Source organism: Scyliorhinus torazame, chromosome 5, assembly GCF_047496885.1.
Source record: "Scyliorhinus torazame isolate Kashiwa2021f chromosome 5, sScyTor2.1, whole genome shotgun sequence".
NCBI lineage: Eukaryota > Metazoa > Chordata > Chondrichthyes > Carcharhiniformes > Scyliorhinidae > Scyliorhinus > Scyliorhinus torazame.
In genome coordinates this window covers 247,399,912-247,472,000 of record NC_092711.1, presented here as the reverse complement: position 1 = coordinate 247,472,000, position 72,089 = coordinate 247,399,912, and positions in this window count along the sequence as shown.

Genomic DNA, 72,089 nt, shown 5'->3' with positions numbered 1-72,089 from the left:
CATCGCGCCGCCCCAAAGGTGTGGAATGCTCCGCATCTTTGGGGGCCGAGCCCCAACATTGAGGGGCTAGGACGGCGCCGGACGAATTTCCGCCCCGCCAGCTGGCGGAAAAGGCCTTTGGTGCCCCGCCAGCTGGCGCGGAAATGACAACTCTGGGCGGCGCATGCGTGGAGCGTCAGCGGCTGCTGACGGAATTCCCGCGCATGCGCAGTGGAGGGAGTCTCTTCTGCCTCCGCCATGGTGGAGACCGTGGCGGAGGCGGAAGGGAAAGGGTGCCCCCACGGCACAGGCCCGCCCGCGGATCGGTGGGCCCCGATCGCGAGACAGGCCACCGTGGGGGCACCCCCCGGGGCCAGATCGCCCCGCGCCCCCCCCAGAACCCCGGAGCCCACCCACGCTGCCTTGTCCCGCCGGTAAGGTAGGTGGTTTAATTTACGCCGGTGGGACAGGCATTTTAGCGGCGGGACTTTGGCCCATCCGGGCCGGAGAATCGAGCGGGGGGGCCCACCAACTGGCGCGATTCCCGCCCCGCCGAATATCCAGTGCCGGAGACTTTGGCAACCGGCGGGGGCGGGATTCACGCCAGCCTGCGGCGATTCTCCGACCCGGCGGGGGGGGGGAGTCAGAGAATCTCGCCCATGGTCTTGTTCGAAATTGGTGGGATTTTGCGAGTCCTTTTTGGGGACAATGTCAGAGATTTTATGGGTAAAGGTGGCCCCAAGACCGTGGGTAGCGCTATTTGGGGTATCGGATGCCCTGGAGTGCTCAGGATGCTAGAAACTCGCTCATACAGGAATAATTCACATAACGGATCCATGAAATCCAATAAAGTGTCAGCACTTTGCAGCCCTGGTGCTGCCTCATTTATTAACCTTACCATTTACTTGGTCCCAGATAGATTGAGATGCTGAGTCACTTGGAATGCCTCAAACAGAGTGTTCCCAAACATCAAAACATTTGATGGATCCAGGGGGCTCGTGAAGTCCAAATAATATTTTCAAGGCTTCTGGAATCCAAACAAGTAACTCCGGAATCACAAGTAAGGTTGGTGGTCTTCTTAAATCTCTGAGGATCTTTCTTCTGAGTCAGAGAGTTGCCCCCAGCCTCTTCAGTTGGCTTCTTTTGTCTTTGATCTGTGTGAGTGAGAAGAATAGCTCGGGGATAATGAACACTTGATGGAGAACACCATCATGTCCTTCGGTCCATTCCTGGAGTGAAGCTCCACCTGACCAGTGATGGATGCAGGTGCACTATGCCTCATGCTCCCCAGAGGGCCCCTTGTGCCTATCCATTCAGTCACTCACTCTTGCATTTCTGTACTCGCATCTCACCATCCACGATGGAAAAGAACCATCCTTCAAATACTAGCGTGTCTTCCTCACTGGGGTAAGCGATAGCAGATATGAGATTTCTTCCTGTGTTCATCGTTTCCTGGACATTCCTGCAATCGCACAGATGACCATTGTCAGTTGCTCAACAAAGGCATGTGCATCACTTCTAATATATATGGGTGAAGACACCATAATTCCAGATGACTATGGGCTGGTTTCCCCTTTGAGGGGGAGAGCTGACTGGTGATGATTTAACCTGAGGATCACCACACCTCAGGGGAGGGGCAAGGTTGAGAAGGCAAGGACTACATGAACAACCTCAGCTGGTACGGGAATTGAACCCACGCTGCTGGCCTCGCTCTGCATCATGAACCAGCTGTCTAGCCAACTGAGCTAATCCAGCCCCCACTTATAATACTGGTTGCCTGACTATTCATGACAGTCCTATCAGTATTATTTCTGCATGCGGCCATTCAGAAGTGGCAATTCAGGGGTTATCTGAGAAGGAAGATGTTTAAAAGCCTACCACAACCAATGCCTGGTCCAATTTCCAGAAACTGGTTTACTATTCCTTTTCTAAATATTCATGATCATGCCCTGCCACATATAAGCCCCTAAGATGAGCACATGAAATGAAATGAAATGAAAATCGCTTATTGTCACGAGTAGGCTTCAATTAAGTTACTGTGAAAAGCCCCTAGTCGCCACATTCCGGCACCTGTTCGGGGAGGCTGGTACGGGAATCGAACCGTGCTGCTGGCCTGCCTTGGTCTGCTTTAAAAGCCAGCGATTTAGCCCAGTGTGCTAAACCAGCCCCTGTGGTGTTGCATTGTGGTGTTCCTACCTTGACACATTTCATGAGATCTTTCATTCTCCTGCCACATTGCAGCCATGCCCTCAGGGTGACCCCATGGCTGCTGAACTTCTCTACAATCTTCATTCAGCTTTCTTTTGTTGCTGGGAAGTCTCGTCCTCCCGTCCCGGGGAAAGAAGACCTCTCGCCTTGCCCAAAACAGCCTGGAGAAGAACCAGCAGGGAGGCATCACTAAATTGTGCGGCCATCCTCGATTGTGCTTCTGCTGTTGATGGACCAGTCTGCTTTCTGCTGCTGGAACAATTCAAAAGAGTGCCAGCTGGCAGCCTTTTAAAGATGATGCCAGCACTCCCAGCGGTGTGACCTCACACTACCACTGGTGTCCTAATGGACATCTCCTCTGCCTGCAGGCATTAATTGATCAACTGTCAGATACCTCTCTTCACATCCCAGACTGCTCAAACCACTGAGCAAACAGCAGCACCGATAAGTTCAGCCCAGTTATTTGAATTATGGGACAGTCTGTATCGGAACGGAGCTGCCGATTTAATAAGAACTTGACCAAAATCAATAAACAGTTTCAACTGATATGAGCGGTGCTCAGAGAGAGCTATAAAAGACTAGACACTAAGAACATTAAAGAGGTCAGTATTGACCAAGAGGTAAATATGTATCTATTATATATTCTTTCGCATTTAATAATCCCTGTACTACTACATTGTGGGTATTAGGAAAGGAGGAATAACATTGTGAGAGCTCGACACATTGACAATAAAAGCAAATTTTGACTCAATTCCAGAGGAATCTGTCAGCCTTGTAGAAAGTAGATGCAAAACACAAATTCATGGACACAGATAACAAGGGTTGGCCCAGGGCCCAGGGTTATCCAAGCAGGGTCTGGCACATGGCACAACCTTACGGAGACTGATATATAACACGGTACCTTGTAGGATCTGACATGCAACACAATATAATAGGAACTGGTATGCAGCACACATTGACTGAGACAGGTATACAGACACAGCAAATGTTCACAAAGACTGACACGTGCACAACCTCATCAAAATTAGCACAAAGTAAGATAGATGCACAACTGAATCCTAGATAGCCTAACACATGATGTAACCTTTGTGGGTTCAACACATTAACACAGGCAGAAAGAGAGGGGCACTTGAGACAAAGTTACGTCGAAAATCACATGATACAACCTCATGATACAGATGTAGTACAAATTCACAGGGCCTTTATAATAACAATCTTTATTAGTGTCACAAGTAAGCTTACATTAACACTGCAATTAAGTTACTGTGAAATCGGGTACACTGAGGGAGAATTTACAATGTCCAATTGGCCTAACAGCATGTCTTGCGGGACTTGTGCCCAGAAGAAGTCCATGCAGACACGGGGCGAACTTGCAGACTCTGCACAGACAGTGATCGAAGCCGAGAATCGGACCTGGGACCCTGAAGCTGTGAAGCAACAGTGCTAACCACTGTGCTACCTTACCCCCCATACACATACACAACTTTGCCAGCACTAACTCAAGACACAAGCTCACCAGGCTTGGCATATAATGCAATTACATGGGGACAGACAAACAGCACATACTCATATGCAGAGAGAATAAATTCATATGACCAGGCATCAATACATGCTACAGAACAAGTACAAATGCAGAAATATCAGGTTACAGTTGTCTTTTGGGTAAATATACACATAAAACTGATGCAAAACTGATGTATTGAATACTTCCTATTTTTAAACTGGAGTATAAAGTGGTGACTATATTTACTTCTGATCATCTCATTGTTCTAGTATCTGTGAACAAACCCGCCTTCTGTAAGGGGAACGACATCTTGTTAGCACCAAAACATTGAAGCAAACTCTTCAGGATACAATCCCAGCCAGGTGATTGTTATTAATGAGTACAACCAGGAATTACAATGAATAAAAAAGATCACAGATGTGTTTCAGCATTTAGCCCCAGGCCAATATTATTCATCAAGGTCATATCATAAAGAACATAATCAAGGCTACTACTGCAGTGGAGATGAAATGCATTGTAACTTTATGAAGTTGTCTGTTTGTTTGGCATGACTCATGCTGAATGTGGGACAGGTCGAATTCAACTGGGATATGTGCCTTGTCTGTAATACCTGTCCCGGGGAGGAATGTGTCTTGTCTTTTTGTAACAAACTATGTGATGCAGGATAAATATACACTTTGTCTGTCACTGCTATGGCACTGAGCAGCAAGCTGCTAATAGTACAGCTACTGCTTTAACATGCAAACATGCCTTTTCGAATGTGTTCTGCCGAAGCTACTGCCTTTCTTAGCTAATGTGCAGAGTAAGTTGAACAATTATTTTGACAGATTTACGATTTGGGTCTGGTAGCCAATAGACAACCTGCTTCCTCCCTGTTGATTGAGAAGTGCTCACCAGAAATGGGTCCCTCCCCCCTCCTGTTGATGGGAACCTGGGTCCCATTTAGAAAGCACAGTTTAGCCTGAGGGCAAGAAGCTGCTGCTAAAAGGAAAGTGAGTGCCCCTTTAAGGCTGCAGTCATCTGAATAACTACTTCATCTGGGAGAGTAAGGCTTTTAATGTCAGCCTGATCCCCGGCACCCAGTCCACAGCTGGTGTAGCAGCAGGCTTCCCTACCAGACCATATGCTGTATGTACTGCTACAATTAACCTCCCAGTAAAGACCTGCACTTGCAAGTCTGTTGGCTCTAGTTTCACTGAGGTGAAAGGAATGAGCTGCCACTATTCGTTGGCATTGTTACCATAACAAAAAGTACGAAGACTGAGGAGTTTAACCTCTGTGTAATGTGGCAGCCTGCAACTCTTTCTTTATTGACAGCTGCCTGGGCAGCTATCATTTAATAGATTAGTGCAGGCCATATTAACCCATGAGGTTCCAGTTCTGACAAGTGTGACACTGAGCATCAGGTCTAGCTCCCTCACACTCCAGATGATTGTATTATGACAGCAAACTGAGAGGCGAACCCCTGACACTACTTCAGAAAAAAGCTGGGAAGTTATTCCTGGTGCCCTGACCATTACGTATCCCTCAGCAGCACAGTGGCTAGCACTGCTGCCTGATAGCGCCAGGGACCAAGGTTCAATTCTCCCGGATTCAGGTGACTGCCTGTGTGGAGTTTGCACTTTCAGCGCGGATTTCCTGCGGGTGCTCCGGTTTCCTCCCACAGACCAAAGATGTGCAAGCTAGGTGGATTGGCCATGCTAAATTGCCCCTTAATGTACAAAGATGTGCGGGTTAGGTGGGGTTATGGGTTACGGGGTAGGGAGGGGGAGTGGGCCTAGGTGGGATGTTCTTTCAGAGGATCAGTGCAGACTCGATGGGCCGGATGGTTTCCTTCTGCTCTGTAGGAATTCTATTCTATTCTATCACAAAAAACTGATTATCAGCCCATTATCAGTGCTGCTGCTTGTGGAGGTTTTTGTGCAACTTGGCTGTTGCGTTTCCTACATTTCAAGTATAGTGCCTATACTTCAAAAGTACTCGGTTGGTTGTAAAGTGCTTTGAGACGTCATGTGGTTGTGAAAAGTGCTAAATAAATGCAAGTCTTTTTTCACAGAAACATGGGGTGGGATTCTCCATGAATTGGTGCGATGGCCCGAACCCAGCGGCAAGAACGGCATTCACCCGTCACAGACGCGCACGGCGTAGCAGCACAAAGGACACCGTCCCCCTGCGTCGCAGCACAAAAGACGGCCCCCGTGTCTGCCTAATACTGTTGCCCTTTATCCCTGCCACCCTCCCGCCCCCTACAGGAGAAGCGCGCTCACAACAACCGGGAGCGTGAGAGGACCAGAGGGGGTCCACACGAACTGCGACCACTCACCATCCATGAGGCGAGGGCCCTGGAACTTGCAGGCGGACCCGAGGACAGGGAGATTGCGGATGCAGAGGTCGGGGGCGCACCACCAAGTGAGACCCCCCACTGCCTGCCCCCTTCCCCCATATCCCCCTTTCCTCATATCCCCATATCCCCCTTCCCCCATATCCCCATATCTCCCTTCCCCATGTCCCCCATATCCCCCATATGCCTCTTCCCCTATATTCCCCATATCCCCCTTCCCCATATCCCCTTCCCCCATATCCCCATATCCCCCTTTCCTCATATCCCCATATCCCCCTTTCCTCATATCCCCATATCCCCCTTCCCCCATATCCCCATATCTCCCTTCCCCATGTCCCCCATATTCCCCATATGCCCCTTCCCCTATATTCCCCATATCCCCCTTCCCCATATCCCCTTCCCCCATATCCCCATATCCCCTTCCCCCATATCCTCCTTCCCCCAGATCTTCTATATCCCTCTTCCCCCATATCCCCCATATTCCCCTTCCCCCATATCCCCCTTTCCCCATATCCCCCTGCCCCCTATCCCTGTCTGCGTGTCTAACCATGCACACTGTATTGTGTGTTGCAGGACCAAACGTCGACCCACCCGTCCCCGCGGATGGCGACCGCCCCCAGGACGATCCAGGGCAGCCACAAGCCAGGGACAGACCCGGTCCATCAGGCATACGACGCCCCCAGGACGATCCAGGGCGGCTACGAGCCAGGGACAGACCCGGAGCACCAGGGAGACAACGCCCCCATCTAGTGCGAGTTCGGCGACGCCGGCGGGCCAGACCCAGCGACGAGGGGGGCAGCCATAGGAACAGGCCCCCATCGCAGCCAACCAGGACACACCTACCCAGGACACGCCTATCCAGGACACTGACACCCAGGACACTGACACCCAGGACACTGATGCCCAGGACACTGACGCCCAGGACACTGATGCACAGGACACTGATGCCCAGGACACTGACACACACGACACCCACACACAGGGGACGGATGGACAAGAATCACCACTCCAGGGGACCCTGGACTTCGGGTTGGATGAGGAGCACAACACAACGCCACTGCTGTCACCAACACCCTCCACCATCGCAGAGACGCTCACCTCGGTTGGGCACTTTAGTGATGAGGCGTCTGGTACACTCACTGGTGCGCACGACACAGCCGTCCCGGTACAGCAGGTGGAGGCAGGAGCAGCCGAGGGGCCGGGAGGTCGGAGGGCAGCCCGGCGCAGGCAACCATCTGCCGCCCATACGGGTCCCGGGTTCCTGGAGTTTCCACACCCTCCCATAGACCCGATGGAGTCACGGACCAAGGGACGATCGAAGGGGGTGATGGCCGGCTTACGGCAGCTGCAGACGCAGGTCGAGGAGTCCACCCGCGTCCAGGAGCTGTGAGTGGTGTCGGTCATGCGTGCCACCCAGGCCGAGACCGCACGGGTGGCATCCGCGGTGGAGGCAATGAGTGCGACGGTGTCAGACATGGGTCGCAGTATGCAACCCATCTGTGGCCCAGGACATGGCTGCCCTCTCACAGGAGGCCATGAGCCAGCGCTAGCAGCAGATCACAGAGGCACTCAACGCCGTGGCCCAGTCTCTGCAGGCCATGGCTGAGGGCATCGGCGCCATTGCCCAGGTGCTGGCCGGCGTCACCCAGACACAGACAGGGATGGCCAACTCCCTGAGCTCCATGGCTGCAAACTTGCAAACCCTTGTTGATACCAAGGCGGGCCTCTAGGACTGGCAGCGCCAGGTGTCAGGGGGGTGTCGGATGCTCAGTCTGTTCGCATCCCCCACCCATGTAGAGGCCTGGGGGCCATCGGGCACCCCGAGGGAGGTGGAGGTTCTGGGGCCCGATCCGGGTCCACCTGTAGGGGAGGTCCCGGAACACCGCACGGATTCCCCCCCTTCCGTCCCAGGTGCACCTGGTGGGCGATGGGCTGGACAGGCTGGCAGCTCGCCATCCCAGTCGCCCGAGCCGCAGTCTGGCCCATCTAGGCTGGGCCACACCCGGGACGGCCGCCAAAGGGGTCCCCAGTCACATGGCAGGAATCACAGGAGTCCACCTCCAGTTCTGCTGTACTGTCTGGGGAACCACCTAGACGTAGTCAAAGTGCCCATAAGGCCAAAAAATTAGACACTGAGTAAGTTGGCATGGGTGCAGGGCACAGATTAGTTATAGGGGCTAGGGCACGTGTATGAACTGTTTGTTATTAAAATCACTTTCACACCAACAGAAGCTGCCTTTGTGCACTGTCCGATGCGTGCGGGTGTGTGGTGTGAGGTGAGCGCCCGTGTGTGTGTGAGGGGTGATAGAACGTCGGCCTCAGGTGAGTGTGCCCCCCTCCCCCCGTGTCACCCTTGCCATCCCCCCGGGCAGACAACGGGACCATGCGCTGCAGTGGAGGGTGGTACTGTGACCATGGGTCAGACATTGTCCAATGATATGGAGTCCAGAGCTCATCGCAGAGCAGGTTGTCATCATCCTCCATGGCCTGCAACTGACAGGCTTCCACCGGCGACCGTGTGAGCCCGGCCCGTTGTGCCGCAGGTGGAAGTGCAATGGAGGGGTGGTGTGCATGTGGGTGGGGTGAGGGTGGTTTTGTGGTGGGTGGGGTGAGGGTGGTTGGTGGTGGGTGGGTGGGGTGAGGGTGGTTGGTGGTGGGTGGGTGGGGTGAGGGTGGTTGGTGGTGGGTGGGTGGGGTGAGGGTGGTTGGTGGTGGGTGGGTGGGGTGAGGGTGGTGGGTGGGTGGGGTGAGGGTGGTAGGCTGGTGGGTGGGTGGGGTGAGGGTGGTAGGCTGGTGCCGTGGTGTGCAGTCTGTGCCCATACCTGGTGATTCCCACGCACACCTAGTCCGTGAACCGGGCGGCTATCAGCCTGTCCCGTGCCCGCTGACCCAGCCGGTAAGGGTGGGCAGCCTCCCGTCCATGTCCAGCCCGTCTGTCCTGACCATTGCCCCCATCTGGGGAAGTCTGCGCCTCGTCTTGCTGCTCCTCCCCTTCCCCCTCCTCTGCCTGCAGCACATCGCCCCTTTGCTGGTCTATATTGTGCAGGACGCACCAGACCACAACGATGCGGCCGGCCCTATCTGACAGGTACTGGAGGGCCCCTCCAGAGCGGTCCAGGCAACTGAAGCACATCTTTAGAAGCCCAAAGCCCAAAGCACATCTCTATCACACCCCCCCCCTCTTCTCCCTGGCACGCATCCTTCGCAACCACGCCCCCCCCCCCCCCCTCCCGGCACGCACCCTCCCCAACCCCCCCTCTCCTCCCCGGCACACACTCTGCCCAACACCCCCCTCTTCTCCCTGGCACGCACCCTTCGCAACCACGCCCCCCCCCCCCCTCCCGGCACGCACCCTCCCCAACCCCCCCTCTCCTCCCCGGCACACACTCTGCCCAACACCCCCCTCTTCTCCCTGGCACGCACCCTTCGCAACCACGCCCACCCCCCCCCCTCCCGGCACGCACCCTCCCCAACCCGCCCTCTCCTCCCCGGCACACACTCTGCCCAACACCCCCTTCTTCTCCCTGGCACGCACCCTTCGCAACCACGCCCCCCCCCCTCCCGGCACGCACCCTCCCCAACCCCCCCTCTCCTCCCCGGCACACACTCTGCCCAACACCCCCCTCTTCTCCCTGGCACGCACCCTTCGCAACCACGCCCACCCCCCCCTCCCGGCACGCGCCCTCCCCAACCCGCCCTCTCCTCCCCGGCACACACTCTGCCCAACACCCCCCTCTTCCGCCAGGCACGCACCCTTCGCAACCACGCACCCCCCCCTTCCCGGCACGCACCCTCCCCAATCCCCCCCCCCTCTCCTCCCCGGCACACACCCTGCCCAACACCCCCCTCTTCTCCCTGGCACGCACCCTTCGCAACCACGCACCCCCGCCTCCCCGGCACGCACCCTCCCCAAACCCCCCCCCCCTCCTCCCCGGCACGCACACTGCCAAACCCCCCCTCTCCTCCCCGGCACGCACCCTCCCCAATCATGCCCCCCCTCTCCTCTCCAGCACTCACCCTCCCCAAACCCCCCTCCCTCACCTCCCCGGCACGCACCCTCCGCAAACCCCACCCCCTCGCCTCCCAGCATGCACCCTCTCCATCACTCGCCCTCCCCAACCGCCCCCTCTCCTCCCCGGCACTCACCCTCCCCAAAACCCCCTCCCTCACCTCCCCGGCACGCACCCTCCCCATCACTCGCCCTACCCGGCCCCCCCTCTCCTCCCCGGCACGCACCCTCCCCAAACCCCCCTCCCTCACCTCCCCAGCATGCACCCTCCCCATCACTCGCCCTCCCCGGCCCCCCCTCTCCTCCCCGGCACGCACCCTCCCCAAACCCCCCTCCCTCACCTCCCCGGCACCCACCCTCCGCAAACCCCACTCCCTCGCCTCCCAGCATGCACCCTCTCCATCACTCGCCCTCCCCAACCGCCCCCTCTCCTCCCCGGCACGCACCCTCCCCAAACCCCCCACCCTCTCCTCCCCGGCACGCACCCTCCCCAAACCCCCCCCCCTCTTCTCCCCGGCACGCACCCTCCCCAAACCCCACCCCCTCGCCTCCCCAGCATGCACTTTCTCCACCACTCGCCCTCCCCGGCCCCCACCCACCCCAAACCCCACCCTCCTCTCCTCCCCGGCACACACCCTCCCCAATCCTCCCCCTCCCCTCCCCCAGCTCCTCCCCCCACCCCCTCCCTCCGCTCCCCTTCCAGCCCCTCCCTCCTCTCCAGCCCCTCCGCTCCAACCCTGTCCTCCCCCCAGCCCACCCCCCCAGCCCCTTCCTCTCCTCCAGCCCCTCCCTCCCCATCAACCCCTCCCTCCCCCCCCCAACCCCCCCCCCCCCCCCCTGTCACGCACACTCCTGCGACCCCCCCCCCCCCACCACCACCACCACCTGCGGCCGTGCCGTCACTTCTCCGTCGGCGGTCCCATGCCGACCCCCACCTCTGCGCTGGCCGGCGTCAACCATCACGACTGGTTGATACCGTTAAATAGGTGGTTTGATTTACGCCGGCATGACCCATGGTCACGTCAGCGGGACTCCGGCCCATCCGGCCCAGAGTATTGGGGTGGCCCCGGGGCCCGTTGCTTTGCGCCGGTCGTTGACATTCTCCGGGGCGCGGCGCGATTCATGACGATTTTTGGGGGGCCGGAGAATATCGCGGGGCGGTCAGGCGGGATTTTCGCCACCCCTCGGCGATTCTCCGACCCGCCGGGGGGTCGGAGAATCCCGCCCTTGGATAAAACATTGTATGTAATTTAACTGACTGCCCTACAGAACATCTCTGTGGTACAGCTCCTGCCACTTAACTCCTGTTGTTTGAGTTGCACAGCCTGAATTTCTGCACCTTTCTGTTGGCCTCCTGTCCAGAATGGATTAAAAATAAACAGGGGAGTCATAACACCCTCGGCTTCATTTTTGGCATCGTTGCTGAGTTTCCCCTATGTCTTCTCACAGCATGCCCCGAGTCTGACTCTGTGGTGTAGGCCATTTGTGAGTGCATCACAGGGCACTTGTTCAAATTTGAGCTATGTTATTCTTCCTCTCTAAAAGGATGTTCCTCACGCAAGCTGACCTTTGCTCCTGGAAGCTCCAATCACTGTATGCAGAATCAATTTCTACAACTCTGCAATGCATTGTGATTAAATCCAAAATGTTTCAACAGTCGGACATTTTCCTTTGTAATCCTAACGCACGTAGCCATGTAGCAGGATGGATTTCCCAATCTGTAAAGTCCGAGGGTTTACATCACATGCCCTTCATAATGACAGAAAACAGCAGAATTTTAAAGAATGGAAAACTATTGGGGATGAAATACGTTCGCCCCAGAAACCGTGTAGTGTGCAACCAAGACATGCCAGAATGGAAAGTCCCTCAAACCAACCTAAATTGTTCATCAGGTCTCATAAAGTCATAAACTCATAGAATGAGATAGCATGGAAAGTGGCCATGGCCCATCTTGTGTCCCTGTTCCATGCATCTGAATAATCTGATGCCTGCCTGATGTTTGAAGAGGTGGTTTCCTAAATTCCCCTCCTCATACCCAAGCCATGTTCCATTCAGATTTTAGGACAAAGAAGTTCCTTTTGAGCTTCCACTTGCCTGCCCTGTAATTAATAACCGCCTCTACTTTGGTGAGTCCACATGCCCTTCTAAGGACTTGGATGTCTAATATCAATGGGAATTCTGGCCTCTCGTAGTAGGGTGGATCCCAGGTTAACTGAGAAGTGGGAAATTTCCTGCTGCTGGTTATCCAACTGATCTGCAGATAGTAAGTTCGGACTAATACATGTGTAAAACTGATTTGCCTTGTGGACAGTGAGTGTTGACATGCATGATCACGTTTGGTGTGTATAGTGAGAACCTGCTCATGGAACATCAGACTGGAGAGTGAACGATAGCTCATACTAATGTGAAATAAGGATAGTGAGTGCATGGTTTCGTGATAGAGTACTGAACTCACTAAGTGAATGGTGAGTAGTGAGACCGAGTTCATTGTGTGGGTTGCACCGACTTGTACAAAGGTGACTCTGCACATTTGCATGGACGCTGAGTCCAGGCTTGTATGAGTGTGAATGAATATATAAGTGCAGACAGGTACAGTATAAACGTGCAATTCAATTCACCATGTGGATACTAAATGTAAACTCTTGTAAGCTTGAGTTGGAGTTCCAAAGTGAATCCTTTGTCATTTTCTGAAAAGAAGTGAAACTTACTCTTACTGACTCTTTGTGTGTATGTGCCCCTCGGCCTGTACCAGGCTGCGTGCTCAAACATTTCTTCTTTTGGTTCAGCTCTGCTAAGGTTTCTGGTCTCTGAGGTATGACAGAGGATGAAAGTCATCCCAGCAGCGGAAACAGTTGTTATTTATTAAGAGTAAACCCTGGAGATCTTGAAAACTGTCAGCATTGAAAATAGATGCACAAAAACACAAATATTCTCTCCATGTGATGCAAAATGAATAGGAACATAGGAATTAGGAGCAGAAGTAGGCAATTCAGCCTTTTGAGCCTGCTCCACCATTCAATCAGGTCATGGCTGATCTCTTCCTGGTCTCAAACCCACCTCCCTACCTGTTCCCCATATCCCTTTAACCCTTTTAAAAATCAGAAGTATATCTATCTTCTCCTTGAAATCATTTACTGATTCAGAATCCACCTCACTATAGGACAGCGAGTTCCACAAATTCACCACCCTTTGCGAGAAGTAGTTCCTCCTCATCTCAGTTTTAAACCTACCACCTCTCAACCTGTAACTGTGACCACTCATTCTAGATTGCCCCACAAGGGGAAACATTTGGTCTACGTTTACTTTATCAATCCCTTTTAGTATTCTATATATCTCGATCAGATCCTCTCTCATCATTCTAAACTCCAGCAAGTATAAGCCCAAACTGTTTAATCTCTCCTCATACGTCTATTTATTCAGGCCAAAATGGATAACCTCACACTTACCCACATTAAACTTCATCTGCCAGATTTTGGTCCATTCTCCTACCCAATCTATATCTGTCTGTAAACTCTTTCTTTTCTTTTCACTGCCTGCTTTCATCCCCGGAATCAAACTGGTGGACCTCCTCCTCAGTCCAGTATGTGACTGGAGGTATCAGTCACATACCTCCAATGTCACGACATCCTTCCTCAAATAAAGAGACCAAAACTGGACACAATACTCTCGATGTAGTCTCACCAACACCCTATATAATTGCAAAAACACAGGGCAGCATGGTGGCACAGTGGGTTAGACCTGCTGCCTCGCGGCGCCGAGGTCCCAGGTTCGATCCCAGCTCTGGGTCACTGTCTATGTGGAGTTTGCACATTCTCCCCGTGTTTGCGTGGGTTTTGCCCCCACAACTCAAAGATGCGCAGGGTAGGTGGATTGGCCACACCAAATTGCCCCTTAATTGGAAAAATGAATTGGGTACTCTAAATTTTAGAAAAATAAAGTCATTGCAAAAACACTTCTCTACTTTTATACTCCAGTCCTTTTGCAATAAATGCTAACATTTCATTTGCCTCTTTTATTAGATGCTGTACCTGCATCTAATACATTTATTAGATGCTGTACCTACATACCGACTTTCTGCGATTCATGAACAAAGACAACCAGATCCCTCTGCCCAGACGCATTTTGAATCTGCTTTCCATTTAGATAATAATTTGCCTTTCTATTTATTCAGGCCAAAATGGATAACCTCACACTTACCCACATTAAACTTCATCTGCCAGATTTTGGCCCATTCTCTTACCCAATTTATATCCATCTGTAAACTCTTTATTTTATTTTCACTGCCTGCTTTCCCACCTATTTTAGTATCATCCGCAAATGTTGCTATGTTGCACTCTGTCCCTGCTTGCAGATCATTTATATAGATTGTAAACAGTTGAGGTCTGACTCCGACAGCATCCCGCTAGTTATGGTTTAGTCAGCCAGAGAATGACCCATTTATCCCTACCCTCTGCTTTCAGCCAATCCTCAATCCAATCTAGTACTCTACCCAAAGTTCTCTGCGATTTTACCTTCTGGATCAGTCTTTTATGCAACATCTTGTCAAGTGCCCTCTGGAAGTCTAGATATACCACATCCACATTATCCACCTTGCTGGTAATGTCCTCAAAGAACTCAAACAAGTTTGTCAAGCATGACTTACCCTTCATAAAACCATGCTGACAATGGTGGATTGAGCTTTGTCTTTCCAAATGTTTAGTCATCTCCTCCTTAATGATTGATTCCAGCAACTTCCCCACCACAGAGGTCAAGTTAACCGATCAATATTTTCCTACTTTTTGTTTCTCAACCCTTTCTAAATGGGCATGTCACATTTCTGTGTTTCCAATCCACCAGGACCTTTCCAGAATCCAGGGAATGTTGAAATATCATAACCAATGCATCCACTATCTCTGCTGCCACCTCCTTTAATATCCTAGGGTGCAAGCCATCAAGTCCCGGAGACTTATCTTCCTTTAATCCCATTAGTTTAGTCAATACCTTCTCCCTAGTGATGGTTATTGGACCAAGTTCCTCTGTATTAACTGCAGTTTTTGGAAAATGTTATAATCCTCTACCATGAAGACAGAAGCAAAATATTAGTTCCGTGCCTCCGCCATTTCTGTGCTCCCCACTATTACCTCACCAGTATCTTCCTCTAAAGGGCCAACATTTACTTTAGCTATTCTCTTCCTTTCAATATACTTATAGAAGCTTTCGATATCAGTTTTTATGCAAATTCAATGAGCAGCACCTCATCTTTCGATCAGGTGATTTACAGCCTTCCAATTTCAACATTGATCTCAATTACTTTAGATCATAACCACTATTCCAATTAGCTCAGGCAGCAGGTTGTAATCATAGAAACTGTTTCTTTTCATGATCATAGAATTTACAGTGCAGAAGGAGGCCATTCGGCCCATCAAGTCTGCACCGGCTCTTGGAAAGAGCACCCCACTTAAGCTCACACCTCCAGTCTACCCCCATAAATCAGTAACCCCACCTAACTAAGGGCAACTGATCATGGCCAATCCACCTAACCTGCACATCTCTGGACTGTGGGAGGAAACCGGAGCACCCGGAGGAAACCCATGCAGACATGGGGAGAACGTGCAGACTCCGCACAGGCAGTGAACCAAGCCAGGAATCGAACCTGGCACCCTGGAGCTGTGAAGCAATTGTGCTAACCACTGTGCTACCCCCCCCCATAATGGTTTTACCATAACCTTTTACACTTCCTCTGGACCGATCTTCTGTTTCTTTACCTGTCCTGTTGCCACCCTCTTTTACTTTGCACAATCCTCCCTTTTGCTTTTAATCATGCCTGTCATCCCTCTATCACAGAACGTCCGCTTTAATCTTTCCTCCCACTGACTCACCCACAACCTTTCTTCTGGCTCTCCACTTGCTTGAAAATATCTCCAAGCCCGATCCTTGGCAAGACTACCAGTACATTCAGACATGTGAATTAGGAGCAGGATTAGGCTTCTTGGTACCTTGAGCCTGCTCCACCCTTTCATAAAATCATGGCTGATCTGATTTTGACCTCAGCTCTCCTGTCTACCCCTTATACCGTTTGACCTCCTTGTCAGTCAAGGATCTATCTAACTCAGCCTTAAAAATATAAAATTACCCTGCTCTCTGGGGAAGAGAATTGAAAAGTCAAATGACCCCTGAGATTTAAAAAAATTCTCCTCACCTCCATCTTGAATAGGAGGCCCCTTATTTTAAATTGTGCCCCCTAGTTCAAGTCTCTCCCACAAGGGGAAACATCCTTTCAGCATCCACTCTGTCAAGTCCCCCCAGGGTCTTATATTGATATAATCTCACATTCTCCTAAAATCCAATTCAACCTGTCCAACGCTTCCTCATATGACAATCCCTTCATTCATGAATCAGTTAAATGAATCTTCTCTGGACTGCTTCCAATGCAACAATATGTGTTCTAAACAGGGAGACCAAAACTGTACACAGTACTTTTGATGACCGGTTACTGTATTCCTGTACCCTTATCATCATGTAAGGTGATGTCCCCTTTAAGACCGGGCTTGGAACCCTGGGGGACTGCGCCGCCGGCTCCACCCACCTGGGAGCCGTATATAAGGGGCCACCTTGTGGGCGGCACCCAGTAAGCACTCGTCTCGGCACCAGGCTAGTTCTTAGCTTATTAAAGCCTTCTTTACCGTTTTACTCTCTAAGCGTCGTTATTGAGGGTACAACAGTACTCCAAATGTGGTCTCAACAATACTCTGTACAACTGTAGCAAAACGTCCCTACTTTTATATCCCATTCCCCTTGTAACAAACAACAAAATTCAATTTGCCTTTCTAATCATTTGCTGTAACTTTTTTGAAATTCATTTATGAGATGTGGCGAGAGCTATGTGTATTGCCCATCCCTAATTGCCCTAATGAATGTGGTGGTGAGCTGTCTTCATGAGCCGCTGCAGTCCATGCAGTGTAGGTACACCCACAGTGATGCTAGGGAGTGAGTTCCAAGAAGGAACGGTAAGTGACTTGGAGGGGAAGTTCCGGATTATGGTGTTCCCATGTAGCTGCTCCCCCTGTCCATCTAAATGGTGGAGGGGGTGGGTTTTTGAAGGTGCTGCCTCAGGGGCCTTGGTGAGTTTCTGCAGTGCATCGTGGAAATGGTACACACTGCTGCACTGTTCATTGGTGATGGAGTGAGTGAGCGTTTGTGGAAGGGATGCCAATCAAGTGGGTTGCTTTGTCTTGGATGTTGTCATGCTTCTTGAGTGTTGTTGGAGCTGCACTCATTCAAGAAAGTGGAACCTATTCCATCACACTCCTGACTTGTGCCTTGTAGATGGTGGACAGGCTTTGGGGAGTCAGAATATAGGTTACTCACCTCTGATTTGCTCTTGCAGCCACAGCATTTATATGGCTAGTCCAGTTCAATTTCTGGTCCTACCAATTGTTACTCATGTACTAAGACACCCAGATCTCTCAGGAACATAGAGTTCTGCAATCTCGCTTATTTTAAATAATATGCTGCTTTTCTATTTTTCCTGCTAAAGTGGACAACTTCACATTTTCCCATCTGCCGCATTTTTGCCCACTCACTTAATCTATCTATATCCTTTTTTAAACCCCTTGGGCAGGATTCTCCGCCAGTGGGATTCTCCATTTTGCTGATGCCCGGGGGTTTCCCGACAGCATGGGGCTGCCCCACAATGGGAAACCCCATTGATCGGCCAGCGTAATGGAGCATCCCGCCGGGGGGTCAGGGCAGAAATGTGGCACGGCGGGGCGGAGAATCCAGCCGCTTAGGTCCTCATCGCAACTTACTTTCTTAACTATCTTTGTGTCATCAGCAAATTTAGCAATCATACTTTACTTTCAGTCACTTTATCCAATTCATTGATATGGATTGTAAATAGTTGTGGCCCCAGCACTGATCCCTATGGCACACCACTTTTTATATCTTGCAAACCTGAAAATGGTCCATTTATCCATATTCTCTGCTTCCTGTTAGCTAACCAATCCTCTCTCCATGCATGTTACCCCCCACATCATAATCTTTCTTTGATGTGGTACCTTGTCAAATGTCTTCTGGAAACCCAAAGGTCCCTCTTTATCCATGCTGCCTGTTACATCCTCAAAGAACTCTAATAAATTAGCCAAACAAAATTAATTTCACAAAACCATGTTGATCCTGCCTGATTGCATTAAGTGTCCAACTATCATCTCTTTAAGAATAGATTGTGCATTTTCGCTATGACAGATGTCAGGCTAACTGGCCTACGGTGTTCTACTTTCTGTCTCCCTCCTTTCTTGAATAAACAAGTTATATTAGCAATTTTCAAATCTGATGAGATGAAAATTAAAACCATCTACTATAAGTATACAGAACCAATCTTTTAGTAAGAAGACTGCAAGTAAATAACTTTGTGACCTGCTGAAAATCTATTTCGTCGAGGGAATCCTGCAACAATTCTTATATGCAACTCTGGCTATTGAATCCATGTAGATTACCCTGCAGGGGTAAAAATGCCTTCTTCACCAAGCCTTCAATGCTCAAGACAAACCAAACACACAAATTCTGAACTATTCTTTTGCTTTTGACTTGTAAAAATGCACTATTCTCTTTAACTGTATTTTTCCTCAAGAGTGTTTGTGTGAGCACTGAGTGAGTGACATAGCATTAGACTTTAGGGGTAAATGTATGAATAAATAATCCTCTTTCCTTAAACCCATGAAAGCTTGCTACTAATTATTTACACACACTCAAAGGTTGAGAAACACACACATTTTCATTTCCAAAAAAACACTGATTATGGGTAGTAAGGGAAGGGAACAAAGGGTTTCAGTTTCTTTTTCATCCCTGTTTGCAACAGAGGTAAACACCGACTGAACAAGAGACTTATCCTTCCTGTATGAGAGCCATGGGTCCCTTATGGGCAAGGTGGACGTTTCCAGTGTGGGAGGTTTGAGTCTTCTGTAAGAGAAGTGCATCTTTTGCAGAAGACTGCATCTCCCGGATAAGAACTGCACATCCCTATGAAGTGCAAATCTTGCAAATGAGAAATGTGAGTTTTCCCGTGTAAGTGTATTTATATTCTATTTGAGAAGTGTGAATAATGTACCAAGGATATGTTCTCATGTATGACCGTGTGCCTCTTGAATAAGAAATTTGTGTGCCCCATGTAATACTCCCATAGGAGTGTCGTGACTTATATGTGAAAAACAATGATCTCATGTGGCAGATGGACCAATGGCTCATCTAAATATGCTGATCTGGAACTCGCGCAGTGAGGGTGAGATCTAGATTGCACCGGGCGGAGTGTGTTGCGTGACTGGCAATCTGCCTGGCACCCTGCGCTGAGCCCGATTTTGGGCACTCCCGGGATTCACCCAGCCCGCCCAGATCTGTGCCGGGTACTTACATGACTTACAGATTTAGCGTTGTTTTGAAGTTTATGCCGCAAATATCGTGCAGAATGTGGCAAAAGTTATGGGTTTTTAAAAAAAACTCCCACATATCTTGACAAGCGTAACAACGTTTTGACCATCCATTCAGCTGCCAACCCATAATAACCTCCGATTAACCAGCCATCACCCTGTGTGTGCAGTTCTGATCTCCAATCAGCCCTTGACCTTTTCTAAGTGTGTGCTAATAGATGTTAACTTCCTGTTAATTTCTGATTTGAGGCTTTAATTGACGTTCACTATAGGCTCTTCATGAATTTTTAACAAGTGTTTATTCTTTGTCTGACAATAATTAATGCATAATTAATATTTAAACATTGCCTATTTTGTAAAAATAAACATCTGATTTATTTTAATTTTACAGTTCCATGTGCGTGGATCTGAGTTATTAGAAAGATACCCAAACAGCTCGAAATTCCAAACATTGTTTTAAAATGGAATGAGTATAAGGGGTGATATCTGAATATTGGGTAGCTTGTCCTACAACCGCACCCCCCCCCCTCCCTATCCAGCCCCCTTGCCTTTAGGGGTTGGTGGGGTGGGGTGGGGGGGGGCTGATTACACTAAGCAATGAATGTGGACTTAAGTAGCACTTTCTGTCAATAATTTACTATTAACCTCCTTGGATCTATATATCATTGTATGACTGGTGTGGATGCTTTTCTCTGTCACACACAGATTTGCTGTGATTTAGTGCAGGTCCTGGGTTAATGAGCTGTGGAGGACAGCCAAGACCCTAGGGAAAGCACTCATCCAAAAACAAGTTTGGGCAGGAGCAAGTGATAATCCATAGCACAACATAAAAAGCTGGCACATCCACAGCCGCTGCTTGTCAAGATTGTTCTGCGCCTTGAACAGCTCTCCTTATTCCACCTGACATCTGGAGCACATTTTACACTAAGACAACCGCTCAGAGCAAACACTTCCAGGAACTTTAAAACCACATCAACCATGCTGGCAATGATGAGCAATCAAAGAAGTTTAAATGCCCCCAATCTGATCTCCCCATGCCACTACATAGTATCAACATTTGTAGAAAGAGATTAAAAAGTATGATAACTGTGAGATTATCGCCATCAGGAAAGGATTGAAAGGCTGTGAGTTTTTTCTTTTGAAAAGGCAAAATCGACAGGCGACCCAATACTTCTTTAAAATTATAAAATGTTTGACGGAGTACCCCAGCAGGGGTCAAAACTTCTGAACCTCAGAGCCACATACGATAATCTTCAGACATTTAAAGGCGCAAGACATGGACAATCTTTACAGTCACATTTTTATTAGTATTGCTTTAAATAGGATGATACCTGTTGTTATTAGGGCGAATCACCACCGGAGGTAGAGGCCAGGTGAGTCTCAATCCTGGATACAGATCTTCGAGAATCCAGCTGATATGTTCTCAAGCGGTACACTGGAGCTCAGTCAGGTGCTGATTTGTAAGGGCTGCACAATGTTTTGATTTTATGAATTTCACCACAGAGTACACCGATTCACCACAGTGTGTTGTGCCAAACATTGTTTTAAAGTTGCACACTAGTCATCTTGAGTTGAGGATATTGAGGCTTCTGGCACTTGCTTGCAGAGCTCTATTGGGATTTACGCACCATCATTAAACCCTGGTCCTCCTTAATTCCAAAAGGTTCATTTCCACAGTAGCTGTTTCTGTAACCAAGCCTTTGAGAATCAGAAAACTGTCGCTGATCGCATCAACCAGGACTAGGTTTACAAGAAAAGCAAAGTGGGATCTCAGCATCTGCAAATCATCAAACCTGGACCAACAGCCACCAGGTAGTCCTTGCAATTTATATTTGTATTCTTCCAGTTTGTAACCTTTTACTACAATTTCACAAAATGTGTTTACTCTACTCTTAGGATGGGGAAAGAGGCTGAAGTTTTGTGAGAGCTGGTCTCTTTGCAGAAGCTTTACTTTATTCAGAAAGCTGAATACTATCTGAGTAATGTCAGAAATAATCTTATCCTTCCTCTGGAGTGCCAAGTTGAGAGTTTGGAGGTGTGACATTATATCAGTAAAATAAATCAGATCCTGCACCCATTTGTCATCTTCTCCTTCTGAATCTGGGGCGGGATTCTCTGATCCTGGGGCTAAGTGTTGACGCCGCCGTAAATGCCGGAGCGTTTTACGACGGTGCCACCTGGCCCCTAGGATCAGCGATCCTGCATCGCACAGGGGGCCAAGCACGGCACTGGAGTGCCTCACGCAGCACCAGCTGCCGATACGGGCACCAGCACGGCCAGCGCGAGTTCGCGCATGCGTGCCACGGCCGGCGCGAATTCGCAACATGGCGGAGCCCGACAGGGGCCTGGCATGGAGGAGCATAGGCGCCCCCCCGGGATAAACCCGCCGATCGGTAGGCTCCAATCGTGAGCTAGGCCACCGTGGAGGCCCCCCCCCCAGAGTCAGATCCCCCATCCCCCACACCAGGATGGCCCCCGCAGCATGAACGCCGAGGTCCCGCCGGGTAGGACCACATGCGAACGGCGCCGGCGGGACTCAGCCGAACTCGGCGGGCATTCAGCCCATCAAGCGCACAGAGTCGCCGGGGGGGGGGGGGGGCTGCGTTGAGCAGCCCCCGACCGGCGCCACGCCGACCGCGCTGGCGCCATTGGCGGCGATTCTCCGGTCAACGGACCGGCGTCGGAGCGACATCGCGTGATTCGCGCCCCCCCCCCCACCCCCCAGCGATTCTCCAACCCGGCGCGGGGTCGGAAAACCCCACTGCTGACCTTTCCTTTTGTTTCATGAAAGCAATGTTATGTTCCAATAGTTTAATAAACTAATTTAGGCCATTGCTGCTTGCTAACCATCTCAAAATGCAGTAGAAAAAAGCACTGTTGGGTATGCCATCAAGATCCTGTTCTTCAATTAAATTTCTGAGCTGTCAGTGTGTTTTCCCATTTGAACAGATAAAATTGACAATTTCTAGGACAGTTTTCATCTCATTTATGTTCTTGAAGTACTTGCTTATGTTACGACATCCTGGGCCTAAGGCCCCCCCCCACTGGTGTGATGAGTGGAAGATGTTAGGAAAATTGGATTAGTGGGCAATTTAAAGATTAAAAGCCTGGGGTTAAAATGTGTTTGTTTAAAAATCATTCTATTCTGCAGGGCCTGGGTGGGTTTAGCAGCCAGTAGGTGAATTGACAAAAGAATGTGGGCGGGATTCTGTGATCCTGAAGCTAAGTGTTGACGCTGTCGTAAACGCTGTCGCGTTTCTCGACGGCATTAACATGCCCTCAGGAGCAGAAATTTTGACCCCCTACAGGGGGCCAGCACGGCAGTGGAGCGATCCACACGGCTCCAGCTGCCGGTCCCCGGCGTCAGACCCGAGAGGTCGGCCTGCTGATTGGTAGGCCCAGATCGCGGGCCAGGCCACAGCGGAGGCCCCCCCTTCCCCAGGGTTGGACCTCCCTCCGCCCTCCACCCCCCCCCCCCCTCCCCCACCAGGCCGGATGCATCCACGCCGAGGTCCTGCTGCGTAAGAGCAGGTGTGGACGTCGGCGGCAGGACTCGGCTTTTTTGACGTGGCTGCTCGGCCCATCCTGGGCTGAGAATCGCCGGGGGAGGCTCCATAGAGCGGCCCCCGACCGGCACCATGCCGACTGCACAGCACCAATGGCACCGATTCTCCGCTTTCCGGAGAATCGGCAGACCGGCGTCGGGGTGAGAGAATCCCGACCTGTGTTTTTCAGTCAGGGCTAATGCATAGTGGTTTGCTTGGTAAAGTCCTTGGGGAGTTAATGTGCTTTGCAGTATGGAGAGATAAGAATCTGGAATCTCCCAAAATGTCCCCACCCCGGCGTAAAAACACTGGCGTTTCACTCTGGTGTTTCCTATAAAAAGATCAGCCAATTCATTCACCTGTAGGGGGCTAGCAAAGACCCAGAGTGATTCACGCAGCTTTAGCTGTGAATATGGCCCCTGCACTTCAGGTTTTGAGTCCGCGCATGCGCACGGTGGCGGCCGCCAGCAGCCACGCCCAGCACCATGGCGGACTCGGACCGCGGAGGCAGATGAGAAATGTAGGCCCCCCCCATCGGCCGCGGGGCCGAAGATCCGACCACCCCGATCTGTTCCCCGGCCTCCCATAAGGCCCCCCCCACTGGTGTTCGGTCCCCCCGCTTCCCATCAGGGCGGCCGCAGACGCCACGCGAGCTTCCCGAACGACGATAGGTGGGTAGAACCATGCCGTCGGGAATTCGACCGGTTGGGAGCAGAGGATCGCTGGGCAGGCATTTGGCAATGGCCCCCCAGCCACGCTGAGTACTCCGCGATCATGCCAATTCTCGGGTCCTGGAGAATCGCCGGACCGGCACCGGGCCCGATTTCGGCGTGAAATTGGATTCTCCACCCTCGTGCCAAACGCGATTTCGGCGTGGGGCTGCGGAGAATCCAACCCAAGTTGTTTTTTAGCTTGGGGGATGAGGTCATTGCTGGGTGGAGCCAAGGAAGGTAGAGTGACATTTTGAAAGCATTAGAGAGGGAGTTTTGGAGAAAGTTTGGAGGGAGGAGTTGCCTTCTGATCTGCTTGATGCTGAGTCCACAATTCTCCCACAGTAAGATAGATTGTGATCTATACTTTTATTGTTGTTTAATGGGAAATTGTACAGTTGTGTTAAGATGTAAATTGTAAGCTGTTCTTTTTGGGTGTGAAGTTAAATAATTTAATATTGTAGTTATAATAAAGTTTTGTTTTAAAAATAACAAAGTCCTATTTCTTCATGCAATCATTCCTGGAGGGAATCATTCTTTCTGCACTGTCTTTCAAATAAACTACAATATTGTGGTTTTGCTCCAGTATCCTGAGCACTGTTGGGGTCTGGTCTGGGATCGGAAAAGTGGTCAACTCCAGCCCCAAGTGCCCCGGAGTCACAACACAAGTGTATTAACCAACAATTCTTCCAAACATTCTCGAAGTCTTTGGCCCTTGGCTGCCCAATAATTACAGTCACCAGGTTTGTAAGTAGAAATACAATTACTGTTTATTTCTAACAGGAATAGTGATGACATATATTAACTCTTACCAACCTTTACAGATGCACCATAGAAAGCATCCTGTCTGGCTGCATCACAGCCTGGTATGGCAACTGCTCCACCCAAGACCGCAAGAAACTTCAGAGAGTCGTAAACACAGCCCATCACACGAACCTGCCTCCCATCCATTGACTCCATCTACACCTTCCACTGCCTGGGGAAAGCGGGCAGCATAATCAAAGACCCCTCCCACCCAGCTTACTCACTCTTCCAACTTCTTCCATCGGGCAGGAGATACAAAAGCCTGAGAACAATCACGAACAGACTCAAAAACAGCTTTCCCCCCGCTGTTACCAGACTCCTAAATGACCCTGTTATGGACTGACCTGATTAATACTACATCCCTGTATGCTTCACCCAATGCCGATGTTTATGTAGTTACATTGTGTACCTTGTGTTGCCCTATTATGTATTTTCTTTTCATGCACTTAATGATCTGTTGAGCTACTCGCAGAAAAATACTTTTCACTGTACCTCGGTACACGTGACAATAAACAAAATCCAAATCCAATAACAAGTAAGCTAAACTACTGTCCCTCTAACTGTCCCATTCTCTACCCCCACATACAAGATAGACATACATAGAGGAAGGGGAAGGGGTAAAAATATTAAGGATGAAAGTCAAAAGATAAGAATCTTTGCTTCCAGTGCCAGTTCTGGAGCAGACTTTCCTCACAGCACACTGGCTGATCAATGACCTTGGTTTGCAGCCTGCAACAATCTTTACTGTAGTTTAGAAATTGATCATTTACAGCTTTTCCTGGAGAGGCCCCTTGGCTTCACATCAAGCTCTGTTTTTAGTTTGTGGTTTATTTCCAGGCCTCTGCCTTTTCCAGAGCGAACGTCGGTCGATTTACATCATCATTTTCTGCAGAATTGGTCGGTTCACCCCTGCTTGTAGCCTGTAATGGTTCTCCTGTACATAGATTCATCCAGGCTCACTGCTGGTTCATAAACAAAGCCTTTTTGGAGAAAGCTGAGAGGGGAGTGGAAACAGCTGTCCCTCCTCAGATCTGCAAGCAGTCAAACTGAAACCAAAACTCAACCCTTAAAGCTCTGTAACATCCCAGAGGGAATCAGATCCAATCACCACCTGTTACCAGGCTGAGCATAGCCTTTTGAGCCAATTCACTGGCTCTCACCAGCCAAATCAATCAAACCGAGTCAGCACAGATGTCAGCCAATTTGCAATCACCAGTCTAAAACAGCACAGCCTTCTGGAATCTGCTTGTTGAATTAAAGGTGCAGGCTCCTTTGCCTTAAAGTCACAGGTGCATTAAACATCCATGGAAGGGGCAGCATGTGGCGCAGTGGATAGCACTGGGACTGCGGCGCTGAGGACCCAGGTTTGAATCCTGGCCCTGGGTCACTGTCCGTGTGGAGTTTGCACATTCTCCCCATGTCTGCGTGGGTTTCACCCCCACAACACAAAGATGTGCAGGTTAGGTGGATTGGCCATGCTAAATTGTGCCTTAATTGGAAAATAAAAAAAATAAAATAATAATAATTGTGTACTCTAAAAAATAATTTTAAAAAACATCCATGGATCAAAACTGCAATGTCGAAAGTAAAAGAAAGTGGAAATACGGGATTAAACAGGAACAAACAGGAAGGACACTTACATTTACTATTTGATCATGATGAATGTTGCAATGAAGATGGAGAAACTCTGGAAACTTGGAATCACTTTAAGTTTAAAGCCCTTAATTATTTTCACCATGGCAGGGGCTCCATCCATTGCAACACAGGCAAGTACTTTTGTGGTAACATCAGCATTTGTCAATGCCTTGTCAAGTGTTTTTGTTCTGTCAACACTACAAGTGGTTTCTTTTAATGATACGAAGTTCAACATTTCTTCGTTAACAGTTGCTCCATACAAAGCATCCTATCTGGCTGCATCACAGCCTGGTATGGCAACAGCTTGGCCCAAGTCCGTAAGAAACCACAAAGAATCATGAACACAGCCCAGTCCATCACGTGAGCCCGCCTTCCACCCATTGACTCTGTCTACACCTCTCGCTGCCTTGGGAAAGCGGGCAGCAAAATCAAAGACCCCTTCCACCTGGCTTACTCACTCTTCCAACTTCGGGCAGGAGATACAGAAGTCTGAGAACACGCACTAACAGATTCAAAAACAGCTTCTTCCCCGCTGTTACCAGACTCCTGAATGACTCTCAAATGGACTGATGTGATCTCTTCACACATCTTCTCTACTGAGTGATACTGCACTCTGTATGCTTCACTCGGTGCCTGTGTCTATGCATTTACATTGTCTATTTATGTATGACCTATGTTTTTTTTCATGTATGGAATGATCTGTCTGGACTGTATGCAGAACAATACTTTTCACTGTACCTCGGTACACGTGACAATAAAACAAATCCAATCCAATCCAGTTATATCCACAGCAACATGATGAGCAAACATGCGAGCTGTGGGTTATCTTATATATCTGCGGATTCATCAAAAGCTAAGCTGAATGCTTGAGAATTCTTCAGATATTTTTGCATCTTGCTTGCAACATCTGTATCGATCTTGGAAATACTACCTCTCTTAGTGTTCAGTTATACTGGAAGTCTCCCTAGTATTGCCTTAACCACTACATTGGCGGAGAGGGGAAACTGGATCGATCGCAAGGTCTAAGTAGTTTAGAATTCAAGGGGAACGGAGATGTCCCCAAAATAAATAGAGAAATCGAAAAGCATTGACGGCATCATAAAACAGTGAGTGAAAAATGCCCATGATTGGGAAGCTTGACCCCATTCAACCAGTTGCAGAAGACTGAAGCCAGCATATTTACTGGCTCCATTTCTTTTTTACAGTAAACAAAATAATAGGGGGAGGATAAACAGAGGACTGGATACACCGCCACCTGCTGCTGGTAGTGGAGCTCCCAATGCGGCGGAGAATCCAACGTCAGCCAACAAACAGGATCGGCGCCCACTCCGATACTTCGGTCCCCTGCTGGCAGTGGCATCGAGGTTCAGGACCCACGCAAGAGGAAGAACGCAAATGGGTCAACTTATTAACGGGCTGGGTACCGGATTTTCCAAGCCCGTGTGATTCTCCGGTCCTCTGGCTGGGATTTACGTGGGTGAAAATTGGTGCAGTAGATTCCCAGCATGGCCGTGGTGCGGTGCACTTCACAGTGGGCCAAGGGGGTAACTCTTTTAGGGAGCTGCTCCCAAAGTCCATCAGAGAGCCACCCTCCCCCAACAATGCAAACCCTGCCCACCCCACTCCCACCAGATTCCCCCCACCAGAGACACTCCCCATAAGAGATACACCCCCCATCAGAGAGACCCCTCCCTGGAAGCCCCCCAAAAGAGATATCCTTTCCTGGATGTTCTCCATCACAGTGACCATTGCCTGGAAGCTTCTCATCACAGCTCAAAATGGAAGTCCAATAGCAGAATTTGCAATCCACGCCTTGCATAAATTTGCATGCCAAGGAATAGTGAATTGCCGCTGAAATGTGCTCCCAGAGTGAGTGGAAATCAGAGGCGATTCATCTCTGGCGGGAAAAATAGGGCTGGATTTGCCGTAATCGTGAAACGCAATTGGGAGCAGAATAGGCTCCGATTCCAAAATCACGGTAGGCGCTGGTCTGACGCCAAATCGGGATGCTCCATCACCCAAAAATGGCGTAAATGCGTCACTTGCCGCGCGGGTTAAAAGTACAACACGCATATCGTTTGCAGGCCTGACACCCAATTCTCCGGGCCCTCCGAGATTCACTGCCTCCTTTGGGCTGAGTTCAAATGTCGTGAACCTGGCGTCGTGGCTGCTGAGCGAGAGAGAGAGAGGAGGTAGGAAATGGCATGGAGTGACTGCGGGCTGCTGGCCCGGACACTGGCCATACTGGCTGCGGCAGGGAGGGGCCCTGTCAGGGCTGGCTGAGGGGAGGGAGAGGGGACGGGGCCGAACAGCCGGGTGCCCTACCACAGGGCTGGGGGTGGTGCCCAGGCACCGATCGTCATTATGGTGGCCATCTTGCTGCGCACCCACTGACCACCCACCTCGGCCCCTGGTTCTACACAACGACACCGGCCGTATGGGTGCACCCACCCCCGCACACCATCCCCCGCCACATCGCGCCAACCCCCCACCCCCAAACACCCCACCCAACCGACCGCCACCTACTGGGTGACCGCCCAGGGCAACACCCATGGCAGCCCCCAGTGAGGGTATTGCCAGCCAGTGGTACCCCTGGCAGCAGGTACCGGGGGCGCCGACGGTGCCGGATACCGATGGGGCAGGGGTGTGGGGGTAGGGGAGCGACATGTGTGGGCGGAGCCCGCAGTGCTAACTGGAGCCACCGTGTAGCCCGTGGAACCTGTCTGGGCACGGAAATATGCGCCATGCTAACATGTTGGCCTTCCACTCCCTGCAGACAATGGCGTTTGGCATTCAACCAGTAATGCTGCAGCAGGGGAGCGGGCAGCAGCAGCAGAATGGCCAGCAGAGGACTGGGCTGTAGAGGAACGGGCTGCAGAGGAACGGGCTTGTGAGGGGCAGCCGCACAGGCTGGAGGGCCGACTGCCCAACAGGCCGAGGAGGAGGAGGAGGTGCCAAGGAAGCGCCGCATGAGGTCTTGTATGCTGGCACTGCCTGTCATTCGAGGACCTGCCGGACCGGGCATGCCGTCGGAGACTCCGGATGAACAAAGAGACAGTGCGATATATCTGCCAGATGATGGCACACCTGGCATCGCGGGGGTATGGGGGAGGACACCCGCTCCCAGTGACCATCAAGGTGACAGTTGCCCTGAACCTCTATGCGACGGGGTCCTTCCAGTCGAGTGGGGCTCTGTGCGGGATCCCACAGAACTGGGCGCACAGGTGCATCCGCGCCATCACGGAGTCTCTATATGCCCAGGCGCCTCAATACGTCCAGCTCCATGAGTCCACCAGGATGCCTGGGCAGCGAGGTTTGCTGCCATCGGCGGGATGCCCCGGGCTCAGGGGGCGATAGACGGGATGCAGATCGCCCTACAGGCACCTGTGGATACCAAGTCGCTCTACACTAACTCAATGAACATCCATCTGGTCTGTGACCATCAGCGGTGCATCGTGGATAAAGGTCCCCCTCGGGATAGAGTCCCCCTCGTTCTTACATTTCATCCCACCAGCCTCCGTATGCAAAGCATAATCCTCCGCCATTTTCGCCAACTCCAGCGTGATGCCACCACCAAACACACCTTCCCTTCACTCCCTCTGTCAGCATTCTGCAGAGACCATTCCCTCCGAGATAATCTAGTCCACTCCTCCACCATACCCAGTACCTCTCCCATCACCCATGGCACCTTCCCATGCAATTGCCGAAGGTGTAACACCTGCCCCTTTACCTCTTCCATGCTTAACATCCCAGGCCCAAAACACTCATTCCAGGTTAAGCAACGTTTCACTTGCATCTCTTCCAATTTGGTCTTCCATGGCACCTCCTCCTCCTCGGCCTGTTGGGCAGTCGGCCCTCCAGCCTGTGCGGCATTCGCTGCTCCCAATGTGGTCTCCTCTATATCGGAGAGACCAAACGCAGACTGGGTGATCGCTTTGCTGAGCATCTGCGGTCTGTGCGCATTCAGGACCCTGACCTTCCTGTTGCTTGCCATTTTAACAAATGACCCTGCTCCCATGCCCACATGTCTGTTCTTGGCCTGCTGCAATGTTCCAATGAAGCTCAACGCAAACTTGAGGAACAACATCTCATCTTCCGGTTAGGTACGCTACAGCCTTCCGGTCTCAACATCAAATTCAACAACTTCAGATGATCAGCTCTACCCCATCTCGACCCATTTGTTTTCATCCCATTTCATTTTAACTGTCTTTTACCATTTCTTTCTTCCTTAATATATACTTAACCCACCCCCCACAATCTTATCCACCTTTCCTTAACCTTTCTCCTTATTGCTTCTGTGGTAAACCATGCTATTGTATCATATGCATGGTGCTGTATTGTACATGCCTGGGCTTGTCCAGGCTGGCTCCACCACGTGCGACTCATGGGGGCCGCCAGCCTGGGACCACTTCGCAGCCTCCCGGGAGCCCTGCTCACCCGACCGTACGCTGGCCGCCGCTACCTCCGACCGGCCTACCGATCGCCTTCCGACTCTCGCCTCCGTCACACTCGACCAGTACGGCCGCACTACCTCGCGAAGTCCACGGTGACCGTCCGGATCAACGGGCACGAGTCGGCCTGCCTCTTCGACTCCGGGAGAACAGACAGCTTCATTCACCCAGACACGGTAAGGTGCTGCTCCCTCCCCATCCTACCCGCGACCGAGAAAATCTCCCTGGCTTCCGGATCCCACGTAGTGGAAATCCGGTGGTACTGTGTCGCGACCCTCACTGTGCAAGGCGTAGAGTACACCAACGTTAGGCTCTATGTCCTCCCCCATCTCTGCGCTGCTCTATTACTGGGGCTCGACTTCCAGTGCCACCTCCAGAGCCTTACCTTAAAGTTCAACGGACCCCTGCTCCCCCCCACCGTCTGTAGCCTCGCGACCCTTAATGTCACCCCACCCTCCCTCTTTGCAAACCTCACCCCGGACTGTAAGCCCATCGCTACCAGGAGCAGACGCTACAGTGCCCAGGACAAGGCCTTCATCAGGTCGGAGGTCGCACAGGCTGGAGGGCCGACTGCCCAACAGGCCGAGGAGGAGGAGGTGCCAAGGAAACGCCGCATGAGGTCTCTTGTATACTGGCACTGCCTGTCATTCGAGGACCTGCCGGACCAGGCATGACGTCGGAGACTCCGGATGAACAGAGAGACAGTGCGATATGTCTGCCAGATGATGGCGGGAAGGGATCATTGAGGCCAGTAACAGCCCCTGGAGAGCCCAAGTGGTAGTCGTCTAGACTGGGGAGAAGCACCGGATGGTCATCGACTATAGTCAGACCATTAACCGGTACACGCAGCTCGATGCGTACCTCCTCCCTCGCATATCTGACATGGTCAATCAGATTGCGCAGTATCGAGTCTTCTCTACAGTCGACTTGAAGTCAGCATACCACCAGCTCCCTATCCGCCCAGAGGACGGCCAATACACTGCCTTCGAGGCAGATGGCCGCCTCTATCACTTCCTCAGGGTTCTCTTCGGCGTCACCAATGGGGTCTCGGTCTTCCAAAGGGAAATGGACCGAATGGTTGTCACGTACGGGCTGCGGGCCACGTTCCCGTACCTAGACAACGTTACCATCTGCGGCTGTGACCAGCAGAACCATGACGAGAATCTCCGGCACTTCCTCCACACCGCAAAACTCCTGAACCTAACTTACAATAGAGAGAAATGCGTCTTTCGCACAACCCGCCTGGCCATCCTCGGCTACGTCGTGGAACACGGAGTCCTAGGGCCCGACTCCGACCGCATGCGCCCCCTCCTGGAACTCCCCCTCCTGGAACTCCCCCTCCCCCACTGCCCCAAGGCCCTGAAGAGATGCCTGGGGTTCTTCTCTTATTATGCCCAGTGGGTCCCCAAATATGCGGACAAGGCCCGCCCACTGATCAAATCCACCATTTTTCCCCTGACGACGGAGGCCCGACTGGCCTTCAATCGCATCAAAGCAGACATTGCCAAAGCCGCGATGCACGCTGTGGACGAGTCCATCCCTTTCCAAGTGGAGAGCGATGCGTCGGACTTTGCTCTGGCCGCTACACTCAACCAGGCGGGCAGGCCCGTGGCTTCCTTCTCCCGTACCCTCCAGGCCTCCAAAATTCGACACTCCTCCGTCAAAAAGGAAGCCCAAGCTATTGTAGAAGCTGTGAGACATTGGAGGCATTACCTGGCCGGCAGGTGATTCACTCTCCTCACTGACCAACGGTCGGTTGCCTTCATGTTTAATAACACACAGCGGGGCAAAATCAAGAACGACAAGATCTTGAGCTGGAGGATCGAGCTCTCCACCTACAACTATGACATCTTGTATTGTCCCGGGAAGCTCAATGAGCTCCCAGATGCCCTCTCCCGTGGTACATGTGCCAGCGCACAAGTGGACCGACTCCGGGCCCTCCACAACGACCTCCGGGGGTCACCCGGTTTTTCCATTTCATCAAGGCTCGCAACCTGCCCTTCTCCATCGAGGGGGTCAGGTCTGTGACCAGGGGCTGCCAGGGCTGCGCAGAGTGCAAACTTCTATCGGCCAGACAGAGCACATCTGGTAATGGCCTCCCGCCCCTTTGAGCACCGCAGCATGGATTTCAAAGAGCCCCTCCCCTCCACTGACCGTAACGTGTATTTCCTCAACATCGTTAACGAGTACTCCAGATTCCCCTTCGCCATCCCCTGTGCTGACATGACCTCAACCTCCGTTATCAAGGCCCCGCACAGTCTTTTCACCCTGTTGGGGTTCCCCGCCTAAATCCACAGTGATCGGAGATCCTCCTTTATGAGCGACGAGTTGCGTCAGTTCCTGCTCAGCAAAGGCATCGCCTCCAGCAGGACGACCAGCTACAACCCCCGGGGAAACGGATAGGTGGAGAGGGAGAATGCGACGGTCTGGAAGGCCGTCCTCCTGGCCCTATGGTCGAAAAGTCTCCCAGTCTCCCGCTGGCAGGAGGTCCTCCCCGATGCGCTCCACTCCATCCGGTTGCTTCTATGTACAGCCACTAACGAGACTCCTCATGAACGTATGTTTGCCTTCCCCAGGAAGTCCACCTCCGGGGTCTCGCTTCCGTCCTGGCTGACATTCCCCGGGCCCGCCTTTCTCCGCAAGCATGCGAGGAGCGATAAAACCGACCCCCTCGTCGAGAAGGTCCTGCTGCTCCATGCAAACCCCCAATATGCCTACGTGGCACACCAGGACGGGCGACAGGACACGGTCTCCTTTCGGGATTTGGCTCTTGCAGGCTCTCCAGTGACCATCACCACCACCCTACACCCTACACCGTCTTCCCCCACCTCCGTCCACCTTCCTCACGAACCGACACCGCCCCCCACTTTGTCGACTCAACATCTGGCAGAAGAAGAAGAAAGCAACACGCTCCCGGATGCGCAGGTCTTGACCCCAGTGCCCACACCACAGCCAGGACTGAAGCGGTCACAGCGGAAGGTCAAGGCCCCTGACAGACTTGACATTTAAGACCACTTCACCCCCGCCGGACTTTTTTTAAACAGGGGGTGAATGTGGTAAACCACGTTATTGTATTATATGCATGGTGCTGTATTGTACATGCCTGGGCTTGTCCAGGCTGGCTCCACCTTTGGCTCCTCCCCTCAGGCTTCTGTATAAAAGTGGCAAGTCTCCGCCTCCGGACCCAGTTCGGGTCCAGAGGCAGGAGGCTTGCTGTTTAGTGTATTAAAGCCTCAGTTACGTTTATCACTCGTCGTCTATTATTGATGGTCTATCAGCTTGCCCCTTCCCCTCCCCCCACATCTACAGTTCATCCTCTGATGTTAGTTTCCCTGCTGTTTGACCTTTCACATCTTTGTTCTCTCTGGGGACTGCCATTAGCACTCTTTCCCCTTGGTTTCTGTGGCCATTAGCACCCGGTTTCCCTGGGTTTCTGTGGCTATGACTCATCTTTCATTATCACGCCACAGTATAAATATTTCCCACTTTCTCTGTCTGTTAGCTTTGACAACGGGTCATCTAGACTCGAAACGTTCGCTCTTTTCTCTCCCTACAGATGCTGCCAGACCTGCTGAGATTTTCGAGCATTTTCTCTTTCGTTTCAGATTCCAGCATCCGCAGTAATTTGCTTTTATTTTAGCTGTGCATCGTGCACCTCTGCGCCCGATACCCGGGCAGTGTGCACAACTCCTTCATCCTGGCACACTCAGTGATCCCTGGCGTGTTTGAGGGGCACCCCTTTGGCTGAGAGGTTGGCTCCTGGGCGACAGGGGTTACCCACTGCGGCCGTGGCTGATGACATGTATCTGGAGGCCACAGACTGACGCGGAGACCCGCTACAACGACGCCCACACAACGACCAGGAATGTGATCGAGCGATGCTTCGGCATCTTGAAGATGCACTTCACACGCCTGGACCACTCTGGAGGGGCTCTCCAGTATGAGGCTGTGAGGGTCGCCCGCATCATGGTGGCCTGCTGCATCCTCCACAACATCGCGCAACAGAGGGACGATGTGCTGGAGGAGGAAGTTGATGAGGAAGGGCAGGCCTCGTCCGATGAGAAGGATGTGAAAGAGGGGGACAGTGATCAGGACATGGGGCCCGGGCAGGCATGGGAGGCCGCACGACATCATCGCCAGGGCCAACGGGCATGGGACTCTCTGATTGCCTCCAGGTTCACCGACTAGGAGGGAGGGGTTGGAGGGAAGGGGGGTCTGGCCAGGAGCACGGACACCACATCCCAGATCCACACACCCTTACTCCCCACACGGGCAAACAGCCTGCTTGCACACTCCTCCGTTATACAAATCTGCGGCGCTACGTGCTGGGGGTCACCGGCACAGGCCATATCTCCGCCTCCCTCTGGGTGCCCGATGGCCCCCAGGCTACTCCATTGGACGGGGTTGCAAACGGAGCCATCCCCTGAGGCTCCCCCACCACCTGGCGCTGCCAGTCCTCGAGACGCGCTCTGGTCTCGACCTTGGCTGCATGGTCGCAGCCATGGAGCACAGGGAGTGGACCATCGCCATCTGGGACTGCACCACGTCACATTGCAACTGTGCCACCGCCCTGTGGTTCTGTGCCACATCAGTCAGTGACTGGGCCACCTCCCTCTGGGTCTGGGCCACCTCCCTCTGGGTCTGGGTCACCTCCCCCTGGGTCTGGGCCACCTCCCTCTGGGTCTGGGTCACCTCCCCCTGGGTCTGGGCCACCTCCCTCTGGGTCTGGGCCACCTCCCTCTAGGTCTGGGCCACCTCTCCCTGGGTCTGGGTCACCTCCCCCTGGGTCTGGGCCACCTCCCTCTGGGTCTGGGTCACCTCCCCCTGGGTCTGGGCCACCTCCCTTTCGGTCTGGGCCACCTCCCCCTGGGTCTGGGCCACCTCCCCCTGGGTCTGGGCCACCTCCCTCTAGGTCTGGGCCACCTCCTTCTCGGTCTGGGCCACCTCCCCCTGGTTCTGGGCCACCTCCCCCTGGGTCTGGGCCACCTCCTTCTCGGTCTGGGCCACCTCCTCCTGGTTCTGGGCCACCTCCCTCTCGGTCTGGGCCACCTCCCTCTGGTTCTGGGCCACCTCCCTCTCGGTCTGGGTCACCTCCCCCTGGTTCTGGGCCACCTCCCCCTGGGTCTGGGCCACCTCCCTCTAGGTCTGGGCCACCTCCCTCTCGGTCTGGGCCACCTCCCTCTGGGACTGCGCCACCTCTCTCTGGGACTAGGCCACCCCAACCAGTGTCTGCGCCACGCCGGCCAGTGCCTGGGCAATGCTGCCAATGTTCCCAGCCATGGCCTGCTCTGACTGGGTCATGCTGAGGCGCGCTGCTGCAATGTCCAGGTGGCTCTGGCAATGCCGCCTGTAAGAGGACAGACATGTCCTGGGTCTTGGCCGCCGCCTGCACCGAATGCTCCAGGCCTTGGACACACTGATCCATAGCCGAAACCATCATCCCCAATGCCTCCACCGCGGATGCCAGCCGTGTGCTGTCAGCCTGGTTGGCACGCATGACCGGCACCGCACCCTGCTCCTGCACCTGTGCAGGTGATGGATGCCCGCCGTCGTTCCTCTTGTGGTCTCTGGGTCTCTGGTTGCATGTGCACTGTGGCTCGGACTGGATGTTCCAGCAGCTTGGGGCCCATCTGGACAGCAGCTGGTTCCTGGGGCCACCGTGCCCTTTGATCATCCGGCCCCTCGGCTGCTCCTACATCCACCTGCTGTACCGGATGCGATGTGTGGTGCACACCAGATAATTTCCCAGGAGCCTCTTCACTAATGTGCCCAACCTAGGTGATAGTCTCTGGGATGGTGGAGAATATAGGAGATAGCTGTAATAGAAAGGCAGTGTCATCTTTCGACCCGAGCTCCGGGGTGTCCCAGTTCTTGGGCGGGGGGCTGATGATCGGGTTGCTCTCCCCATCAGTGCTAGGCTGTCTGGGGGGGCACTGGCTCTGGCACTGGCTGGGGCAGAGGGCTCTAGCTGGCCTGGCCCCATCTCCGGCAGATCCCGTAAGACACAAGATGACATGATTAGTCAGCGGGCAGGGTGGGGGTGAGGGGTGGGGGACGAGGTTGGTGGGGGGGTGAGGGGAGGTGTGGGGTGAGGGATGATGGGGGTGTGGGGTGAGGGGGTGGGTGGCGTGGGGTGAGGGGGGTGGGGATGTGCGGGGTGAGGGGGGTGGGGATGTGTGGGGTGAGAGGTGTGGGGGGGGCCACACATATGTCATGGGGATCCGTAACTAAGCTGTGTCTCACTTCCTCGCCCGCCGACGAACTCCGCCTCGGCGACCTCCCTTTCCTCCAGGCCGCCAACCACGTCCAGTGCTCTCTGCTCGGTCATGGTGATGGGCCGCAATTCTGCTGGTCCCCCTCCCGTCTTCTCCCACGGCCGGCCGTTGAGCGCGGCCTTCTCCTGGAGGGAGGGTTTGGGGGTGGAAAACACAAACAGCACAACCGTTAGGCATTCTGATGCACGCAGGGTTGGGTAGCTAGTGGCCTCAGTGGCCAGGGCACCAGGTTATGGTGACTGGCATGGGCGCTGGCATGTGGGGCAGGGTGGAGTTCGGCCACCCCCTGGTGGGAGGGGGCCGGGTTCCAAGTGTGTGGGGGGCACAGGATTAGTGCCAGGGGTACACAGCGGCCAACTCACTCTGGCCACCCTGAGGAGGTCATGGAGTTTCTTCCTGCACTGCATGCCAGTCCGGGCGACGTTGCCCACAGCGCTGACCGCCTCTGCCACCTGCATCCAGGCACGGTGGACGGCGGCGCCTTGCGGCCTTCCTCCTGGGCCGGGGTACAGGGTGATATGCCTCTGCTTCATGCCGTCCATGAGGGTGTCCAATTCAGCGTCCCGAAACCGTGGCGCTGTTCTCCTTCCAGCCATCTTGTTGGCTGGGACGGTCTGTGCGGGCGGATGGATCATATAAGTGCAGCTGTGGAGTGTGAGCCTCATATGCGCCAATCACAGACCCGGCGAATCCAGCACCGTTTTGCATGGAATTGATTGTGTTCCACATGGTGATGGTGCTTGCCCTTTTGTAGTTGCTGAATCGTTGCAACTGTTGCGCCATTTTGTTCTGTTGTAAGATGGCACTGTCCCACTCCGGCGTCGGCACAGTCTCAAAATTGGAGAATCCCACCCATAATCTCCCAAACAGAGAATTCCGGGCAGAACGTTATCCTATTAATGGTTTGTGGGCCAATAATTTACAACCTTATAAGAAATTTGACATCCCCGGAGGCTCCTGACACAAAGTCATTTGACCAGTTGGTGAAGTTGGTCAGGGAGCATTTCAACCTCAGACCCGCAATCATACCACAACGAGACAAGCTAAGTTCAGCCATCAGCGACCGAGGAGAGACGATTATCGCCTTCGTTGCCAGACTCCATCAAATGGCCGAAAATTGTGAGTTCAGCTACATGATGTGCGATCGTTTAGTCTGCGGTATTAACAACATAAATGTGCAAAAGGAGCTTCTGGCTGAAACAATGATTAACCTAGTCAGGGCGATTGAGATTGTTCAGGTAACTGCGTACATTGAGCAGGATGCATAAGCGCTTCAAAGCATGTAAGAGGGCAAGATGAACCAGTTGTGGGATGGTATGGCCCCAGTGCACGCAGCCAGGTTGACAGATAGTGGAAATTCAGCCACGATCCCAGGAACACGATCGTAGTCAGCGACCCGAATGAAAATGGGTCGTCAGCCCAGAAGTCAAGATGATTGCTACCGATGTGGTGGAGACTTCTCCCAAGAATCATGCCACTGCAGAGAAGTTATTTGTTTTAGGTGCAACAGGAAGGGCCATATCTAGGCACATTGCCGCACCCTTCAAAATACATCAATTTAAAAAAAACAAGTCATGATTTCAGTGAACAAAGTGGAGAGAAATTCAGATGAAGATCCCAAAATTTGTAGACTAAACACGGTAAAAGTGAGCAGAACAGCCTCTATTAAGATATTCCTCATGGAAAGTGGAAGACCACTTCCCGTAACAGCCTCCCCGAACAGGCGCCGGAATGTGGCGACTAGGGGCTTTTCACAGTAACTTCATTTGAAGCCTACTTGTGACAATAAGCGATTTTCATTTTTTTCATTTCACTAAAGATGGAGGTTGACACCGGGGTGTTGGTAATGGTCATGGGTGAACAAAATATTTAAATATGTTCGAGGAAGCGCTCAGTCTTTGAACTTGAGTAGCACAATAGCCAAGTTGGCGACATATAGGGGAAGCCTTGGAAGATTTGGTGACAGTCATGGCGCCAATGTCGTATCAATAACATCAACCAAGCCTGATTGGGCTTTAATAAGGACATGGGGAGTGCACACCGAGTAAAGTAAGAACAAAGTTTTATTTACACAAACGATATGTATACTACCCGATAGATCTCTGCTGGACGACCTTATACACAGTGGTTAATTGAGATACCCCACCCCTAGCAGGGGAGCTTGTACTTCGCAAGGAGCATCAGGAAGACAAGCATTCCACCCGTAGGTCCCGTGCAGGATATTACAGGGGTGAAATTGGTTGCACCAAATCAAGTTGAACTGGTTGGAAATCTTCAAAATCTCAGTCAATGTCTTCCAGGAAGTCTTATGTAAATAAGACGTATTCCAGAACGAGTTGGGTTGAATAGAGTGAGTAAAGGCCAAGATTTAAGTCAACTGAGACTCAACCCCAAAGTTTTTCAGAGCAAGACCGGTCCCTTACGCCTTGCACCAAAAGCTGAAAGCCGAACTTAAACACCTGGAAGAACTGGAAATTTTCAGACCTGTGCAGTTTTCTGAATGGGTGGCCCCCATCGTTCCTGTGTCGAAACCATACCACTCAGTTTAAATATGTGGAGATTATAAGCTTATAATAAGCCAGGTAGTCCAAATAGACAAATACCAAATTTCACGAATTGAAGACCTTTATGTGAAGTTGGCGAGCGGCCTAACATACGCCACACCCGACCTCAGTTATGCCTATTTGCAGTTAGAATTGAATGAAGGTTCCCAAAGGTTTGAGATAATTAACACGCATAAAGGCCTGTTTCATACATGAGATTACCCTTTGGCATCTCCTAGGCCTGTGTGATACTCCAGTGCACTATGGAGAATCTGCTCCAGGGCATCCCGGAAGTAGTGGTCTACCTGGATGACATTCTAGTAACAAGAACATCACATGAGGAGTGCCTGACAAGCTTTGAACATGTATGAAGAAGATTCAGGCATGCGGAAACTGGCTGATACATGAGAAGTACACTTTCCAAGCTAGTGAGGTTGCTTACCTCGGGTTCAACATGGACTCAAAAGGCCTGCACCCACGCAAAGAGAAGGTGAGGGCCTTAAGAGAAGACCTGGCACATAAGAACGTTGCAGAATCAAAAGCCTTCTTGGGGATGGTGAAGCACTGTGGTCAACCAGGGGCTGGTTTAACACACTGGGCTAAATCGCTGGCTTTTAAAGTAGACCAAGGCAGGCCAGCAGCACGGTTCGATTCCCGTACCAGCCTCCCCGAACAGGCGCCAGAATATGGCGACTAGGGGCTTTTCACAGTAACTTCATTGAAGCCTACTCGTGACAATAAGCGATTTTCATTTTTCATTTTATCTCCAACCTAGCAACTTGCTCTTAAGATAACACCAGTGTTGGTTTTGGAAGGAACCAACACCGACCAACACGTCAAGCAGGCCTCACAGTCATCGAATCTATTGGTTCACTTTGACCAGGGGAGGCCCATCATCCTGACATGCAATGCATCACCATACGGAATAGGGGTGGTCCTATCCAATAAAATGGAAGATGCCTCAGAAAGACCAACTGCCTGCACATCTAGAATTCTCTCTGATGCCAAGTGGCAATTTGTGCAGATCGAGAAGGGCCTTGCCGCAATCTGTGGTGTCAAGAAATTTCACCAGTATGTCTATGGGCGACATTTCACAATAATAATGGACCACACGCCTCTGGGGAGGCTGCTTCGTGAAGACTAGCTGATGCATCCAATCACCTCCACCAGGGTACAATGGTGGGCCTTGTTCATAGTTCATAGAATTTACAGTGCAGAAGGAGGCCTTTCGGCCCATTGAGTCTGCACTGGCCCTTGGAAAGAGCACCCTACTTAAGCCCACATCACCAACCTATCCCCATAACCCCACCTCACCTGTTGCTGCTGGCCTATGATTACATCTTTAAGCAGAGGCCAAGCAAACAAATTCAAACCCTGATGCGCTGAGTCGGCTCCCACTTCCAAAGAACCTGGCACCTCCACTGGTACCTCAAGACATTGTCCTGGACACTTCGCCAGTGTCATCAGGGCATATAAAGAATTTGATGTAATGTGACCTAGTCCTGCCCAAATCTTAATGCATGATCTTAACTGGACGGCACAAAGATAAATCTGACCAGTTAAGACCTTACCTTACTTTATGGACGAACTCAGTTGCGAGGATAGAGTAATAGACTGGGTTTCCCGAGTGGTAGCACCATCCCTTGCCAGAGAGTCGCTGTTGCAAGAATTGCACAGTGCCCAACCAGGCCAAACAATACGGAAAGTGCTAGCTCGGTGATATATTTGGTGGCCCGGCATAGATAAGGATATTGAACACATGATGCGCCAGTGCAACCCCTGCCAGACACAGCAGGCATTGCCACCCACAGCCAACCTCCACCCTTGGGAGTGGCCTGCGAACCCATGGATGAGGGTACATGTGGACCTTACTGGCCCTTTCTTGGGCAGAATACTCCTTGTTTTGGTCGACACACATTTAAAGTGCTTGGAGGTTCAAGAGATGGGAATGACAACGTAAGTGGCAATAATAAATGCCCTGCTTGCTACCCATGACCTTCCTGAAATAATAGTATCTGACAACGGCACTCCGTTCATTGGAGGAGACTTTCAGCACTTTGTCCGAACAAATGACATTTGCCATATGAGAACAGCCCCCTATCATGGTGCGCAAACGTTCAAGGCAGCCATGAAGCAGCAGTCCAGCAGACCACTACGTCTTAGGTTTGCCAACTTTCTTCTATCCGATAATATGACCTTCCCCCACCCATGCCACGACACCAGACAAATTACTACTGGGCTGCCATCTCCAGACCCAATTGGACTTGGTTTCCCCAGTTTATTGGGGAGGGTGGAAGTAAGGCAAGTCTCCCAGAAAAAACAGCTTGTTTCGTATGAAAAAGACAGGTCCAAGTGGGCAACCTGGCCCTCGTCAGGAACATAAAAATAGTTCAAGCGCAGGAATTTAGTGGATTTAATTTCAGTTTATAAAATGATGACAAGTATGAATTTATCACATAAACACAAGCAGAAGCCCCACACCTTTCTTGTTTCACTAGTCAATCATGAAATCTCGCCTCACTCTGCGGGATAATATGGTTGACAACACACGGGAAGGGATTAATACCAGAGAGGAGCACCCAGCATCATAATCTTATACAGCTATTTAACATAGTTAATGGAATGGAAAAGGTATCTTGGCTTCCCCCAATTGCAAGCTATTTCACTTTGCCAGGTTGTGCAACATACAACAAGCTGAGATGATGTGAATGTATCCATATTGCTCTGGGTCCCTGACCGAATAAGGCATCTGAATCTTTGCTTCAATAGTCCAACAGTGTGTTTTATGATGGACCTGATAGCCAATGGCTGCTATTGTACCTGAGCTGTTCAGGTATGGTGGGGTTACAGCAGCGTGTCATCAGCCAAGTGTGTAAGAATCAACTCTTATCCTCAAGGAGTCATCCCCAGATGTTGTTGAAAGGGAGAAGTGAAGGAGAATGAATAAGCGTTGAAGAATGAAGTCATCATGGCGACTGTTTTAATACTGATAGAAATTTGTATGGTTCTTCTGCAGCGAATACATATTAGTTTGATGTTAACAGAATGAAAACCTTTCCTCTCAGAGTAGCTACTAACTGGCCTTTATGTCTCCATGAATGTAGTCTGTTCTGGCAGGAATATAAAGGAAGCCAGCAACTGCTGCAAATGCCAGAGCTTCCTTGTTCTGAGTATTCTCTTCATGGGCAGGATGATATATTGATTGGCCCAGGCAAATAGGGCATTGGTGACTTCGAGCTAACTTCAGATTGCGAGCAGCCTGGAAGGAGCCCCTGGAGAAAAATAGGAAGGGCAGTGTCATGATATACATCAGCATATCATGGTGCAATCACACACACACTGACACACTGATGGACATACAGTAGGACCAACCAGCATACACAACATCGCAGCCAATCACCAGTGAGAGCACACGCACTATAAAGACAGGGAACACCAGAGTTCCCGCTCAGGCTAGCAGCAGCCAGCTCAGAGCACAGAGCTCACAGCCTGCCTCTCAGACATTCACCATGTGCTGAGTGTCTCACCTAGATAGTGATAGGACAGGGTCCACAGATAAGCTGGTAATGCACGTACCCAAGTTTACAATATGTTATTACAGTTGAGTTGTTAATAAAATAGAGTTACACCACCTCCAGCCGTGTTGACCTGTTTGTAGAGCAGAACACCCAACACGACATGGTTCCAGGAGTGGAAGCATACTAACCCCTGTGAGACCTACCTGCAACTTATCAGCAATCCGCCATCCTGCAGCATGGAGAACAACCTGTTCCAGCAGCGCCTGCAGGGTAAGGACGAGCATTTCCAGTCTTATTTAATGCACCTCCGCATCCTCGCTCAGTCCTGCGGCTATGGGCCCACCTCTGACTCCATGATACGCGACCAGATAGTTTTCGGGGTCATGTCGGACACCCTGCGCCAGCAGCTCCTTAATATCAAGCATCTCACCCAAGCGAAGGCCATTGAGACATGCGTCCTGCATGAGTACGCCACCAGCCGGTATTCACACATCCAGGCGGCTGAAACGGCGCGGCAGGGCCCCATGAGGTGGAGCGGGTCCAGATGATCAAGTACCTCCTGGCCCGCAGCCAGGAGGAGGGCGGCCATTTTGCGCGCTTTCAGAAGCCTCCCGCACTTGTACGCGGCAAAAGAGGGGACGTTGACGCGGAGGAACGTGATGCGCAGGCACGCACTACGCAAGACCGCTCCGCGCATGCGCGATGGCGCAACGAACGCACTGACGTCATGACGTGGGGCAACTGTGGCTCCGCCCATTTAAAGCGGCAATATCCAGCCAAAGCGCGACAATGCCTACGCTGTGGCAGGTTTGGCCACTATGCTGCCTGCTGTCGAGCACCTCAGCCTGCCAACTCGCAACAGTTTAACCAGCCTCACAGAAATGTTCGGGCAATTCTACCCACGTTCACCGAGTCCGATCCTGACATCATACAGAGCAGTGACACTGAGGACAGGGAGCCTGTCCGCATTGCTGTCATCAACAATAACAGGCTGTCCCCGAGTCGAACGCACCAGCCGCTGTCGGTGCCCAGCATTGATCCGGACGACGAGTGGTGTGCCACCCTGACGGTCAACCGATCCCAGATCACATTCCGCCTGGACACTGGTGCTTCCACAAATCTCCTCGCATGGTCAGCATTTCAAACCCTGAGGGTCAAACCAGAAATTCTTCCATCCATCTGTCAACTAGTCGACTATAATGGCAACGTCATCCTCACCACGGGGTCATGCCAACTCGAAGTGATACACAACTCGTGAAAAGCCATCCTACCCTTCGAGATCGCGGGCTCTTCAAAGGACTCTCTGCTAGGCGCACAGGTGTGCAAACTCCTCCACCTCGTTCAGCGAGTACACTCTCTCTCTCCAGAAGACACGTCCGACTTCCAAGATGCGGAATTCAGGGCGCAACTAAACTCAATCCTCTCTCACAACCAGGATGCTTTCGAGGGCATGGGTACACTGCCCTACAGTTCTGCCGTACTGCCCTACACATACATGCGCCTCGCAGAGTCCCAGCACCCCTCAAGGACCGCCTCAAGCAGCAGCTGCAGGACCTTCAGGACCAAGGGGTGCTTTCCCGGGTGACGGAGCCAACTGCATGTGTCAGCTCCATGGTGTGCGTCAAGAAGCCTTCCGGCGAGCTCCGGATCTGTATTGACCTGAAAGACTTAAATCGCAATATAATGAGGGAACATTACCCAATACACAAATGTGAGGAGATCACGTGCGAGATGGCTCGGGCAAAAATATTCACCAAGCTTGATGCCTCAAAGGGCTTCTGGCAGATTCAATTGGATCAGTCCAGCAGGAGGCTGTGCACCTTCAACACTCCATTTGGCAGATACTGCTACAATAGGATGCCATTTGGAATCATATCGGCCTCTGAAATTTTCCATCGCATCATGGAACAGATGATGGAGGGCATCGAAGGCGTGCGCGTCTATGTGGATGATATCATTATTTGGTCTACCACACCGCAGGAGCATATCAGTCGCCTCCAACGCGTCTTTCAACGGATACGGGACCAGGGCCTGCGCCTTAACAGAGCCAAATGTTCTTTTGGCCAAACCGAGCTCAAGTTCTTGGGGGACCAGATCTCCCAGTTGGGTGTGCGGCCGGATGCCGACAAGGTGGCAGCCATCACGGCTATGCAGAAGCCGACAGACAAGAAGGCGATGCTACGCTTTCTAGGAATGGTCAACCTCCTGGGAAAATTCATGCCTAACCTCGCTTCCCACATCACAGCTCTCCGGCATCTTGTCAGGAAGACAACTGAATTCCAGTGGCTTCCCAGCCACCAGCATGAATGGGAGGAGCTCAAGGTCAAGCTGACCACCGCCCTGCTACTGGCGTTCTTCGATCCTGCAAGGGAGACGAAGATCTCGACTGATGCCAGCCAATCCGGCATTGGGACGGTCCTCCTGCAACGAGATGATGCCTCACCATGGGCCCCTGTCGCCTATGCGTCACGTGCCATGACCCCCACAGAGCAGCGCTATGCGCAAATTGAGAAGGAGTGCCTAGGCCTGTTGACTGGCATTGACAAGTTCCACGACTATGTGTATGGCCTTCCCCAGTTCACTGTGGAGACCGACCATCGCCCGCTGGTTGGCATCATCCAAAAGGACCTTAATGACATGACCACTCGCCTCCAGCGCATTCTGCTCAAACTCCGGAGGTACGACTTCCAACTTGTATACACCCCGGGTAAGGACCTGATCATAGCAGACGCTCTGTCCAGGGCAGTCGACACTCCGTCCGACCCAGAGGGGTTTGTTTGCCAAGTCGACGCACATGTAGCCTTCAGTTCTGCCAATCTGCCGGCCACTGACGAACGCCTTGCCCACATTCACCGTGAGACTGCGGCTGACCCCCTTCTGCAACGTGTGATGCGCCACATGACGGACGGGTGGCTCAAGGGACAATGCCCGCAGTTTCACAACATTCGGGACCACTTGGCAGTCGTGGATGATGTCCTCCTGAAGCTGGACCGCATTGTGATCCCACACAGTATGCACCGGCTTGTCTTAGAACAGCTGCACGAAGGCCATCTCGGCGTTGAGAAGTGCCGATGGAGGGCCCGAGAGGCTGTATACTGGCCGGGAATAAATGAGGACATTGCCAACACTGTGCTCAATTGCCCCACCTGTCAGCGGTTCCAGCCGGCACAACCACGTGAGACCCTTCAGCCCCATGAGTTGGTCACGTCCCCCTGGTCGAAGGTGGGCGTGGACCTGTTCCATGCGCTCGGCAGGGACTACATCATCATCATCGACTACTTTTCCAGCTATCCTGAGGTCATACGACTGCACGACACGACGTCATCGGCTGTTATCCGGGCCTGTAAGGAGACCTTTGCTCACCACGGCATTCCGCTCACCGTGATGTCAGATAATGGCTCCTGCTTCGCGAGTCAGGAATGGTCTTCCTTCGCTAGTGCATGCAACTTTGCACACGTGACGTCCAGTCCCCTGCACCCTCAGTCAAATGCCAAATCAGAGAAGGGCATCCACATTGTAAAAAGGCTCCTCTGCAAGGCTGCTGATGTACGATCTGACTTCTGCCTCGCCTTGCTGGCCTATCGCTCGGCCCCACTGTCCACGGGCCTATCGCCAGCCCAACTGCTTATGGGTCGCACCCTCAGGACCACTGTGCCATCCATTCACGTCCCAGACCTCGACCATGCTCCGGTACTTTGGCGGATGCAACAAGAGCGTGAGCAACACAAGGCGGCTCATGATGCTCGGGCGATTGATCTTCCTGCTCTGGTGCCTGGAGATCATGTCCACATACATCTTCCAGAGGGTGCCTGGTCGGCAACCGCTGAGGTTCTTAGACAGGTGGCTCCCCGCTCGTTTCTGGCTCGTTTGCCTGATGGCTCCATTCGCCGTCGCAATCGGCGTGCTCTTCATCTGGTTCCACGCTCGCTACAAAATTTTGCACCGGTGCCACGCCCTCCTGTTGTTCCTGACATGGACTTTGTTGAGCTTCCGGATACCCTGCCTCCTCCTCACTCGACTGTGGCCCGGCCCATTCCTCAGCCGGTGGATCCTGAACCACCCGTGAGGCGGTCAACCCGAATTCGTCGCCCATCCCAAAGACTTGATTTATAATCCTTGCACTATTGGACTCACTGACTTGTTCTGCCGTACTGTTTAAGAGTTTTTCATCGTTTGTTAATAGCATTTGTTTTCTTCTTGGTGTAACATAGTTTTCCTCTGCACCTGGCACCTTCCCGTGTATATAGCATAGCCACATGTACATATTGATGTAAATAATGCACACACATGATTAGACACACTCACTACACTTTATTTATTCTCATGTAGGCACAAATTCTTTGCGAAAAGGGGGATGTCATGATATACATCAACATATCATGGTGCAATCACACACACTGACACACTGATGGACATACAGTAGGACCAACCAGCATACACAACATCGCAGCCAATCACCAGTGAAAGCACACACACCATAAAGACAGGGAACACCAGAGTTCCAGACCCCTTCTAGCAGCAGCCAGCTCAGAGCACAGAGCTCACAGCCTGCCTCTCAGATATTCACCATGTGCTGAGTGCTTCACCTAGATAGTGATAGGACAGGGTCCACAGATAAGCTGGTAATGCACGTACATGTTTACAATATGTTATTACAGTTGAGTTGTTCATAAAATAGAGTTACACCATCTCCAGCCGTGTTAACATGTTTGTAGACCAGAACACCCAACACGACAGGCAGTGGTGCTACGATGGTCAGAGAACGGGTTCTGTTGCAAGAGGTTGCATAGGTCAATAGCAGCCTGTCTGATGAAGTACAGCTTCCTGGTGTAGTGCTCCACAGACATATCAGGAATGTGACTCAACCATAGTGACTCGGCGAATAGCCTTCCTCGCTAGGTGTCAGGCCCATCTGATGGTTAAAATAGTGATCGGATTCTATCTGCCGATTTTCATGCCTTCAGAAGATGCAGCCACCTTCATCTGGCATGTATGTCATTCAGCTAAATTAAGTCAAGAGTTAAAATGACTACCAGTGTGATTGCAGTGAGATTGGGCTAGAAGTCAAATGCTTTGCATTTTATGTATTTCCCACTTCGCCTGCCCACCCATTTTCCAACAGGTTAAAATTGGTCCTTTGCTCTGTTACTCTAAGAGTGTGAGAATAGGACCCTCTCGGAGGTGATGTGTTACACCTGAGGGCCATTGTAGACTCATTACAGTCAGTTCCCACACTGTCAACAAATGGTGCCAATCAATTAGTGTACACGATTACCACAAACTCACTGCTGTAACAGCACAAAAATCCCATTCACTCATTCGCATTTTTACTGTGTGCTGGTAAACATATTAATGTTCTTAATTTCCCAGAGTGTTAAACAAATAATTGTTATTTCATTTGCTAGTGAATAATTTACCTTGGACTCCCCATTCAACCCAACTCAAGATGCATCAGTAGAAATAGGGAACCAGAATGAAAGCACGTGGGACTAGGGAACGAACCTGGGAAAACTCGTAGACAATTCTGATGAATAAGTCATCAGGTTATCTATTATATATTGCTGGAGCCATTAGGAATTCAGATAATTAAGAACTGCCCCTTCTCCAGTTCTGAGTGTGATACCTAATCTCTAGGTGTGATTAGTTCTATCATTTGGCAATTTGGAAAATTACTCTCCTTTCTTCTGTTCAAAATGCTTTGCAAACCTAGATTGCTTAAGTACCACAAGCAAGAAAAGAACCATAGAACTCCTACAGTGCAAAAGGAGGCCATTCGGCCTTCTCAGTCTGCACTGACTCTCCAAAAGAGTATCCAATCCAGGCCCACGCCCCCAATCTATCCCTGCAAGGCTGTAACCTAAGTGAACCATGACATCTTTGGACACTAAGGGGCAATTTAATGTGGCCAATCCACCTAACCAGCACATCTTTGAACTGCAGGAAATGAAATGAAACCGGAGCCCCCAGAGGAAACCCACGCAGACAAGGGCGAACATGTAAACTCCACATATACAGTCATCCAAGGCTGGAATTGAACCCAGGTTCTTGGTGCTGTGAGGCAGCAGTGATAAGTCTATGAGCCATACATACCAGGCAGAGTAATTAACCTGTCCCCCAATGCTGCCCCAATCTCTAGGCTTCCAGACCCCCCAATCCCACAATTTACTAATTAGGGGGTCCTCGGGCTGCCCGCACCCCACCTCATAAGGGCAGGGCACCCCCGGACCCAATCCCTGGCTTGGACAAGATGCCAATTGGGCATGTGCCACATGGGTGCCTGGGTGGCACTGCTAGAATGCCTGGGTGCCACTGCCAGGGTGCCAGTCACCCTGCCCAGATATTCAGGGGCCACTGATTGCCAGGGAGACCCCCCAAAGTGCCAGTACGCATGGCCCACATTTGTGGAAACCATTGCTAAACGGTGACCATTCAGCGTCTCCGAGGCGAGGCTGTTAGATCCCAACGCTGGGTTGTTCCGGCGTAGTCAAATTCAAGTAAGACTGACTGCTCACTTGATTATGCAAATCTGGATTCCGCCCTCAATGGGCGGTATCCAGACCGTGATGTCTTGTGGGAGTCCAGTCGTGAGATTTACTGGCCTTGCGGGATGTGACGACGGCGATAGATCACGTCTGCAGTCCTAATTACAGACAAGCAGATTTCATGCAGTTTTTTAAAAGTTCTCATAAATACATCTTTTACAACATTCACAATAATTCAGAACAAAATTAATTGTCACTTTGGCAAATATGTGTTAATTTAGTGCAGATTTGCTCAGGGAAAATCATGTTTAACTAACTTGCTTGGGTTGTTTGATGAGGTAACTGATGTGTTGGGTACTCTGGATCTGTGGAGACTGCGTTCACCTTAGCAGTAACATAGACAGGCTACCAACACTTGTAATAGTACAACTCTATTTTATTTAACTAAGAGCTGTTAAACATACTTGCACTGTGGGTCGACACTATGTTAGATTGACTGAAGACCTGTGGCCAAACCTGACCAGCCTATACTGCTAGCACATGGCGGATGTTTGTGCTACTGACTGCGGTCTCTGTCTGTCTCAGAGGCTGCATCCCGAATGAATGGGAAAACTAGTGCCCTCTGTCTTTATAGTGACTGTGCCCTAACTGGTGATTGGCTGCTGTGTTGTGCGTGTTGATTGGTCTTGCAGTGTGTCAGTCAGTGTGTGTCTCTGCACCATCATATACTGATGTGTATATTATGACATCCCCCCTTTTCTAAAAAAAATGTGTGTTCGTGGCAATAAATAATGTAGTATGCAAATGTTCCTAACTATGTGTGGCACATGCGAGCATATTTACAGGACTATGTACAGACACTCTAAGATATTTACTTCGGACGTTGTCTAGTGCAGATGGACAGTATGTAACACAAAATATAACTAGAACAACAGTATGTACAAACCAGTGAGTTAATCAAACAGGGTAACGAAACAATCAGTTCATGAGTTCAAAGAGTCCTTGAATTCAGGCAGTTCATAAATTCAGTCTCTGAGGTGGGCGACAAATTCTGGTTGACCGCCTCAAGGGTGGGTCAGGGGCCGCCTGTTCTGGAATGGGGGGGGCTGTGTCAGACTCAGAGGGTGGCAGAGCGAAAGGGAGATCTGCAAAATCCGTGACGGGTTCGTCATGACGGCGAGGCAGGACATGATGAGTTGGTGGCGAGCGAGGAAGGAGTCGTAGTGCCCGCCTATTTCGGCGAAGAAGAGAGCCGTCTTGTAGACGAACCAAAAATGACCTGGGGTCACTTGTCTGAGCACCACAGCGGTGGTGGACCAACCACCATCGGGAAGTTGGACACGGACCTCGTCATCAGGAGCCAGAGCAGGGAGATCCGTGGCGCGGGCGTCATACGCCGATTTACGTTGGGCCCGAGACAACTGCATTTGACGAAGAACCGGAAGGTTGTCCAAGTCCGGGACATGAATGGCCGGCACCATCGTCCGCAGTGTGCAATTTATCAACAATTGAGCCGGTGACAGGCCGATGGACAATGGAGCTGACCTGAAAGCAAGCAGGGCGAGGTAAAAATCAGATCCTGCATCAGCCGCCTTGCACAGGAGTCGTTTGACAATCTGCACCCCCTTTTCAGCTTTGCCATTGGATTGGGGGTAATGGGGACTGGACGTGACATGTGTGAAGTTGTATCGTTTGGCAAAATTGGACCACTCCTGACTGGCAAAACACGGGCCATTGTCGGACATGACCGTGAGCGGGATGCCATGGCGAGCGAAGGTTTCCTTGCACGCACGGATGACCACAGTTGAGGTGAGGTCGTGTAGCCTAACTACCTCCGGGTAGTTTGAGAAATAGTCCACTATGAGGATGTAGTCCAGGCTAAGTGCATAGAACAGGTTGATGCCCACTTTGGTCCAGGGTGACCTGACCAACTGATGGGGTTGCAAGGTCTCCCTTGGCTGAGCAGGCTGAAAACGCTGGCATGTTGGGCAGTTAAGAATGGCGTTGGCAATGTCCTCGTTGATTCCAGGCCAGTGCACTGCCTCACGGGCCCGGCGGCGGCATTTCTCCACTCCCAGGTGGCCCTCATGGAGCTGCTCAAGGATGAGATTTCGCATGCTGTGCGGAATGACGATCCTGTCCAGCTTTAGTAGAATTCCATCTACCACCGCCAGGTCATCTTTAATTATAGAATTGAGAATTGACCCACAGCTTTTAATAGATTGTGGTCTGGGGAGCACACGGCCTACTCTACAGGTGTGGTACAGCAGAAATGGAAAAGTATTTTTTAAAGCAAAACAATGTTTATTCTATGAACTCAAGTTAACCTTTTTAAAACATACAGTGAACATCTTAGCAACCATCAATTCAAATATAACCCCAAAGAATACAACACTAAGTAATCCTTAAGCTGTCCTTTTAACATCCATAAGACTTAAAAAAAAAACTTTTAACAAAAGCACATCAGTTTAAAGTCACTACTGAGAGCAGTTATTAGTTTTAAATCACCAAAGGATCGATTTACAGTCTTTAGATTACAGAGAGAGAGACTCATACACCTTCTGGCTGTGACTGCAGCTATCCAGCTCTGAAAACGAAACTAAAACACACCCTGCAGCAAACAGCCTAAAACGAAAGTAAAAAGCTGACAGACAGCCCAGCTCCACCCACACTCTGACATCACTGATAAACACCCATTTCTTAAAGGTACATTTCTTAAACACCCATTTCTTAAAGGTACTCTCACATGACATGTGTCAATCGATCTTGACAGAGTGTCTGCTATGATTAACTCTTTACCTGGAGTATAGATAAGGTTACAATCATATCTGCGCAATTTCATCGTAAGCCGTTGTAGTCTAGGTGTCATATCATTAAGATTCTTGTCGATAATCTCAACAAGTGGACAATGGTCTGTTTCCATAGTAAATTTTGGTAAGCCGCAAACATAATCATGAAATTTTATAATTCCAGTATAAAGTCCAAGACACTCCTTTTCAATCTGGGCGTACCTACACTCAGTTGTTGTGGTCATCTTGCTGTAACAAAACAGCACCTATGCCATTCTGACTGGCATCAGTTGAAATTTCCGTGGGCTTGGTCGGGTCGAAAAATGTCACGCTTGGAGCCTGGATCAGCTGTTGTTTAAGATCTAACTATTCTTCATTGTGACACTGAGTCCATTCAAAATCAGTGTTTTTCTTGATGAGTTGAAGTAATGCAGTAGTTCTGGTTGAAAGATTTGATATAAAGTTTCCTAGGAAATTCACAAACCCAAGAAAGCGCAAGACATCTTTCTTGTCTTTCGGTTGCTGCATTGTTTTAATGGCTTGAATTTTATCATCATCAGGTTTGATATCATGTGCTATTATGTTGTCACCAAGAAATTTTAGTGATGAGGTGTCAAACATACACTTTGATTGGTTGCGTTTTAAACCATACTTATGTATAATCTTGAAAGCTTTTCTGAGTCGTATCATGTGTTCTTCTGCTGTCGTCGACCAGATGATTATGTCATCGACATAAACACGAACACCTTCAATGTTCTCTGTCATTTGCTCCATTATGTGATGAAATATTTCTGATGCAGAAATAATCCCGAAGGGCATTCTATTGAAACAATACGGCCCAAAAGGTGTGGTGAATGTGCAGAGGAGCTTGCTGGAGTCATCAAGCTGCATCTGCCAAAATCCCTGTGAGGCATCTAATTTGGTAAATATTTTGGCATTGGCCATTTCTGAGGTGATTTCCTCTCTTTTAGGTCTTGGTTAATGCTCTCGACGAATGTTTCTGTTGAGGTTTTTGGGATCCATGCAGATCCTTATGCTCCCAGGTGGTTTTTTCACACAGACTAGGGAGCTCATCCAATCGGATTGTTGTGTCACTTTTGATATTATTCCTTGCGATTGCAGTCTCGTGAGTTCAGCTTTCAATCTTTCTTTGAGAGGCGGTGGTACTCGTCTCGGTGGATGTATCACTGGCTTGGCATCTTTTTTAAGAAGAATTTTATATTGATACGTCAATGTGCCCATGCCATGAAAACCATCAGGGTATTCTTTTAATAATTGTTGGATGTCATCTTCTATTGTAGATGTCTCAGACGTATTCAGGAAGATTCTCTTAATCAGCTGTAAATCTTTACATGCCTGAGCACTCAATAGCGAAGATCGGTGATCATCCACTATTTCAAATCTTAGCTTCTTATGAATGTCCCTGTTGCTGGCATTTAGATAACACGAGCCATGCAAAATGATTTGATTTCCATTGTAATCTTTCAGTGAACATTCCGCAGGTACTATGTCGTAGTCACCTGTGATAGTAGATAAGTCCTTGGAGTTGAGTAGACTTTCTGAAGTGCCTGTATCTAACTTAAATGTTATTGGGCTATTATTGATACATACTGTTGTCATCCATTCATTACTAACGATGTTGACTTGCTGATTCTTTGTTGCTTGAAGAGTTTTGTTAGTTGCGTGAAGAGCTTTCTTTGTTGCTTGAAGATCTGTCTTTTTTGTTTGAAGATCTGTCTTTGTTGATGCTTCAATCACTCCGGCAAAGAAGGTATTTTCCAATGAGAAAATGTCATCACCTTCGGAAAAATCTTGCGGTGAATTGACTTTTTCATCTTTTTCAATTGCTCTCACGTTATAATTATTTTATTGTGTAGGAGGGAGATAATTTGCTGAAGACTGGCACTGAGAAGCATAATGATTCATCTTTGAACATCTCAAACAGCGTTTTCCAAAAGCTGGGTAGCTTCCCTTTCAATGGGCGTTGCCACATCTGAGACACATCATCACGTTTTTGCCATGATGCATCAGTGACATTCGTGCATGCGCAGACCTCTTTTGCGGAGTCTCGCATTTCTGTGCGAAGTGCGCATGTCCGAGTTGGAAAATGCGTGCGCAAGGTAGCTGCCGTCTCGAATGTGCGTCGGTGCTGCCTGCGACACCATTTTTATTTTTTCAGCCTCGTGGTGGACTTTCGCGCCTTTTTCTTTCGGATAAAGCTCTGAGTATTGACTTTTACTTTGTTCTCTGGAGATGAATTTTTCAACAGCAATTTTTAACGTAGGGTCATTTTGAAGTAATAAGGCTTCTCTTCATCTGCTGTACCAAAGACGATTTGATCTCTCATTAGAGAGTCATGCAGATCAGCATAATTACAGGTCTGAGCTAGGAGTTTTAGATCAGTTATGAAGTTATTAACAGATTCACCAATCTTTTACACTCGCTTATGAAATCTAAATCGCTCCAATATTTTGTTTGCTTGCATTCCGCAGCGATCATCGAATTTAGCGATTGTATGTTCAAACTTAGATTTATCTTTGCTTGCAGCAAAAGTAAATGAGTTGTAGATTTCAATTGCTTGCTGTCCTGTTAGGGACAGAAGCAAAGTGATTCGCCTAGCTTCTGAAGCAGTATTTAAATCACTAGCTTCCAGATAAAGCTGGAATTGTTGCTTAAACAGTCTCCAATTAAGATTAAGGTTACCGGCTGTCTTCAGATGTCTGGGAGCCTGCACTTGGTCCATCGAAAATTGATTCGTTGTCGAGGAGTCAGTTTCTGCGATGACTTCACCAGTTGAATAGTCGGTATCGGAACTTTATCTTCTTTGTTTGAATTTACTTACTAGTCTTTCTGAAAGCTTATTCTGACCTGGTACCATGCTGTATTACGATATTGCAATATATATATATTACTCTTTTTGTCTAGCCAAGTTGTTGAAATATAGACGTAGTCTTCCAGTGATGATAAAGTAATTTAATGAGTAATATAAAATAATCTCGTGAGCTCTTTTTACTTTTCAAAAAAATATATTTTATTCAGAATTTTGTGGCCAAACATAACAGTACATAATTTTTCTTTTGAACAACAACAAAGCAATATAAATAACCGTGGCCAATTTTAAACAAATAAATAAATAATATATAAACAGAAACATAAACAAAACTGAGTGGCAACTGCCTTGTCAAAAATAGTTACTCTTCAAAGATACAATCCAACAATCCAATATACATTACGTATAACAAGTGTCTATACAATGACATCCCCGAGAGTCGATCCGGTTCCTTCCCCCCCCCCCCCCCCCCTCTCCCCCCCCTCCCCCCTGGGTTGCTGCTGTCGTCTTCTTCTTTTCCATTCCCTCTATCTTTCTGTGAGGTAGTCGACGAACGGTTGCCACCGACTGGTGAACCCTTGAGCCGAACCCCTTAATACGAACTTGATCCGTTCTAACTTTATAAACCCTGCCATGTCGTTTATCCAGGTCTCCACACCCGGGGGTTTGGCTTCCTTCCACATTAACAATATCCTGCGCCGGGCTACTAGGGACGCAAAGGCCAAAACATCAGCCTCTCTCACCTCCTGCACTCCCAGCTCTTCTGCAACCCCGAATAAAGCCAACCCCCAGCTTGGTTCGACCCGGACCCCCACCACCTTCGAAAGCACCTTTGCCACCCCCACCCAGAACTCCTGTAGTGCCGCGCATGACCAGAACATGTGGGTGTGATTCGCTGGGCTTCTCGAGCACCTCCCACACCTATCCTCTACCCCCAAAAATTTACTGAGCCGTGCTCAGTCATATGCGCCCTGTGTAGAACCTTGAATTGTATCAGGCTTAGCCTGGCACACGAGGACGATGAGTTTACCCTACGTAGGGCGTCAGCCCACAGCCCCTCCTCAATCTCCTCCCCCAGCTCTTCTTCCCATTTCCCTTTCAGCTCATCTACCATGATCTCCCCCTCGTCCCTCATTTCCCTATATATGTCCGACACCTTACCATCCCCCACCCATGTCTCTGAGATCACTCTATCCTACACCCCCTGCGTCGGGAGCTGCGGGATTTCCCTCACCTGTTGCCTCGCGAAAGCCCTCAGTTGCATATACCGAAATGCATTCCCTTGGGGCAACCCATATTTTTCCATCAGCGCACCCAGACTCGCAAACGTCCCATCTACGAACAGATCTCTCAATTGTACTACCCCAGCTCTTTGCCATGCTCCAAATCCCCCATCCATTCTCCCCGGAACAAACCTATGGTTATTTCTTATCGGGGGCCGCTCCGAGGCTCCCGTCCTTCCCCTATGCCGTCTCCACTGCCCCCAAATTTTCAATGTAGCCACCACCACCGGGCTTGTGGTGTATTTCTTCAGTGAGAACGGCAACGGCGCTGTCACCATTGCTTGTAGGCTAGTCCCCCTGCAGGGCGCCCTCTCCAATCTCTTCCACGCCGCTCCCTCCCCTTCTCCCATCCACTAACACACCATTGGAACATTGGCGGCCCAGTAATAGTCGTTTAGGCTCGGTAGTGCCAACCCCCCCCTGTCCCTACTACGCTGCAAAAATCCCCTCCTCACTCTCGGGGTCTTCCCGGCCCACGCAAAACTCATAATACTCTTCTCGATCCCCTTGAAAAAAGCCTTCGTGACCACCACCGGGAGGCACTGAAACACAAAAAGAAATCTCGGGAGGACCACCATTTTAACCGCCTGCACCCTACCTGCCAGTGACAGGGACACCGTGTCCCATCTCTTAAAGTCCTCCTCCATCTGTTCCACCAACCGCGTTAAATAAAGCCTGTGTAATGTACCCCAATTCTTGGCTATCTGGATCCCTAAGTACCGGAAGTCCCTTGTTACCTTCCTCAACGGTAAATCCTCTATTTCCCTGCTCTGCTCCCCTGGATGCACCACGAACAACTCACTTTTCCCCATGTTCAATTTATACCCTGAAAAATCCCCAAACTCCCCAAGTATCCGCATTATCTCTGGCATCCCCTCCGCCGGGTCCGCCACATACAACAACAAATCATCCGCATATAAAGATACCCGGTGTTCTTCTCCTCCCCTGAGTACTCCCCTCCACTTCCTGGAACCCCTCAATGCTATGGCCAGGGGCTCAATCGCCAATACAAACAATAACTGGGACAGAGGACATCCCTGCCATGTCCCTCTATGGAGCCGAAAGTAATCAGACCCCCGTCCATTCGTGACCACACTCGCCATCGGAGCCCTATACAGCAACTGTACCCATCTGATATACCAATCTCCAAAGCCAAATCTCCTCAGCACCTCCCACAAATAATCCCACTCCACTCTATCAAATGCTTTCTCGGCATCCATCGCCACCACTATCTCCGCTTCCCCCTCTGGTGGGGGCATCATCATTACCCCTAGCAGCCTCCGTATATTTGTGTTCAGCTGTCTCCCCTTCACAAACCCAGTTTGGTCCTCATGAACCACCCCAGGGACACAATCCTCTATCCTCGTTGCCATTACCTTGGCCAGAATCTTAGCATCCACATTCAGGAGGGAAATGGGCCTATAGGACCCGCATTGCAGCGGGTCTTTTTCCTTCTTTAGGAGGAGCGATATCGTTGCCTCTGACATAGTCGGGGGCAGCTGCCCCCTTTCCCTAGCCTCATTAAAGGTTCTCATCAGTAGCGGGGCCAGCAAGTCCATACATTTCCTATAGAATTCCACTGGGAATCCGTCTGGTCCCAGGGCCTTCCCCGCCTGCATGCTTCCAATCCCTTTCACTACTTCCTCCGTCTCAATCTGTGCTCCCAGTCCCACCCTCTCCTGCTCCTCCACTTTAGGAAATTCCAGCTGATCCAGAAAGCACATCATTCTCTCCTTCCCTTCCGGGGGCTGAGCTTCATATAATCTTTCATAAAATGCCTTGAACACTCCATTCACTCTCTCCGCTCTCCGCTCCATCTCTCCCTCCTCATCTCTCACACCCCCTATCTCCCTCGCTGCTCCCCTTTTCCTCAGTTGGTGGGCCAGCAACCTGCTCGCCTTCTCCCCATATTCGTACTGTACACCCTGTGCCTTCCTCCATTGTGCCTCTGCCTTACCCGTAGTCAACAAGTCAAATTCTACATGTAGCCTTTGCCTTTCCCTGTACAGTCCCTCCTCCGGTGCCTCCGCATATTGCCTGTCCACCCTCAAAGGTTTTTTCAACAACCGCTCCCTTTCCCTACCCTCCTGCTTTCCTTTATGTGCCCTGATAGATATCAGCTCCCCTCTAACCACAGCCTTCAACGCCTCCCGGACCACTCCCACCTGAACCTCCCCATTGTCATTGAGTTCCAAGTACCTTTCAATACACCCCCTCACCCTTAAACACACCCCCTCATCTGCCAATAATCCCATGTCCATTCTCCAGGGTGGGTGCTGTTCTTTTTCCTCCCCTATCTCCAGGTCCACCCAATGTGGAGTGTGGTCCGAAATAGCTATAGACGTATACTCCGTCCCCGTCACCTTCGGGATTAGTGCCCTTCCCAAAACAAAAAAGTCTATCCGTGAATATGTGGACATAGGAAAAAAACGAAAACTCCTTACTCCTAGGTCTACCAAATATCCAGGGGTCTACTCCTCCCATCTGCTCCATAAAGTCCTTGAGCACCCTAGCTGCAGCCGGCCTCCTTCCGGTCCTGGACCTCGATCTGTCCAGCCCTGGGTCTAGCACCGTATTAAAATCTCCACCCATTTCCAACTTTCCCGCCTCTAGGTCCGGGATGCGTCCCAACATACGCCTCATAAAATTGGCATCATCCCAGTTCGGGGCATATACGTTCACTAAAACCACTGCCTCCCCTTGCAATCTGCCACTCACCATCACGTATCTGCCCCCACTATCCGCCACTATGGTCTTTGCCTCAAACATTACCCGCTTCCCCAGTAATATAGCCACCCCCCTGTTTTTTGCGTCTAGCCCCGAATGAAACACCTGCCCCACCCATCCTTTGCGAAGTCTGACCTTGCCTATCAGTTTCAGATGCGTCTCCTGCAGCATAACCACATCTGCCTTAAGTTTTTTTAGGTGTGCGAGTACCCGTGCCCTCTTAATCGGCCCATTCAGCCCTCTCACATTCCACGTGATCAGCCGAGTTGGGGGGCTCTTTACCCCCCCTTGTCGACTAGCCATCTCCTTTTTCAATCCAGCTCCTCTCCCGGTTCCCACATAGCCGTATCTCCCCCCGACGGCGCCCTCATGCCCCGACCACCCCACCCCATACCAGCCCCCCCTTCTCCCCAGCAGCAGCAACCCAGTTAACCCCCCCCGCTAGATCCGTCACTAGCATAATTGCACCCCCCATGTTGCTCCCAGAAGTCAGCAAACTCTGGCCGACCTCGGCTTCCCCCCGTGACCTCGGCCCCCACTGTGCGAGGCCCCCTCCTTCCTGCTTCCCTGTTCCCGCCATGATTACCATAGCGCGGGAACAAAGCCCGCGCTACCCATTTGGCCCCGCTCCCAATGGCCGGCGCCCCCAGCTCCCCATCCTCCTTCCCCCCCTCCCCCACGACATGGGGAAGAGAGAAAAGTTACAGGGTCGCAGGATTAACAACTTCGGAAATCATCTCTTCCCCCATTTCCCCCCCCCTTCACCCCACGTAATCACCCCACCACATTGTCCCAAACGTTCTTTTTCTAGCCTGCTTGTTCCAGTTTCCCCTCGACGATAAATGTCCACGCCTCTTCTGCCGTTTCAAATTAGTGGTGTTTCCCTTGATGTGTGACCCACAGTCTTGCCGGCTGCAGCATTCCAAATTTAACCTTCCTTTTGTGCAGCACCGCCTTGGCCCGATTAAAGCTTGCCCTCCTTCTCGCCACCTCCGCACTCCAATCTTGATATATGCGGATCACCGCGTTCTCCCACCTACTGCTCCGGGTTTTCTTTGCCCATCTGAGGACCATCTCTCTGTCCTTATATCGGAGAAATCTCACCACTATGGCTCGAGGAATTTCTCCAGCCCTCGGTCTTCGCGCCATAACTCGATAAGCTCCCTCCACCTCCAACGGGCCCGTCGGGGCCTCCGATCCCATTAACGAGTGCAGCATCGTGCTCACATATGCCCCGACGTCCGCCCCTTCTGCACCTTCGGGAAGACCAAGAATCCTTAAATTCTTCCTCCTCGCGTTATTCTCCAGCACCTTCAGCCTTTCCACACACCTTTTGTGTTGTGCCTCGTGCATCTCTGTCTTCACCACCAGGCGTGTATTTCGTCCTCATTCTCAGCAGCCTTTGCCTTCACGACCCGGAGCTCCTGCTCCTGGGTCTTTTGCTCCTCCTTTAGCCCTTCAATCGCCTGTAATATCGGGGCCAACAGCTCCTTCTTCATCTCCTTTTTAAGTTCTTCCACGCAGCGCCGCAGGAACACTTGTTGGTCAGGGCCCCATATTAATCTGCCACCTTCCGATGCCATCTTGCTTTGTGCTTGCCTTCCTGGCCGCTGCTCTAGAGGATCAACCGCAATCTGGCCACTTTTCTCTCCTTTTTCCATCCGTGTCCAGGGGGGATTCCCTTCTGGTTTACCGCACAGTGTTTTTAGCCGTTAAAATTGCCGTTGGGGCTCCTATCACGAGCTTAAAAGTCCGTTCCACCGGGAGCCGCCGAAACGTGCGACTTAGCTGGTCATCGCCGCACCCGGAAGTCGCTCTTTTTACTTAATACTGAACTAGTAAACAAACAAATAACTGTAGATTAAACTATTACATAAGATAATGCTATATGCTGATATCAATTAACTTCTTCTCTCTAGCTGTCACTCTTCTGTACTCTCTGCACTCCTAACACACTCTCCTCTAGGAAAGAGCGGGGAAACCTTTTTATAGGTCCTGATAGTGTGGCCATCTAGTGTTCAATTGCCTGTTCTAGCTTAACATAGTCTGATCATGTAGAGATCACTACAGGATCTGGAATGCACTTCTTGAAAATGTGATGGAAGCAGGGTCACAGAGCGAGTGGTTCGGATCTGGAATGTACTGTCTGAGAGTATGGTGGAGGCAGGGTCACACAGCGAGTGGTTAGGATCTGGAATGTACTGTCTGAGAGTATGGTGGAGGCAGGGTCACACAGCGAGTGGTTAGGATCTGGAATGTACTGTCTGAGAGTATGGTGGAGGCAGGGTCACACAGCGAGTGGTTAGGATCTGGAATGTACTGTCTGAGAGTATGGTGGAGGCAGGGTCACACAGCGAGTGGTTAGGATCTGGAATGCACTTCCTGAAAATGTGATGGAAGCAGGGTCACTTTAAGCTTCCAGCCGGGAATTAGATCACTATCTGAAAATAAATAATGTGCAAAGCTATGGGGAAAAGACAGGAGAGTGACACGAGATGAATTACACCTTCAGTGGGCCAGTACAGTGATGGTCCGAATGGTCTCCTTCCAGCTGTAAGCATTTTCTCATTCTATGAATGTGTATTGTGCTGTCAGTGCCAATGTAACTGGTTCAGAATAAACATTTGGTTCAAGGTAATAAAGAACTGAGAATAAGGCAAGTCAACAATTAACCATCGAGTAACTCGCCTCTTTGCCAACATTGATCATTTATTCAAAAGCTTAATGAGCTGCTCCAGGTTTATTTGTTTTCTGAATAAGAGACTGGTACACCTGGCGGCCTGCCACAATACCACTTTGACCTGCAAATCTTTTGGGAAGCCATCACCTTCGGGAAATATACCACAATTAGTGGCTGGAGTCAGCAGCAAAGTACTGGAATTTACTTCACTGCAGTATTAAGTCTTATTTGTTGGCATTATTTAAAACTTGCTTTGATAAATGTTTCACCACCTTTCTTGTCTCATCTTGGCCGTTTCCTGTGCTGTACATTATTAATTTATTACCATTATCTTGACACACTTTTGAAACCTATTTTTGGTTCCGAATAAATTAATAATTCATTCTTATCTCCCATTATTCTTTCCATGTTGTTTTGTGTTGTTTAGTGAGAACAATCAGTGCAGCTACAGAGGAAAGAGAGGAAAAGAAAGAACGAGAGAGATAAAAAGAAACAAGGAAACAAAAAAGTTAAAAAGACAAGGAGAAAAAGAAACACCTCCACTCCTGAAAATGCTGCTGAAAAAGACAATGTTATTGACCAGTCAGCTGAACAGTGAACAATATATGGATTTTCTGCTTACCCACCCACCACCACTGCCCCCTTAAAGCACCAAATCCAATCCATGATGCGCCCAATCCACATTTATTCCTATAAATAAATGAGCCATCACACTTTTCTCTTTGAAATGTAGAATTACAATAAACATAGCAGTGTGTGTGTGTGTGTGTGTGTGCAGACATTGTTACTCCACATGAGTCTCCTCCCATCCCATCTACATCCAACCACTACTTGGTATAATGGGCTAGGGTTTTTGTTGGTGTGTGCTCGTTTTTCGGTTGCAAATAGGTCCCTCAGCATCCAATTTGGCAGCTGGTGAACAGCATCCTCTTTGTGCGCTGAAGTTCCCTGCCGCCCAACAGTGCATATTTTCACTTGGTGCAGAGCCATCTCAACAATCCTGAATGTAATTTGCTGCAAGTACGACATCAGAACACTGTACAGCGGTGTGTCCTCCGCCACACCAGTATGTCGTACCCATTACACATACACTCGGGGGGAAAATTAGAGTATTGGCAAAGATCAAGCGTGGAATCCAATGTGAGATCAGGTGTAATGCCTGTTCTTGACAGCTTGGATCCAGTATGTCTTTTTCGTGGGGAACGTGAATTGGATTCAATCTGAACTTGACTTGGTTTTTGGAGCAAGCTAGGAGAAGGATTAAGGGCTTGCCCTATCCAACCTGTTAACTGGCTTTATAACCTTGAGAAAGGGATAACATTTTCAAAAATACAAACCAAGAAGAGTAAAGAGAATACTTAGGTGGGCGGGCAGGGGAGGACAGGGAGGGGCAGGGTTGTGGGGGGGGGGGGGATGGGGAGAAAACGCTTGCTCCAAAATTGGATAAAACCTGAAAACCGGCACAAGTATTGCAACATGCGGTTAACCAACATGTTTTATTTCTGATGCAGGCAGCACTCAAACTTTGTATTTCCTAATCATTTAAATGCATTCTGCATGCAGAGCAGTAGGTGCACAGTGGACTAGTTGCATACGTTAGCAGGGGAATCAGAGGGCAGCATCGCTTAACGCCAGCCAGCACCTTTTAAAGCAACTCTGTGGTCTGACTAGTAAAGGTGTGGGAACTAGTTGCAGAACGGAGTGTCATCTAAAAAATATTGAATGACGGCACAACATGGCAGATTGTGGGCTCTAAGATTTTCCAAAGGTGAAATGGGAGCCTTGGTAGAGGAAATGCTGCGAAGAAGAGATGCCATCTATCTATATAGGAGGCCAGGAGTCTTCAAGGCAAACTGTCAAAAGGCAGTGGCAAAAAATAGCTGCCAATGTGCGTTGGTGGTGGAGGGTGTGTATGTGTGTGGATTGGGTGCTAATCCAGTGGGCTGCTTTGTCCTGGATGGTGTTGAGCTTCTTGAGCGTTGTTGGAGCTGCACTCATCCAGGCAAGTGGAGGTTGTGCTCATCATCATTGAAGCATCAATGAATGAGGAGGCCGTGTCCAAAGGTGTCTCTGAAACAAGTGAAACGTCACATTCCTGACTTGTGCCTTGTAAATAGTGGACAGACTTTGAGTCGAGAGGAGGTGATTTACCCACCACAGGGTTCCTAGCCTTTGACCTGCTCTTGTAGCCACAGTATTTGTACGGCTAGTCCAGTTTAGTTTCTGCTCAATGGTAACCACCCAGGATGTTGATAATTGGGGATGCAGCATTGCTATTGAATGTCAAGGGACGATTGGAGATGGTGGTTTCCTGGCACTTGTGTGGTCTGAATGCTGCTCACCACGTGTCTGCGTGTATATTGCACAGATCTTGCTGCATTTGGACATGGACTGCTTCAATGTCTGAGGAGTCGTGAATGGTGCTGAAAATTGTGCAGCCATCAATGAACATCCTCACTTCAACCTTATTGGAAGGAAGGTCATTGATGAACAGGCTGAAGATAGAACTGAGATGATTGAACTACAACAACCGCAGTCATCTGCTTTTGTGTGAGGCATGACTCCAACCAACAAACAATTTTCCTCTGATTCCCAATGACTCCAGTTTTGCTCGGGTTCCTTGATACCACACTCGAGAAAGTGGTGCCTTGATGTCAAAGGAAGTTGCTGTATTACTTGCTGTAATTTATGTTACTCATGTGCTTCTTACCAAAATGCTCTTAAACTCAATGTTAATTAACACTCGTAGTCTTCCAATGAAAGCAAATAATTTATTGAGGAACTTAGACAAATAAACTGTGAGTTCATTTTCTCCAATACTTTTACTAGATATTAAATAAACAAGATTGAATAAGAATAATTATGATTAACTACACTTGCACTCTGAGTTAACACTCTCTACATCTGGTCACTAGTCACAGTACACACAAAGAGGCAGGAGCACGGATTGAGTATATCTAATATACCCCTTGTTAGTGCTGCCACCTAGTGATCACTTAGCTGTAATGACTATACTTTAACCCCTTGTGTATATACAGATCACTACAGCAGTCACTGTGACTTCACTCTAGTGAGTACTGCAGGGCTCCTCCAGAGCTGCCCAGTGGAAACATTAGAATCAAAGACCCATTGAATAGTCACAACACAGAAGAAAGTCATTTCGCTTGTGAGCCCATGCCAGCTCTCGGCAAGAGCAGAGTAACTAGTCCTACTCCCCTGCCCATATCTCATAGACCTGGCAATATTTTTCCTTCCATGTGCTTATTGGATTCCCTTTTGAAAGTCTCAATTGACTCTGCTTCCAGTTTTAGCCAATGCAGTCCAAATGATAACCGCTTACTGTGTGAAAAAGGGTTTCTGACATGTTCCCTTTGATTATTTTGCAAAATGTTTGACTTTGTAACCCCTTTGAGTCAAGTTTCATCGGTCATGTGTCCTTAAGCACATCAATGATCCCCTGATGACATTTTGTGTGGTGGCATGGCTTTTTTATTTGCATACTGGCCATATGCGTGCAGTTTGAGTGCTAGAATCATGAGTTAAGTGGTCAGTGGACCCTTGGAGGTTTAAGGTTGAAAATGACCCTGCTGGCATTACAGGCTGGCTGCCGTCAAAATCTGCTTACATGGCACACTCGCCAATGCCCTTACCAAAATGGCACCACTCCCAGCCAGCACCGGAAATGTGCACAAGCATGGCCTCCATTTTGGACTTAAATGGAACCCATAGTGCCAGAAGTATGGGCAACACACAACCAAATTCTGCACCCTCTAATTCTGTAATATAACCCAAAAGCACTTCAATATTGTAAAGTGCACCATGAGCACACAAAGAAGACTGTAATATAGGCATATCATGAACAAATAACTGTACTGGATTACAAAATTTGAATGTACACACTGGTATCTATAATATTACTGGATACAATATTTACCAAGGACTGTAATACTGTATGACTAATATATATTATATATGTAGGGTATGGATTTGCACTGGATTTTGCAGTCAGCAATAATGTGACAGCACTCACCATTGACCTTGAAAGGAGCTGCCCACAAAGATCTCTGGTAATTCCTGTCATTTCTACTTCTTATGTCAGTTTGAAACTGGCAGCAAATCAAGGTGTAGGTGGCCAGGGCGTGGGGATCTTTTTACACTCCTCCTGATTTAAAGGGCTGCACTCATGAGCAAGTTCTATCCCTGCCCGGATCAACTCTAAATAAATCATCACAAATGTTGAGCTAGCTATTGACCAACCAACCCAGGTTTACAAGCTGACAGGTCCCAGCAGGGCCATCAGTGTGGAGCCTTTTAGGCAACCTGTAACTTTCGGATTGGAGCGTAAATGGCTGCCCCGAAGTTGCGGCTCCGTTCTGGCTCTCAAAAGCAGTGAATCTCTCAGAATTCACCACTATGGGGGCCACATCTGGGCCAATAATGTTGCACTGAATAGGAATGCATGTAACAAGACAATAAAGTACAAAGGACAGTACAGCACAGGAACAGGCCCTTGTCGACCATGATTCCTGTATAAACTAAAACCTTCTGCACTTCCAGTGTCTGTACCCCTCTATTCCCATCCTATTCCTGTATTCGTCAAGATATCTCTTAAATGCCACGATCGTACCTGCGTCCACCACCTCCCCCGGTAGCGCGTTCCAGGCACGCACCACCCTTTGTATCAAAATAATTGCCTCGCGCATCCCTTCTAAACTTTCTCCCTTGCACCTGAAACCTATGTCCCTTAGTAATTGACTTTTCCACCCTGGAAAAAGCATCTGACTATCCATTCTGTCCATTCCACTCATAATTTTGTAAACCTCTATCAGGTCATCCCTCAACCTGTGTTCCAGTGAAAGCAGTTTTTAATACTGAACAAAATATGAACATACACACGCATGACATGTTTAGACCATGGGTATATGTACCACAAGTGTAATCCTCCCCATATTAGTTGTATATACTGTACAGCAGGACTGAAATACTATGGTATTTTAGTATGAATATGTAGATCAGGGCTTTCATACTGTAATACACACATTTGTGCACTTCCTCCCTCCATAAACCTAAACTCATACAAAACTCCCTTGGCCATATCCTAACTTGCACCAAGTCCTGTACACGCATCAATCCATGCTCACTGATCTATATTGGCTCTCTTTGAACAAGTACAGTATTGATTTTAACATTTTCATCTCTGTTTAAATCTCTCCATGGCTGTGCTGCTCACCATCTCTGTAGCCTGCTCCAGGCCTGCAACCCTCCCGGTACCTTTGCTTCTCCGACTCTCGCCTCATGAACATCCCAGTTTTAATTGGTGGTCATGCCTTCTGCCATGGAGTCCCCAGGCTCTGGAATTCTCTCCCTAAACCTGTTTCTCGATTTCTCTATTCCCCCTTTTAACTAACTTCTTTGAGCGAACTTTTGGCCACCAGTCTTAATATCTACTTAGATGGCTCAGTGTCAAGTTCTGTTTGATAACACAAGTGTGAAGCACCTTGGGATGTTAAAGGTGCTATATAAATGCAAGTTATTGAAGTACCAGGACTACTCTAGAAATGACATTGGGCAGAATTTAATGAGGCCGACAAGAGAATGAAACAAGATGAGTGGTGGTGGGGGGTTGGGTGGGGGACGGAGGGGGAGGGGCGGGGGGGGGGGGGGGGGGGAAGAGAGATAGAGAGAGAGTGAGAGAGAGAGAGAGAGAGAGAGATTTAATTAGACAGGAACAGAAATCTTGATTTCCCAGTGTGACAAATTGTCAGAGACTGAGCGGGCATTTCGCTATCTGGTGGCAGGAACCTGTTTACTATGCACTGCATACCGTGACTCAGCAGCAAAGTGGGGGGGGGCAGGAAAAGCTGGACAATCTAGTAGCTGCAACGAAGGGGGTGGGAGAAAGTGACAGTGGTTGGGTCCTCAAACGGTGCAGTGGTTTGGCTGGCAAGAGGGTGGTCATGGTCAGGGCCTCAAATACAGCAGCACAGCAAGGAACTTGCATGTGTGGAGGTGGTGGTGGGGCGAGGGGAGGGGGGCACAGGCACTGTTAGGGGTGTGGTGGTGAAAGGGAACCAAGCTCTGGTCTATAGGGCTTGGTCTATTCTTGCAGTGGTCAAATCCTGTGTGTCCAAGGGAAGCAGCTGTACCACACATAGCAAGTGGGGAAGGAAGGTCAAGCTTGATAGAGGGCAGGCCCAGCTTGAGGGAAGATAAGGAAATAGTTCCTGAGGGAGGATGGAGGGGTACCAAGGGCTTTTGAAGAATAATGGAGGAAGGCTCGAGGATGATAATAGGAAGTTGAGGGGGGTCAGGAATGCAAGGGTGAGAGATGGAAGTTCGAGGGTCACTCGTGGCCCAGAATAAGGGTGATTGTAGAATCCAATTGTCGAGAAACACCCAAAGGATACACAGAAAGAGATTTATTAAGATACACTACTGAACTCCCATGCCCTGAACGGTCACCGTCCCTGATCTGCACCCAGGCCAGGGTTTTTATACTGTGGAGCCTTCCCTGTTAAGAGGGATGCTCCGCCCCCAATTACCAGGGAGCTCATACTCATTATGAGTTAATGGGAATCGGATGGTGCACACTCCCTCACTTCCCGGGGGGCCATAATAGTGATGATTGAAGTTTCCAGGATATTTGGGGGAAGGAGCAGCGTGAGGTGAGGAAGGTGAAGGAATATGTGAGGAAGCTTGAGTGTGACAGAGGGAGGGTAGAGGTGGGTGACCTAGAACTGAAAGGTCATAGTGTGCACGTTCATTGACATGGCAGCTAAGAAAGTTTGAGCTGGCAGGAGGTCAGGTTGTTCTGGGGGGCTGCCATTGTGAGATGGGAAGAGTTCTCGTTCCATTGGAGGATAGTGCATTCCTATTGGCCAGGACCTCTCGTATTGAAGGCCATGTGACAGAGGTGCTGATATTTTGCCTGCCTTCTTAACATAGTTCCCTTCACATTACGTCTCATACACCCAATACCCTTGTGCAGTGAAGGAGAGGATTCACTGGACGATGGCTGTAGTTTCAGAACAACATAGGCCAAAGGGCCATCAGCTGGGTCCAGCTGAGGGGAAGGGAGGTCAGAAAGAACCCAACCAGGGCCGTCTTCATCACTGAATATCATTGGAACATCAACGTCTGTTCAAAATGTCCACCAATAACTTACGGATGTCTGAGAGGCAATGCCAGAGATGGCCAAAACTTTCCCAGCAGGTGGTAACTGACCCGTGTGCACTTCTACAAGTCATGCAGCCTCATGGCTTTGGAGGGAACCCTATGCCAGTCACCCTTAAGGAAACTGCAGCTCTAAATTTCCCAGCATCTCATTTCAGAACTCCATGGAAGCCAGGTGTGCCATTTCCCAGACATGCAGGAGGTGACAAATGCCCTGTTCAGAAGGGCCAAGGAATTCATCAGATTCTCAATAGATGCTGATCTCCAGTCCATGAGAGCAGTTGGCTTTGGAGCCATCACAGTCTTCCCAGAGATATGGGGTGCAATTGACTGCAAACACGGGGCAATTAGAGCTCCCTGGGAAGTCAACTGCATCTATAAATCAGAAGGGATTTCACTCCCTCAAGGTCAAGTTGTCTCCGACCACAGAATTATATAGTTGTGTGCTCATTTCCCAGGGAGCTTTCAGGCCACAAACCATCTTAAGGAACTCCCAGATGCTGCCCAAGTTCGAGGTCGAATCTCTTCAGAATGTGGCTCACGACACCAGTGCATCATCCCCACAGATCGAGGGAGGAATGTCACAATGCAGCATACAGATCGAGCAGAGCAATCATAGAGCTGAAAAGGGTTCCTGAAAATGTGCTTCTGTTGCATTGACCAGTCTAGCGGAGTACTGCAATGCTCAGAGGGTGACCAGGGCGTTTGTAGTCTGCTGTGCATTGCACAACTTTGCAATGAGAATTTCCATGCAATGACCTGCTCACCTCCTCAGATGATGCTGATGGAGAGGAATGAGGAGGGCATCAGAGATATCGCGGCACTTCTCCAAAATGCTTGGAGAGACATGCTGGGGCTTTCAGAGACAGCCTCACCTTCAATTGCTTTCCCCAGGAATGAGGCATCTACATGACTATTAGTACTTGACCTGCAAACCTTTTCCTGCGCTGAATGTGCATCTACCTATGCCAGTCTCCATCTGGAGCTGCCTCAATAACCAGTCCTCTAGCCCCTAAAAGGCCAAGGGTAGTGGACATTCACCACACCGGATAAAAGAGGTATCTGCCCCCAAAGACACTGGTTTCATACTGGCACTTAAGTCACTGAAGTTACTATGAGCTACCTTTCTCCTCCTTGTCCATGGTAACAAGGCCACAATGGCAAGAGTAGCTCATCACTTCTCCTGCTCGTACATAACCTTGAACAATCTCCCTGACCCATCACTTATGGGAAGGCCAGCAGAGAGAGCCTGTTCAGGCTCATCACATTGCCTTGGGAATGCAAATCGAGCCACAAATATTATCAAATAAAAACACATGCCGCATCATTGCCTACATAACTGAGCTGTCCCTCAGTACTCTTTATTCAGCAACAACTGCAAATCATGAAGTATAACAGCGTAATAAGTCTGAAGGAGGTCGTCCCAGCAAATGAATATAATGCACACAATATCAAGTGTGCAAAATAGAATGTGATATATATTTAGATCTATGTGCAAAGGTTTACAGTGACTCAAGACCCACTTAAGTGCCCTCAAAAGGTCCTATTTTTTCCTAACACCCATTTTGCCTGTTGCAATCCCAACACTGGAAGCTGAGGATGAGGCAAACGGCTGAAACTGAGATGACCCGGGTGCACATACACTGATAGTGAAAGACATTGCGGGTCTGGGCCGAATGGGGGTCTCCTACATGGGTACAAGGCCTTAATTGGCCTCATCCACTGCAGGCTCTGGGGATGAGAACACCCACTCACCTGGGGGTACCCCAGTAGGACAGCTCCAGGATGCTCCCTCTCAGCACCCATGGCTACTCCCTGTATCCCTGAGGAGAAGGGGCACTTGGAAGGAGGTCTAAGTGCCTCATTCCCCTCTCACCAAGACACTGCTTTACTGAGCCCAGGACCAGAGTTACTGAATGCAGGTCCTCTCTCATATGGATGCACAATGTCAGCAGGATGAGTGGAGGTGTCCAAGGCGTGGCTCAGTCAGTGTTGGTCATGGCTGAGCGCCTCGGACATGGAGGTCCTGGGTGTCTCTTACCCCCCCCCTGTCTCCCCTAGCACCCTCCCCATTGCTCCCCCCTAGCCCCCACTGCTCCCCCTAGCCCTGATTCCCCCTTGCTCCCTATCCCCCCATTGTCCCCGTCCCCCCACACATCCCCTGCCATCTGACACGCCCCGCACACGCGCCCCCGGTTGCAACTAGGGCTCCTGCATACCAGACCGTACACCCTGCGCCCCCAAAACCTGCATATAACATTACCTGGACAGACGCTGGTTTCCTCCCCAGTTCATATGCCCTCCCTCAGGTCGCTGAAATGTCCCCAGTGCTGGGGCCAAGCCCCTGAGTGCTCGGATGTTGGCTGCTGCGTCGGTGATGTCGCCTCCCGCAGTCTTCAGGCACACTGTCCAGGCATCCTGATCTGATTGGGATGCGAGGCAATAGCCCCCACATGCACATCTACCCACAGGGATCCACTTGGGAGGTGTGAAGTGCTCACTTAACTACGATTGCCAATTCCCAATTAGCAATAGCCTTCAGCTGCGTGGCCAGGCACCTCTGCGGTCAGTGGGAGTTATGAGTGGTCAGTGGGGCAGGCAGGCTGGGGTTGTCCCAGGAATGGGAACACATGATCCAGGGGGTGGCGGGCGGAGCGTGGGTGCTGAGACACCCATCTCTGTGAGTCCCCAGCCATCACCACCCTGTACTCCGCAACTCTTCCCCCCCCGATGGCAGCTCACCCTGACCAAGGCTGGCCCCCCGTGATCTCCTCCACCCCCGCCCAAGCAGCTGCCTCAGGTCCCCGGGCTCATTGCCCCGGGGCAAAGATGGCTACTCACCTCCTTGGATCCCCACAGCAACTCTTCCGCCAGCTTCATGTTTTTATTAAGGTGTACTAATCGGCACCCACGTGACTATGTGCTGGCAAGGTCGTTAGATCATGGGGAGCTACTGTTAATGGTATGGAGAATGACCTTAAGTGGTGATTATTGGTTTCTCGCCACGCTATGGTGGGATCCTGATCTCGCCAATGTGGTGGGCCGGTTAGATCGCAAACAGATCGGCGCCTGGCACGGTTCTCGATTTTGGCGTCTCCCGCGATCTAACGGCCTTGTCGCGCTCTCGCTTAAGTGCAACGCGGCCGTTAAATCTCACCCAGTGATTCTAATATGAGACAAAGTGAATGCACATGCATCAAAT